We start from the raw sequence: 72,089 nt of genomic DNA on the forward strand, positions 1-72,089 counted from the left end.
ACGATCCAAGACTAACCGGTCAAACTCTTTAACCTAGTTAATCAACATTTGTTAACTAACACGACTGTCCATTATAGCATATAGTTGCACTCCCTTCACTGTAGATATATTATGTGTCTATTTGATATAATCGTCATCGATAAGTTGATCCTTCACATGTTTTTCGTAACCTCAATTAGATCAATTACCGTTTTACCCCTGAGTTACATTTTTTCTCCTTAAGTACCATTGTCCCTCTAATGAACAATTGATTTGTGATCTTAATCACTAAATCCATTCCCTCTCAGGCCAACAAGAGGATGAGGCCCCTTGTTCAAGACTCGGGATCAACCCCTAAGGGAAAAATCTTTCTACTATCCCTAGAATGGGTAGGGGTGAATTCCATCTTGCAAATTCTATGTCCCTAGCTATCTACCCGGTCTTATTCCCGAAATGGGAGGCATATTGAGCAGTGTTGTTGAGCTTACCCTCACCTATGCAGATCAAGGGACAATCCCAAATAAACAAGAGTTCATAGACAGCTCAGGATTCAAATCAAGTTATCTAGGTCATCAAGAAGTGAGATTAGTCAATGTTAACATTAAACAATGTTAATATGTAACAGTGATTATTTCGTGGTCAGTCTTACACAATCTCATCATGTAAAACACCCCCGCCCACATGTCTCTACATGAACGAATTAATCACATCGTTTATGACACTTTACAACAATTGTAGCAATCATAAAGCAGGTCGTATTCAATAGGATCTCCAGAAATAGGTACCCAACCTAATCCAAGTACTATAGACTATTTAGGCTATTTTACTCGAACTTGATCCAGTTTATGTCTCCACATAAAGTCCAAGTATTCATTACAATAGTCAAGGGTTCATAGTTTATTTGGATTTAAAGTTATCAATTCATTTTCATTCAACAACATTTGTCTGAATAAACTTCATACATGTTTACTGTTTACAAATTATGAGTCTTAGGACATACAACCCAACATATTCACATAGGCTAATCCCCCTTTTGTTGTTATAAGATTTACCAATGTCATTAGTCTTATCCAAATTTTGTGTACCAATAGTCAATTTCCTTATACTTTCTTTAGCACATTCAAGCTCATTACACAAGGTTTGACTCTTTTTTCTCTTAGAGCTTTATCCAATTCATTTCTATCAAAGACATCATACTGAAGAAATTTTATCTTATCCATAAAAGAAACTTTCTCTTTTTCTAAGGAAGTATTGCTAGTTTCCAATTCATTAATTCTATTCTTCAAACTAGCAATTTCATCTTTTAATTCTAAAGAACAAGATCTAAATTTCTCATTTTCATTTATCAAATCATTCAAATCAATTTTTATTTCACATGATAAATATTTAAGTTCACCATTTTCAATTACAAGAAATTTAATTCTATCATTTAAGTCATTTTCTCATCACAGGAAGAATCGTGTAACAATGTGATATTAGCCCTATTCTTTAAACAAGAATTTTCATCAATCAAAGATTTATTCTCGATAGACAATGCTTTAAACTTCTTTGATAATTTTAAATATTTAGAGTCAAGCTTTTCAAGATCACATTGTATACTTTCCGATGCAGCATATAATTTACCATAAGAAAGAGTTTTGTGGATTACCTCATTTTCATCACTCTAATCACCGAAATCTTTATCCAAATGAACCATTATGCATAAAGAGGATCCATCACATTTTTCTTTTTCCACTTCATAGAAATTTTGTTGATTTTGAAAATAACATATTTCCTTCACATCAAGTAAATTGTAGTAGTACAAAGAGAATTTTCTATGTTATACATAGTGTTAAGAAAATTCTAAATATCATATACATAATTAAATTGTGTAATTTTATCACATATTTGACTATCCAAAACATTGCATATGATATTTATGGCATGAGCATTAAAAGAGAGCATTTTATCATTCAATTTTAATTTTGACAAATTGTGTTCACTAACGTACAAGATCTTAAAATTGATAGCAAGAAAAAATGTTTTCGTTTTCTTTTTCCAAATATCAAAATTTTTACCATTAAAGAAAGGAGATGTATCAATACATTGACCTTCTAAGGTTACCATATAACTCTAGAATTAAGCTTTCAAATAATTTTTCAAAATATTAATAAGATATTTTAAATATCAAAATAATACTTGAAAAATAATTCACGTAGAAGCTCCTTGCTCTTATACCAATGTAGGATCAGTGTGGCAATGCTAGAGGGGTGAATAGGGTTAATTTCAACTAATGAAAACCTTTTACTAATGTGGGCTCAATTAAACAAATTAAAAAACTTTTTGCTAACAAGTAATTTAAACAATAAACTCATACAAATAAATACAACCCCAAATAGCTAGTAATTAAAACTAACACTTTTAAGCACCCAATTTTTAACAAAATGATTGGTATGAGATATGTAAATATCAATTCAACCAACATAATAAACATTAAGTAATTAATTTAAGAAACAAATATTGCAATTAACTTCATACAATAAACTATAACAACAAATTAATTGTAAAATTAAAGTGGTATAGGGTTAGAGAAATTAACACTAGAGATTTTTATAGTGGTTTGGTCAAATTCGACCTACATCCACTTTCCTAAGCGGTTCTTGGGATTTTGAATAAGGATCTCACTGACTCTTCCAACATATTAGAACCCAACCGCTACACCATTTTTTTGTGAGTTCAAGAGCAAACTCAATCCTTTCCACGGATTAGGATCAAACCGTTACAACCGCTCTTGTTTGGGATCTACAGTAATCCTTACAAAATGTTTGAAAAAATTAAAGCACACTTGAGAAGCTCTTTAAAAGATCGGATTTACAAATTTTAAGCTCATAACAAATCAATCCCCACCATACATAAATCTCTTTTAAGAATAAGATGAAGAAGAAGAAAATTGAAGCTTTGAGAAAGCAACAATGGAGGCCCAATGAATCATGGGTTTATAAAAAGATGTGAAATTGTTGTTGAAAATTTGGAGAAGAATATGAGTTTAAATAAAGAGGGAAGTAGGAGAAAACTAAATTCAATTTGGGTCATTGCAGATTTAAACTCAACTAGCCGTTAGACACAAACAAAAGAAATTAATATACCAATATACATCTTTTAAAATCATTTCTTTTAAAACCCAACAAAAAGTAAATGTTCACCGTCGTTAAATACAAACATAAAATAATATTAAATTCATTTTTTTAAAAACCAATCCAAAAATCAAAAGTTAACATGTGTCATTCCTCTATTGCTCCAAGTGTCACTTTTAATTGGTCTACTTTGACGAATAGAATCTGTGTCGTCATCAACTCGAAATTTTATGGTTAAGTTTGTTTTGACTATATATTCTTCATTTGAACTCCAATTTGAGTGTTTCAAATTTCGTTGAAATTATTGTTCTTAACTCTACGCAATAAATACTTCAAAACACCAAAATTATTGGTAAATAAAAGTAGATTTCTTATCATTAAATATTATTTAACTAATTAAACTAACCGATAATATACATGAAACAAACGGATCAAAGAGTCACACCACAGTCTACAAAGGAAATAAAATCATTTACCTCGGTAAAAGAAAATGAAGCAGAGGTTAAAAAAACTAAACGACACTCTATTTCATGTACAGCCACGTAGGAAATACGTGGCAGGAAATGAGTGCACGAAAGATTGCAAAACGACATTTGTATCTAAAACTGACACGTATACACAACGCATAATTATTAACGAATCAGGAGGCATGTGCAGCACTTAGTGCTCATTCTGTGAAACATAACATCAAAATTATGTTACTTTTGTTCTTAAATATTTTGTTGGAGACCAAAAAATTAAAAATTAAAAAATAAGAAAAAAATTCTTAAATTTTGGATCAAATTTGTTTAAAATTGTTAGATTTTTTTTAAAGTTTTGATTTTAATCTCGATTTAATCCCTAAATTTTTAAAGATTGAGATTTGAATTTTGCTTCAATTCCATCTTTGATCTACACTTTTGATTTTTCATTAAATACTTATTTCAAATTTTGATATTAATGTCTATTAGTTAATTTAAAATAATTAATTATTTTTTTAAAATAGAAAAATGAGCTAATTTATTTATAAATATACCAAAATGTCAATGTCAGTAATAGACGACAACGAAGAAAAAGAAGAAAAGACGACATGCAGAACCAAGAACCAACAAGAAACAGGAGAAGAAGAAGAAGCGGAAGAATAAGAATGCAGAAGAGAAATAAGGGAACGCATAAAAAGTACTTTTTTTTTTCTTTTTTTTGCAAATCAAGCCGCTGCAAAATGAAGAAGAAAGAAGAAATGTATTATGTTAAAGTGGTAAATTTTTAATTTAATCTTGTCATACTTTAATTTTCAATTAATATGTCATACTTGAGAGACTATATTAGTAAAATCTTAATTTTATTTTATTTTTTAGTCATCATATAAAAATAAATAAATATATTCATTTCAGATCTTCCTCATTTCAAATAAAATAATTTATTTAAAACCAATTTTTGAATTTTAAATTTAAAAATTTTAAATCATTTCTTAAACTTTCTCAATCTAAACGGAGGATTAGTCTTGGGACTCGATTTAATATTTATTAAAAATACAGGTTAATGCCCTATTTGGTAACTATTTCGTTTTTTGTTTGGAGTTTTTAAAAATTATGCTTATTTCCTCTTCATTTCTAATAATGATTTGCCGCTTTCTCAAGTGATGGTTAAATTTTTAGCTAAATTCCAAAAACAAACACAACTTTAAAAGTTTTTTTTAAAATTTTTAATATATGGCTTGATTTTTTTAAATCATTGGTAAAAAATAGATAACAAAAGAAGAAATTTGGAAGAAGTAGTGTTTATAGGCTTAGTTTTCAAAAAACAAAAACAAAATATATTGGCCTCGTTTGGTAATCATTTGGGCTCCGTTTAGTAACCATTTAGTTTTATGTTTTTGTTTTTAAAAATTGAGTCTATTTCATTCACATTTTTTAGAATGATTTACATCTTTCTTAAGTACAACGATTGAATTGTTAACTAAATTTCAAAAACAAAAACAACCTTTTGAAAACTATTTTTTGTAATTCTCAAAATTTGGTTATTTTTTAAACTATTGGTGAAAAGTAGATAACAAATGAAAAAAATTAGAAGTGCAAGTAGTGTTAATAAACTTAATTTTCAAAAACAAAATTATTATCAAACAAGATCCTGATTTTGGTTTTTGTTTTTAACATTAAATCTATAGACATTACTTCTATCTCTAAGTTTCTTCCTTTATAATCTATGTTTTACTAATGGTTTAAAAAATTATTAAGCCAAATTTCGAAAGCTACTCAAATTTTGAAAACTAAAAGAAATAGTTTTCAAAATTTTATTTTTATTTTTATATTTGATTAAGAATTTAATGATTGTAGTTAAAGAAAAGATATACATCATTATAGAAAATAAAAAAATATGCTTAGTTTTTAAAAATTAAAAAACGAAACGGTGATAACAAAACACCAACTAAATTTTCGGATTTTAGCAATGTCGGAAGACAGAAGTTCATGATGGTAGGATAAATTTTGTGTAGAACCATCTTGGAGTCCCATGCTTTTGATTTTAATTTTCATGCTTCCAAATTAATTCGTATCTTCTAGAAATGTGGAAAAAGAAATTCACGAGTTCTTTGATTCTGTAACGCAATGTATACATAATCTTTTAAACTTCAACGATCTTAGTTTTTAAGAAAATTACACGAAGAACAAATCTTTGTCAAAGTAGTTTTTCCTATTGGTTTTTGCATCATTTGAAATCTGAAAGCAAAATAGTTTCGACGGCAATCGAGAGCCGACCTTCTTCCTCTTTGCATTCCTTCAAAATTCCGTTCTGTAAATTCATATTTTCGATTCTTTCTTTCTGAAATCCGTGTTGTATGGTAGCAAAAATGGCGCAGAATGAAGATTACGTGGAGGATATTGATGGAGACTCGTATCAACAGGTCAAGCAAACGCTGAGGGACCGAACTAAGGTGTGTTTTGTTTTGTTTTGTTTTGTTTTGATTTCATCCTTTTGTCTTTGCCTCTAGTTTTTGCAATTTGTTGATGCTGTTGATCCGATTCGCAGAAAATGGCGCAAACGAAAGAGATGTTATCGAAACAAGCCGTTCAGACGAAGGAGATTCTATCAAAACAGGCGGTTAAGATCGCTAAGCAGGCCGAAGAACACGAAAGATTCATTAACAAGGTTTGCCTCTTCACTGTAGTGCCGAATCGAGTCGATAGGACTGATTTGATGTTGTTGAATTTCGCTTTACCGCCATCGCGAGAATGATTCATGTCTTATCGTTTTGATTTTGTTGTATTTAGAATCTGAGTTTGCGACGCGTTTTTTTCCACTTATTTAGGTTACGCACCTGCTCGGTGTTCTTGGTTTCGGAGGATTCTGCTTCCTCTTAGGAGCGAGTGAGTTAAATGATCTGAATCAATGGATTGCGATGCTTTTACCTCTTGCAATGAATTGATTTTTCTTTTTTGGCTGTTTTTCTGATCAGGACCTCAGGATATTCCATATGTATATTGTTTATTTTATGTCACCTTTGTTCCTCTTCGGTGGATATACTATCGGTTCAAGAAATGGCACTACTACCTCTTGGTAAGCGTTGCATCTTTTGTTGTTTTTTCATTTCCCTTGCAGTTGCAAACGTTCTTTTCATACAATATGAAATCGTGCTCTAGTTGAGACTTCAGATAATTTTAAGAACCTTGGGTTCCCAGCAAAATTGAAAGAGGTGAATCATTTCGTTGGCTTTCGTACATGTGCCTGATTCAGACAGTTATAACATCCATCCAGAAAATATCGACTTGAAACGTGTAAGGATGGAAGGAGATATTTAAAATTTTGGTACATTAGAGAGTTCAAATGTGATTCGGGTAAACTAATTCTAGGCTTCAGCAGCAGGTTTGGTGGATATATGAGGAAGTAGGCCTCTGTGGTTGGGTCTGTGAATTGGAGTTGGTCAAGTTCAAATCTCTAGTTTATACTGTTTGCTAATAGATAAATATCAATTGGAACTCTTCCTTTGGCTTTTTGCTTCTGATGGGAGGTTTCTTTTGATCACACCCCTTTTGATAAGTTTTCAACTTACCTAAAGTACATATGCTTGCTGCTATCATTTTTATTGTATTTCATCAAGAAGCTTTTCATGCTAAGGAGCTTACATATTTACATTCCTGACTCAGGATTTTTGCTATTATGCGAACACGATTTTCATCGTCGACCTTCTTCTGTATCCAAAAAATGAAAAACTTTTCATGATTTGCTTCTCATTTGCAGAGGTTAGTATTGCACTGTTCCGTAATCTGACTGGAAATTTATTTCACTTACCTCCATTTTGACATTCTAACTATTGCTGTAGGGACCATTAGCATGGGCGATCATAGTTTGGCGTTGTAGCTTGGTTTTTAGTTCTTTTGACAAAATAGTTAGTGTTCTTATACATCTAATTCCTGGTGAGTATGTTCTTCTTTTATATTAACATTTCCAGTAAAAGTCGTCTGTAAAGAAAAACTAATTAAAGGGATCCTTTTGATAACTGAAGAAATTCCTTGTGAAATTCCACAGATCCAATGAAAATAATTATGTCAGTCTTCAAAGCTCTGTTCAGTCTGAGTCGTCTATCTTTTTACTCACTCTGACATATGCCCCTGCTTCTCTCAGCATTTGGAAATTTTATTTCTCAATTGATGAGACCAAATGTAATATACGTTCATGATTAATTTCTTGAACTTCAATTTGTGGCAATCCTTCATCTTGCGAGAGAATTATTTCCAGATATTTGAAACATATCTTCACAAGTTATGCAATAATTGAGCCTACTAGGCCTAGGTACTCGATAGTTAGAAGTTATGTTTCCAATGCTGAGAAGGATCCACTTATAGCATGAATGTTTCAATATCAAAATCATCGTCTCGGCTAACAGAGATTATGCTCTGTTTGTAGTTCCATTAACCATTTAATAATTTGGCCCTTGTTAGATAACATTTCTGTTTTTGGTTGAATTAAGATGCTGTACTTGACCCATGAACTGGCACGTTAACATTTCTATTGCCTTATGCTACAACTTAATGATATGCTTGATGTTGCTCTTCCAGGTTTGGTTTTCTTCACCATTCGATGGTGGAACGAGGCCACATTTGAAGCCATGCATCCCGAAGGAACTTCCCGCAGGGCTTCATGGCCCTATGTAGAGGACAAGTCATACTTATGGACATGGCTTTTTCTAGTTCCCTTGGTTGCTTACACTCTCTGGCAGATTCTTTACTTTCTGATTGTCAACGTGTTGCGTCGTCAGAGGTTCTTACGAGATCCCGAAGTCATGACTTCCTACAGGTTTTCCCTATGTGACTAAAAATCAATTGCAATGGGAGCATAAGCTTTTGTGTTTCTGTTGACTCAAACAAACACTATCTTTTTGTGGTTTCTCAGGGAACTGTCTAAAAGAGCACAGAAAACAAACAATGTATGGTGGAGATTAAGTGGTTTGCTTGGAGATCAGAATCGTCTGTTCATGTACATTTTATTCCAAGGCATATTTACAGTGTTGACGATGGCATTGGCTGTTCCGATCTTCTTGTCCTATAGGTTGCATGTGGTTTTCCAGCTGCTAAAGGTTTCGGCTGCCGTATGGAATGGAGGGAGCTTTTTGTTAGAGGTCATGCCAAGGCAGGTGATTCTGAAGGAGAAGAAGAAAACAGAGACACAGCCACTTCAAGACGATCAAAATCATCTCCCAGTTCCCGCAGACGAAACGGTGACCGACATCAATTCGAGTGAGCCGTTGCAGTCTTAGGAGCCGTTATACGGGTTTTGAGTCTCTCTCCATGTTAGTTGGCTCTAATTATATATAAATATATATCGATTTTGATCCATGACTGTTGTAAGTATTGTATTACAGCTTTCATAATCAACTGCTGTTTCTAGGAGAGAGATCGAGTAGTTGTTTTTCATTTGTGTTTTTCATCTCATAGACATTGGAAATGGCTGTGAAAATAGGTAACTTTAAACATTTTAAGATTTTTGTCCATTCACTTCACTTGTTTAATCCATACGCATCACAGACTTTGGTAAGGTTTGTGTATGTCAATACCTTTTCATTGATGAGAATATCTTTACTTCATTTTGTGTTTGGGTCATAGTTCTAATTTTCCTTTTCATGGCTCGATGATATTTGAGAATTCAACCTTTTTTTTTTATTTATTTAATACTGCACACTTAACCTTCTTTTTAAGGAAAATTGAGCAATCCGCTTTGATACAGTTATATTCCTAAACTTTTTATTAGGAGTGTTCATGGATTTTGAAAGATTGTTTGAGTTATAAATTTTTTTAAATTCAAATAACCCTTATTAAAAAATAAATTCAATCTAACCCAACTATGAAATATTTAGGTTGAGTTAGATTGGGTTAATCAGGTTATTTATTTAAAATTTTGTTTAAAAAAGAAGAAAAACGTAAATATGTAAAAATCTAATTTAATTATTTTTATATGTTAGAATTAAGATTAACAAGATAATGAAACTTTTTCTTCTAAAGTGCAAAGAAATTATTTTTAAGAGTTGTTGAAGAATAAATTATTCAAAAAATATTAGAATTAAATAAAATTAAAATCAATATATATATATAAATAATTGTGTTATAAGTAATTAAAAAATATATTTTAAAGTTAATAATAAATTCGGGTTGGTTTATATTGATTTGGGTTATATTAGGTTAATCCATAAACTAACTCAACCTGTAAAATTTTCATTTATTTAAATCCAATTCAAGTACTTTTCATTTCATGAATCGCTCTAAAATTATGTAATTTGTTACGATAATACTTGTAAACAGCTTCATGTGCCATTTGTAAAATTGTCTCAACCAATTCATAGAAAAAAAGTTATGTATATATACGACTCATGAACAAGGGTAAATATAAAATTTGAATCAACTATAGGGATTTATTTCAACAATTAATAGATTAAGGATTAACTTATTAAATTAAAAATTCAAAGGTATAATCATAACAAATTATGAAGCTAAGGAGGTGATTGATCAAATTAAAAAGTTTAAGGGTATGATTGTAACAAAACCCAAAGATCAATGGACTTATCTACAATTTTTCAATTTTTTCAAAAATTACTTTAAAAATACTACTTTTATCCCTATATTTTTTACTTTAGTTCATTTTTTCCTTTAAACTTACAAAATATTCGTTTTGATCTCTGTATTTTCAACTTTTGTTCATTTTGGTATATGAACTTTCAAAAAGTGATTATTTTGATCCCTTAAAAATGAAATGGGAAATGAAAATGAAGGAATAAAAATGGTCACTTATTAAAAGTATAAATACCAAATGAACATTTTGAATTTTGAAAGTATAAGGACCAAAATTAACTGAAGTTGAAGATATTAAGACTAAAATGAACATTTTCAAAGCATAAGTATCAAAATGAATCAAAATAAAAAATAGATGAATCATAGGAGTATTTTAACTTCATTTTAATTTCTCTAAAAAACATAAGAAATTTAGAAACAGTTAATTAAGTCATGCATATATTTAATTTAGGTTAACCTATTCGTTTGGGAATCAAAGTGCAACCGTAATTAGATTACGTTGTAAAAAGAATAGGCTGCAATGATAATAAGATTACCTTTCATGGTGTTTACCAACATTAAATGGGAATAAGAAATACATTGATTATATTTACTTTTTTGTTAAATAGAAATGAAATTTGAATGATTACCAGAATATGTTTTTATATTTCTGATTAGTTTTATGATGTTATATTCATAATTCATTCATTTTATGCTTATTCATTTTTTTATTTAGTAATTACAATTTATATTTAATAAAATTTAATATTTAAATAAAAAAAGGTAGGATTTTTAAAAAAGAATAGTAACTATTTTTAATTTCGTTAATCTAATTCAAATCTAAAAATCTAAATAATGAATAATATTTTTTTTCTTGTTTTAAAATAATAATAATCTTGCTCTCAATCTAAAACAAGCGCGAGAAGTATTTAGAATGATTTTGGCCACATAGTAAGGGTCGAGCCAGAGCGAGCATGAACAAAAGCAAGATGGAGAGAAAAAACAAGATCAAGCGTAAGCAAGAGTGGAATGGAGAGTTAGAGAGAGAAATTAAACAAAATCCTTAATTATATAAAATCTTAATAACGAATAATATATTCTTTTTTGTTTATTAAAATAATAATAATCTCACTCTACAATCTATGGTAAGAGTTAGAGAAAGAACGAAAGCACGACTGAAGTTGATATGTCTGAGGGATCTTAGACTATGTATGAAGATAGTCATATAATGAAGATGAAGAAGTTCAAACTGAGGGGGTAGAGGTCCAAGAAAATGGTAGAATGTGTAAAAATTATGTGTAGATTCCTTACAATTCAACGAAAGGTAATTAGAGTACCACCTCGTGTGAGAGCAATCGAATTGTTGGATTGATGCACCTTAATCACTCCACTAAAATTGTCTTGTAATTAGCACAATCATACAAAAAATGTTTGTTAAATGGAAACAAATTTTTATTCAGCCAAACACCTGAAGATCTTGGCCTAAATAATCTGAATCATAATGTGCAAGTGATTAATATGTAATAATTGCCAGCCTTTTTATTCTTGGTGCCTTAAAAGTACTAAGACATATGAGCAACAAAATCACAAAATACTGTACTAAAAACCCAAAAAAGAAAAAAAAGTACAATGAGGAGATGCTATCGTTCTTGTTCCTACTTCTTCCGGAAAAAATGAAAAATTACATCACACTAAATACAAATTGCTTCCACAATCTAACCCAAAAAAGAGGCCTAAAAAACAGCCATTACACCCAAGGACTACGGACCTTAGAAAAAAAACCAAATGAATATAAGAAAGACCACTGTAATGGTGATCATTTTCTGGGTTTTCTAGACTCGTGTTTGCTTCCATGGTAGCACATGATCACGCTCGGTGACATGGCTTCTGGACAACAAATACCCTCTCGATGTCGATATAACATGAGGCAAAATAAATTCAACCAAGACAACCATTCGAACTCGGTCGCTAGGTCGACAGAATTTAATATAACTATACACATGGAATGGTGACAAACAATGAGTATATGCACAGAGTTGACGCGCAGTTTGTCGTGCTAAAGCAGACAAGATTCTCACCCTGATAAACCATGATCAGCATAGGGCATTACTCTGCACGTTGAAGCAAAAACCCGAACCCGGAGTTCTCTCGTATCAGCGATGGAGGATCTATGTCTGTTACATCTACTTGTTTCATTGTTTTGGAAATATCATCCACAGAAAATGGTATACTGCATTAACAAGAAAAAGAACATAAGAATCCGTGTTTATTAAAGCTGATGGCACATAAAATACAGAAAGCATAGTTGAAATAGAGATATGAAGGAAAAAAATGAAAAAGAAAAAAAAAACCCAAATATCAGAAATTTTGCATTCAGTAGCTTTTATGTTTTTTAGTTGGTAAGGAAAACACTTATTTTTGTTTTCTTCAAAATATTCAAAAGCCAGCAGGGCCAGGGCTTCACATAATGCGCACACCTAGTGACCTAATGTGCGCCTGCCCTTGATGTCAGACGTGTGCCTAGGTGTTCGCATGGATGAGCTTTTTGGGCTTTTTAAAACAATGATAATAATGGAATTTATCAGACCATACAGATTATGTAACGACCTGGCTCACTAGGACTTAAACTAGGCCGTTACTATAGACATACATGCATACAATTCAAATTGACGTCTCTTGATGACTTAGTAAAACCAAATAAATAGCATAAAATAATTAAATTTATTAAGGCTAAATAACTGAAATTCATTTAGCATGGTACTCTTTAAACCCATAAAACAAAACTCGAAAATTGTTTTTGAAAAAGTTTTAAATACAAATACCAAAACTTCGAGTTCAAACATCAAGACTAGAAATTTTAAAACATAAAATCCTGGAAACATGAGCGGAAGCATGACTTATCCTAGTGGCTCGATCACAGGAACTCCAAAGTTAAGCATGCTTAGCCTAGAGCAATCCTATGTTTGGTGACCTCCTGGGAATTTTCCTAGAATGCATGTAAATGAGGACAAAGCATGCTGAAAGGACTTGTGTCGGTTTATGAGGACAACTTTCACTTCTAGAAGCATTCAAGACACTCAAGGACGACATAGCCAGGTTGCAGGGGATGCAGAGGAATGTCGGGGTCATCAGGTGCCAAATCCGAATTCCGAATCCTGGTCCAAGTCCTGGTCTGAATCCTAGACTTGGGGCCTTACAATTGGTATCAGAGTCCATGTTTTGGGTTCTGAAGACTGACTTACTATGTAAGCCTAGATAGTCCCTGTGGCCCAGTAACGGATTCTTCGTCATCGCCAAGTATGTCTTACAAGTAAGAGATTTCAATATGATATGCATGAGATTTAATTTGATGTAATGCCTTAGTAGACGTGTTTTTTTTGTTAAGGGATCTAGTGAGAGCTAATCTTTAGGTACATTTCAGGTCATGGCACCTAAACTCAGGGTAAAAAGAAAGGTTAGAGGCAGGGTTCAAGACCCCCAAGTGCAGGATCCACAAGTCCAGGACCCTTCCGTGTCGGGAGTACAGAAGGATGGAGCCGATGAAAGTCAAAATATTCCGATAGTTCCGAATCCACCTGGGGCTCAAGTTGATGAGGAGGCAATGGCAACACGAATTGGGGAAGCTGTTACATCATCCTTGATGGAGAGGATGCAAGAATTTATCTGCAACACAGTGGCAGAGCAAGTAGCTCAAAATCAGACTCAGCAGGAACCGATACCACTGGTACAGGTGCAACCGACTCAATCACAGAATCAGAACGTGCAAGACTTGTCTCTTGAAGCTAAGCACTTGAGGGATTTCAAGAAGTAGTCCCCATACCTTTGATGGGTCGCTAACGGACCCTACAAAGGTAAAGATGTGGATGTCCTCCATTGAGACCATTTTCCACTGTATGAGACCATTTTCCACTGTATGAAATGTCTGGAGGACTAGAAGCTTTAGTGTGCAGTATTTATGTTGACTGATGATGTTGAAATTTGGTGGCAGTAGACCGAGAATTTTATTGACGCCAGTGGAGGGTCGGTTACATGGAACCAGTTTAAGGAACAGTTCTACGAGTAGTATTTTTCTATCGACACTAGGTATAATAAGTAGGCGGAGTTCATGAATCTGAAGCAAGGAGTCTTGTCTGTGGCAAAGTACAAACGAGAATTCACCAAGCTGTCTCGTTTTGCTCCCACGTTGGTGGCCACAGAGGAGGATAAGATAGAAAGATTCATCAAAGGTCTGAAGGATGAGCTAAAAGGTCATGTATTAACCCATAAACCCACCATTTATGCAACGGTGTTACATATAACAGCCAAAATAGATTCCACTACAGGAGGGGGAAACGTGAGATCAAAATAAGCAAGATTGTCTTCACGTCGGAAGAGGATGGCAAATCAGAGGCCTCCAGAGCCTCCACAAAAGAGTCAGAACACAAACAGATCTCCACGGCAATGGGGGCAACAAGGCTCCCAATCTGTAGTTGTTAAAGAGGATAAGTCGGTCTGTTCAACATGTGGTAGACATCATTGGGGACGATGTCTAGCCAATACTGGGTTTGTTTTCGATGTGGCCAAAGAGGGCACGTGTCGGAGAAGTGCCCCAAGAGGAATGCATCTGATAATAGGAGCCAACCTACAAGCTCGAATTAGGGTGGTTCGAGCCATCAGCAGCAGCAGGGTAGAGTGTATTCCACCACTTGACAGGAGGCTGAGAAGTCCGACGTCGTTGTGACAAGTACGCTCCCAATCATGGGACACCATGCATTGGTTTCGTTTGACTCTGGTTCATCTCACTCATTCATATCATTAGCATTTGTAAAACATGTCATGTTAGAATTAGAACCCTATGTTCTATCAATTTCTACTCTGTCAGGAGAAAGCATGTTAGTTAAAGAAAAGTTAAAAGGCATGTCAGGTAGAAATAGCAAATCATACGTTAAATATGACCTTGATAGTTCTAAACATGCGTGATTTTGATGTGATATTGGGCACGGATTGGCTAGCGGTAATCATGTCAGTATAGACTGCTCCCACAAGGAGGTGATTTTTAACCCTCTTACGGAAGTCAACTTTAAGTTTAAAGGGGCTGGAACCGTGGTCCTGCCCAAAGTAATTTCAGCTACAAAAGCCAGTAAGTTGCTTAACCAAGGTGTCTGGAGTATCTTGGCTAATGTTGTTGACACTAGAGAGGTTGAGGTCTCCTTGTCTTCGGAGCCAGTAGTAAGAGATTACACAAATGTTTTCCCAGGTTTACCACCACATAGAGAGAGATTTTGCTATCGAGTTGGAGTCAGACACAGCTCCTATCTCGAAAGCTCCATACAAAATGGCTATAACAAAATTGAAAGAGTTTAAGATTCAATTGCAAGAGTTGTTGGATAAGGGTTTCATGCGTCCGACTCTGTCATTGTGAGGTGAACCAATGTTATTTGTGAAAAAGAAAGATGGTATTAGAGAGGAACCTCCCTCAGTAAGATGTGGTTCAGGGACGAACCAACTGGAAGTTGGTTGGTGTGTAACGACCCGTGTTCGGGAGGGGTACATGAATGAATCGATATCACATCCAAATGAAAGGAATCCTAAGGACATGAAAGTATGGTTAAGAAAGGTTTAAAAGAATTGATAGTTACTACCTATACCAATAAAGTGCACCTTCTTTTTCGGTGGCTTAATCATAGGAACTCCAAAGTTAAGCATGCTTAGCTTGGAGCAATCCTATGTTGGGTGACCTAGGAATTCCTAGGATGCATGTGAATGAGGATAAAGAATGCTAAAAGGACTTGTGTAGTTTGTGAGGAAAACTTTCACTTCTAGAAGCATTCAAGACACGTAAGGACGACATAGCCAGGTCGCAAGAGATGCAGGGGTATGTCGGGGCCATCAGGTGCTGAATCCGGATTCCGAATCCTAGGCCTGGGGCATTACAAATTGAATGTGTAGCAATTTGAATGAACATTGTACCTAGAGTCATCATCCAACAGGAATGAGCTAATAGCATTGTTGGAGTCTTCAGTCATCAGAATTCGCATACTTGAAATAACCTGCATTACAAAGATGGTTATCAAAATAAGGAGAGTTTGCAGTACAACAATCTGAGAATACCAGAACAGTAATTCAAAAGCTAAGAGAGAACTGACGATTCTATCTAATTAACGTACTTCCGAAGAGACGCTATGCGTGCCATATTTGTCATCCCAGTACATTGTACTGATCCTATATAACTGTTGAATGCTAAGCACCTGAGAAGCAGTTGATAAAAATATGAAAAACATGTAATGACACTAAAGTAAAGGCTGAAATTATTTGCAAAACAAGAGGCAAAGGAAGCAAAGCACTAACAGGACATAGGTCTTTTGTTATCTCATTCAATGTCTTTTTGGGTTTTTGATGTATAACCTGAGAAGGAAAAGAGTCCAAATAAATTAGGCAAAATCATAGATTATTGAAGAATTGAGCTTTATTTAAATAATCTTACAAGGAATCCAACAGCCTGCCTAATGTGCTTTAGTTCATCCCAGGCAGACCCGGCATACTGTACATGAGAAGTTCGTTAGAAAGGGCACTTAAATTATCTCAATGGAATCGACTTCGCTTTCCGATTACTTACCTCCTCAGTTGCTGCAGAGCACCATTGTTCTAATTCAGACAAGCCAGCTTTCACATACTCTCCATTGCTGAACGAACAACACTCGCGCCGCAAAAGAAGGCTGCAAAACAAATTAAATTGACAACTTAAGACTTTTCAAAGTGAAACGGGAAAATTTGACAACTGGCCTGCAAGATATACATTGCAATTACAAAATGTTGAGCTTGATTACATTACCTGTTAAATAGTTGAACATTAATAAATGAGAATATCTGAGTGTAAACTTTGCGGACCAAGAATGGAGGTACCTGCCAAAACCGGGCATAAGATCACGATTCTACTCGCTATAAAGATGATGAATTGTTTGTATAATATGATAACTCAGAACTCACATAGTTTGCTTTCATGATCTTCAAATAATTATTTAAGCTTTTCACAATGCTTTGCCAATGTGCAATTAAGGCTTGCTGAGCCATAGCATTTGCTTGGGAGCGTCCTTTCACTAAGCTCGCCCGGGATGTCCTAGGAGCCTACATTGAATAAAGTGTAGCTGATTAGTTCTCACTACTTTAGGAAGAAAGTCTCATCATTGAAGCATAACATCACATTGAAAAACAATGATAATAAATGAAGCTCTGCTTGTTAACATAATGTTATGACAGTAATTTCTTTATCTTTCTATAAACAGTTAGAAGGATGAAAAGATTTGACAACTACCTGAATGCATAATCCAAGTAAGGGCGAAATCTCTTTCTTTAGGTTGTCTCTTATCATTCCATATATTTTCTCCAAAAACGCTGTAAGCTGCTGCTTAAACAACAGTGCTGGATACTTCGCCTCAACCTGCCGAAAATCATCCAATCTACCAAGCCCCCGACCATTAAGAAATGATAGTCCAGCACTTTGTGGAGATGCCCTTAATCCCTATAATGTGCAGTGAGGAAAAGAAAGGTGATTAAGAAGAAATAACAATAAAATATGAAGGCCTGAAAGAATATAGTTAGTGTCATACTTGAGACATCCTTCCAAAAAGAGAAGCTGAACTAGTTCTCCTCCTTTGAGGAGTCAAGCTAGCAGCTCCACTAGCTTTGAGAGTATGTTGGAGAAGCAACAACAACGTGGATGTATTAGATAACCAATAAGTTAATACATCATTGTTATCCTGGACCTTCAGTAGAGTTAAAGCCACAAGTGTCAATAATATGTAGATGACATCATTTATTTACATCACCAGAAAGAAATACTAATGAAAACTGGCAACTCAATATAGCCAGTGTTCCAGAAGCAAACACTGCATCTCACCTCTATGGATGAAGCTATTGTTTGAATGATTCGATCGAATATGCTGGTTCTTTCAACTTCAAACGACCTCCAGTGAAGAAGACATTTATATATGACACAAGCAGCAATGGGTTTGCCTCCAGAAAATCCCAAATCTTGAGATATGCACTTCACTAGCAGATCCTGGTTCTCCTGAACATCATAATACATCACAAGAAACAAACAAATTACTCTCAAACACAAAGGAGAATCAAGTTTGCATAAACCTCCCAGTTTCTATTTTTTCTTCCTTTTTAGTGATGCTAAGATGCCTGTCTTACCTGCTGCTTCTCATTAAGTGATTTCTGTGGTTTTTCCTCTGATTCGGGCTCACGTACATTCGATAATGCAAGAGTTGTATCCTGATACATAGAGTGTATAATTTAAGAAATACAATTTCTATATACCAAAATTGTTCTTTTGTTCCCATACAAATTAATTTTCCTTACCGATGATACTTTGGCCTCTCCATGTGGAATATTTCCATTCTCTGGTGTCCTCTGAAATTTCAACCAAAGATTGGTGGCGTTTCTTAGAAGTAATATTTTATTTAAAAGACCAGAGCATCATATGAATATGACACTATACCTGAATAATCATTGACTTCGGTCTTGCAGATAAAGCTTTTCCTGTTGGTGACATCGTCAAGGCTTGTTGACGAAGTACCTGGTTCTCTGATTCTGAATTTGAAAGCTTCTCTTCAAGCCTAATGCAGAGAATAAAGTTTCGTTTATCGACATTAAAGCATGTAACCAGTCTTAAGAGAACTTTCAAACGAGCAAGGAACTAGCATTTTTCGAACAATTGACATGCATGAAAGAAAATGGAAGGAAAAGATAATTGTTTGGGAAACAATTAGACACGAGGGAATCATTGCGGGGAAAAAAAAAAAAAAGAAAAGAAGCCTGAACCAAAATTACTAAAGATTGGTATAATTTTGAACGGTGTGATAAAAACTTGTCAGAAGATCAAATAAATTAAAGAGAAGAAATCACAAAACTGAACTTGACACTACCGGCGAAAGGAATAGGTCGAGCCAAACATATTAAAGTAGCACAATACCTTGTAGAAATTCAATTTGATGAAAAACAAACAATAGACGAAAAGATTTGATCACTCTTACGAACCTCTGCACCGACTCCTGAAGTTGATCCACCTTCTGGTCTGCATCTTGAAGTCTTTTAGTCAGCTCCACATTTTTGGCTTCAGCTTCTGTACAAGCTTTTCTAGCTTCTTCAGCTGACGATTTTTCTGCCAGCAGCGAAGCCTGTAAATCTCTGGGGTTAGATTATCCTCAAGATTTGAGAAAAAAATGTTAAAAGCTTTACCATTGAAAAAGAATTAGCGATCATAAAGAACTGTGACAAATACAGAGAAATTCACCAACGACCAATAACCAACCCTAGACCCTCTGATCCCCTCTTATCACCAATAAATAAATTTTCTAAACCAGGACAATCATTACTTGTTGGCTTCAAATCTATTAGAGTGGCCAATTTCACAACTCAAATTCATTTCGATTTTCCTCTAGCGATCAAGAATAGTTAGAGCTATTTTGTGGAATTGTGGGTGGCCACCATACTTAGAAGGGAATGAAAAGGTATTTCATACAGATTATTCTCCAATATTTTGGTCTTATTATTCCTGTCAACATGCATTATATAGACTTGCAACTCGCCTAATATGTATATAGTGATGAATTGTTCCCAAACAAATAGTACAATTGGCAAAATGGTTGAAACCTACCTTCAAACTCTCCACCTCAGCCATTAATGAATTGATTTTTTCAGTATCCTCAACAAAAACTGGAGTTTCCTTGACAACTGGAGGTGCTTCTTCAATAGCTTTCCGAGCAGCCTCTCGCTCTTTGATAACTTGAGCATTTGCTTCTTCAACTTGTAATTGCATACTGTGTAAAGCATCTTGTAATTTGGCAATTTCTTGGGCTTTCTCCTCTTCCAGATCAGTCTACAATTCAGTGGAGAAAAACAAATGTATGAATTGCCGCTGAACAATGTAAAGCATTTTGTTCCCCAACCCAGATCCACACGTCACATTAAACGAAAGAAAGTAATCGAGAAATTACCCTCAGCCGCTTCTCAAGTTGCAAGCGCCATGTAAGTTCTTCTACACGTTTTTCTAATTTGTCTTTTGCTTCTTTGAGAGCACCAGTTTCCCTTGCAGCCTTCATGCATAGAAAACAAAAATGAGTGCCTTAATTTATTCCTCCCACAATTTTCTTTCAATCAACAATTATCCTAAATATAAAATAAACAGAGTCAAAATAAGTGGTGTGTTTGAACCATTTTCAGTTTTCTTAGCTCCTTTCGTGCAACCCTTCGCCTCCAACCACACTGCGTGTACAATGCAGCCTTTTGGAGTCTCGTATAGTAAGAATACGCCATGTGACAACGCAAATGTGCCTGTAAGTCACCCATTAGGAATCAGAATCCGATCAACATCTAGGTACTACAAACTAATTTGATAAACAAAATGTTATCAAATGAATATAGTTCTCAATAACAGATCTTCGAAGTTTTAAATTTCATATTTTCATATAACCACTCTAAAACAAACAAGAAACAGCACCTGAATGATAATTGCTGCCTTGGTACGCTTTCTGAATCTGAATTCATCACGAGCCTTCATTGCCCTTAACCCTGTTTGCAATGTGATTGCAGATGAGAGCAAATCTAAGTATGATTTCCTGGCAATATATCGCTTGAAACACTTCTGGATCTTTAAAGCTGCTGCTTCCCGTCGCAACTGCTCAAATAATTTTCGAGCCAAAACACCTGATTGTAAATTGAAACAGACATTAGAACTTTAATAGGAAAAATTGAACTTCATATATCTCAGACCATGAGTTGAGGGAATTAATAAATGATTTTACATTGAGGAAAAAACAACTTTTTCAGATTGAAGAAGGCAACTTCTTTTTGGTGTAGGAAACAAACAAGTATGCATGACCATAATCTTAATGCCTAATGGAACAACTTCTTTATTGAATCTACGCTTCTACTAGCCATCACTTGGAGCAAGTTATCACCTACTTTTCTTAATTATAAACTTAACACCCTTACTAGTCAATGGAGGCGTTTTTTGTAATTGTCTCTTGATATGATCTTCTTTTGTATCCCATTTCAACATATCAATGAATGGTTACCGTTTGCTATCCCGGAAAAAAAATGACTATGTACCCTGCCCTTGAAGGGGGTTAGAGATTTTTGGACCATCTCCTTCCAGCAAGTCACAGCTATCAAATGGGAAGAAAATATGAAGCAAGATTATTTCATTAAATCTTATTGTTAGCATCCCGTCAAGAAGCATCAAATCAACCCCTTCTCACAAACATCTTCAACATTCCCCTACCGCCGTGCAAAAACTTGGCCACCAAAGAATAACAGTTCTTTATGGAGAAAGTGAGGTTAATCTGAAAGAACTTGACAGAAAAGGAAGGCATCATGAACTAAGCTCAAAGATCAGCCAGATTTTCTCCCAAGAACTTCCTGAAGAAGAGCAATTAACCAACAAATGATTTGGACTCTCGTTGTTCACCCAAAAAAGAACCAATTACATCCCACCATAAACATCTTTAAGACTCCAGACAAACCAATTACATCCCACCATAAACATCTTTAAGACTCCAGACAACCACAATGCACATACTTCCAGGAACACAAGTAACAAGTGGTTAAACAATTTATATAAATGAAAATATGGGATTCCAAGACTGTCATTGGTGTAAGCCACTTAAGTTTCTTCTGTCTCTAAGAACTCACAACAATTTCATGTTCTTGCTATGCTAAAGAATATTTTAAATTCAAAAAAGACCAAAAAGAAATGAGTATGCGGTATTCTGAGACAGTCCAAGAAAGTACCTCGAGTAAATGATTGCACATGTATAGCAGCTTTCCGTAACGCAACAAACTCCTTGCGTGCAATAAATGTTCTAATTTGCATCTGAATTGTTCTGGCAGCGTTGCTAAGCACCTCTGTTCTCTTTGCATCCAGAGAAGCCATCTGCCCAGCCCTCAGGAAGATTTTTGTCTTACCAATCTGCCCAACACAGAGAACAGATAAATTAATCTTGGAGATACTCAAAACCTTAAGAAACTGGAAAGCGCTCAGAAATTTTCAAGTGAAATTTCGAGTCTCAAACAAGCATTACTGTCAAAAGAGTTACTTGGATATCCAACCCCATGAAGGCACATAGGACCTTAGACACTAGACTCAAAGTTTCAGTAAAAGTATGTATGGTTAAACACAATACGAGGATGAGGTTCTCTGTACTGAACATAAACAATCCCTGCTCTGCAGTCACCGAACCAAAACTCATCACAGCTGAAATTATCAGCAAGAGGGATTGATTAATGAAGCAATGATTTGAATAAGCAAAAGAAAATGTGAGTGTTTGTAGTTATCAAAACATCATTCGAACCAACTGCTTCAATCTATCGATCCCATTGGATTTCAAGAAATTAATCTCATAAAAGGTATCAGGGTGTTGGAAACATGAGCTTCAAATCCAACCAAAGAAATGGCCAAGGACCTTCGAAAAAAATACAAGTTTACAGCAATATTGAAATCACCTGATAACCTTTCAAACCCATTTTATCCAGGATCATCTGGCATGCTAACTTGTCATCATAGCTGCACATATGGCAGTAATATAAGACTGTCAGTGCGCAAAGAATACTGAGTTATTTCTCCTCTCTTATTTCAACCCCTCATTTTTCTTTAATTTTGTTAAGAGAGAACTATGTTGCAATAGGGTGGTAAATTAACTTACTTTCCATCCAAAACTTCTGGTGCAAGTACCCCAAAACGTAGGAGGAACTCGTAAAATGTTCTTCTGGTAGGATATCCAGCACAGCTGATCCTAATTGCTTCAAGGACACCCTAAATTGTATAAAATCACCACATAAAATTAACAAAAAGGGCTATGACAAACTATTGATATTTTTTTTAAATAACAAAACCAGATGAAGTATATGTGCACAACAAAGCCAATGTGACATTGTATACTCACACCACAACGTAATTGTTGGATAACATTTGAGTTCTCAAAAATAGCAGGCTTGAGCGCATTATTTGGCTTTACACATCTGATGTAGTGAGGTTCTGTTGAATTTAAGGTCTCCATTAAAGATTGAAGTTGTAACTGCATAATTAAGAATGTGAAAGCATCATTATTTTTGTCAAACCATACCAATCCCACAACATAACATGAATTTCAAGTTAAACAGCAAAATTCGAATAAATACAGAAAGCGTACTTTAAAACGTGAACCAATGGAAGAAAATTTTGAGGATTTTGCTGTTTCCTCTGGTTGCGGAGGAAACAAAGCTCTCGCAAACGAGCATTTTGAAGTTGTCAAGAGGGCCTGATGTTCTGCTACCACATAGTCTTTGTTTTTGTCCAAAAATAGATCTGCCAAATAAGTCACCTGAAGATTTTTTTTTTTTTTTTTGAGAGGGGATGCATTTAAGCCTGGAGCATAAGAAACTAAGAAACCAGCTGAATATATCTCACCTCTCCAGCATAATGAGATATTGTAAAACTAGTACGAGATAGCTTAGGCTTAATGAAGCGCTTGTTGTTCTTGAAAGTCTGGTATAACTTCTGAGCAAATGTTTCGTGTGTAGATTTGGGAAACATGCTGAATGGAGCAAAAAAGAGAATGAAACATGAGAATGGAAGGAAGAATCAAAAATATTTTGAGGGAGTAGACAGAAGTTAATACTGATTAAATATTAGCTGGCATACCAGGCCTCATCCAGAAGTGCGATAATTCCTCCTGGTTTCTGTGAATGAAGAACTGTATTTTAATTACTTAAATCTTGTACTTAGAAAATAAAAGAAATGAGTGCTTTATTAAAAATCCCTCGTTCACATCAAAACATGAGTTTGCATAAATATTAAGATCTGACATGCATGATTAAAATATCTGCAAAATGATAAATAATAGTGGGGCAGGTGGGGGAAGAAGAGTTCAACACCTTTTCAATCAGATCCAAGACATCCTGGTTATCAACAAACTCGATATAACTCCAATTGATTTGCTCTTTGGTATATTCCTCCTGCTCCATTTTGAAAACGTGCTGCATATACACAATCAACCAGAACTTCAATCAAGCTAGTACTTAAAAAGTGTCTTGCAGTGAAGTTTACAGATCCAAGTCAACCAACCTGATTGAAATGTTGCTGCAGTTTTTCATTTGTAAAATTGATGCAGAACTGTTCAAAGCTATTTAAACAAAAACATTAATCAATTGCTAGTAACATATAAGATTACTCAAGAATTCACCAGTGACAATTACCTGTTGAATTTAAAACTCTCAAATCCATAAATATCCAGAACTCCAATCAATGACTTAGAATTTGGGTCTTGCCCAATTGAATTGTTAATCTTCTCCACGAGCCTACAGGAAAGGTTTCAAAAAAGAATGAAGAACGGAATCAAGAAGCATTTAATGCATTCACATGCAGACTTCTGAAATATCCTTCTAGGTTGATAAATCATCTTTATGGATTGAAAAATAGACAGAGATGAAGAAATGAGGGTTCGCAGAAAAGCAAATGTGTAAGAGGAAGGAAGGACCTAGAGATCCAAACCCAACCTCGGGACTAGAGAGATTACCAATCAAAGAGTCGTGAATAAATCGTTTTAGCCAAGGCATCCCTACTACCCAAAGCAGCCACAGGATCAAGAGTTCGAGTTATAACCTCTTCTGGAGTTACCATAACACGTTGAATCAGTGCTTCTTCCAAACTCTTTGCATCACACCTAAATTAAACATTTAGAAAATGATAGCTCTTGAAGTATTAATAATGACTAAAACAACTTACGTAGAAGTTTCAGAAAACATACTTAAGCAGTTCGGCAGTGGTATTAAGATGGAATCTGGATTTTTCATCCTTAATGACTGAAGAATCAATTTCCTCTCCCTTTGCAAATTCAATATTTCCAAGATGCAAAATTGCAGCTACAACCCTAAAAATTGCCTCCTGAAATGGATTCATTATCAAAATTTTGATGCAACATGAAGCACCACAACACCACAAAAAATTACTGAAAATTAACCTGCTCCTCCTCGCTGATTCCAACTACATCCATAGCCCTTCTGGTTGCAAGATATTCATGGCCATCGTTCACTCCATCCAACTCAAAGCAGTTAGATTGATTTAAGTAGTGGAAGGATTTAGGGTCTGCTAATTTATACTTCTCCCTTTCCTGGATTTTGTCAATGCATTGATTAGAATCAGGTCTATAAGCTCGCATCACTACTAACAACTCAGTCCACTATATGTGAATCATTTACAATTTTAAAGTTGAGAATTTTACCTCAGGAGGAGCTGCACAGAGAAGGTAAAAGCAATGATAATTTCTTTCAGGATCCGAGATCTGACATACTCGAGACCTTTCAAGCAAATAAGTTCGAACAGCTGCCCCAGATATTCTCCCACTCTTATCAAATTGGATCTCAACAAATTTACCAAAGCGACTGCATTTCAAATCACAATTACCAACTCTTCATAAACTTTTTGAGCAAGTAAGTAGTTAGCATTTAAGAACGTTCTGTCCCTTGCACAAGAACATTCAATGACAATGAAGCAGTGAAGACATTGAGTTTCAAGGATTGGATAAAACCAACCACCAATAATCATTGATCACAGAAATGATTATAATTCTGAATTCTCACAGATCGTTAGACATGTGAGAAGTAGACAAATATAATTTCATATATCATAGACCATGCTACAAACCATATGTAAGAACAGAAAAATGAATGATTTCATAGATGTCCCAAAATTTATTTGTCTATCGTCTGTGAAGATAACTATTTCTCGTGATATTTCTATTTGTTTTCTCAGCATGACCACATCTTAACTTTACATTCAACTCAATAGTAGATAATTCAAACATATTCTTCCATGTAGAACCACTCACCTTGAATTATTGTTCCTAACAGTTTTTGCATTTCCAAATGCTTCAAGAACAGGATTGGACTGGGAGGAAATGAAAAGGAATGATCATCACAGGCTTCAGTTATGGGAATGCAAGTAGTTCTCTATAATACATAGTAAATATAAACTTTCGCATACTTAAAATGATAATAAAAAGATCCTTATCATACTTCTAGGACTTGTTGTTCAACAGTTCGCCCTTCCACTCCAGATCGACCTCCAAGGTATGCAAGATACCGCATGAGCATCTTCGTGGTCTCGGTCTTACCAGCACCACTTTCTCCGCTAACTAGAATTGAATTGCTTTTTCCTTCATTAATCATTGCCCTGTAATGAACAGAAGAAGCTAGTAAACCCAAAATCGCAGAGTAAACAAATGGCTAACAGCATTTAGCCCCTAAATCAAAATTATCCTGACATCCAAACTCTGACGAAACAATCAAATATGTAACTTAAAAGACCTTGCTAACTTATACCAAGAATTACATTCTATGAATATGATGACGTTTAGGAAATAAAAAAGAACATAAGATGTGTATTTATTAATAATAGCTTTACAAATGAAGAAAAGTTTTTGTCAAAATTCATTCTTCTGGTCATTTTTTCAATCAATCTTAAAGTAGTGCCATGCTTTATAAAGATTAAAGAATGACAGTGTGAAATGACTACAAGGTAGCTGTTAGACCCCCAATTATTAATACATATAAAAGAAGGGGTGGAAGGGGAATTACACCAAGGATCTTAAATGAGAGAGGGAATAACCGTGAAAGGGAATAATCATGGAAAGAGAAAAGGGGAAATAACCGTATGGGAAGAGGGAGGGACTACTGGGGTCCTATAAAACCAAAAGAGGAAGAAGGCAGAAGGAGAGACCTATTTTGAGGAAAAGCTCAAATAGCTTTGGGTATCAGTTATTTTTCTTTCATTTCTTCTTTTCACTCCTCGAATAACTGTGAGGAGCTTGTTATTGTTCTTTTCTATTTCTTGATTGTATCAGTCTTACTGTCCTTTTTTTCATATCAATACAACTATATCAGAGCTTGTGCTCTGTTCTTGTTCTAGTTGTTGTTGGGTTTACTGAGTGCAGGAATCAGATGCCTAACAGCAGCATTAGTCTGCCCACTAAAGTAATTTAAGAATACAACTGGACCAAGAAATCATAGGCTGTGCGACAACTAAAGGATACCAAATGTATTGAATTGTTACTTAAGCTACTTTAAAAATATTAAATAAATAAATAAATAATGTCTGTCTGTTATCCCACCTCCCTCTCCCCTCCAAAGATACCTGTATGCCACTTCAGCAACTGCAAAGACATGAGGACTTAGTTCTCCAAATCCAGTTCCTTTGTATTGTTCCATCATGTGAGTATCATAAAGATGAGGTAATCTTTGGAATGGATTTATTGCAATAAGTATATTTCCAGTGTATGTCTGCACGGATGTTAGAGGTATGATATGCAATTAATTTAAATATCTGTTATCTGGATATATTCTTATTGCATGCCCAGGAAGAAAAAATAACAGTTTCCTACATAGATTTCGTTGAGTTCATATCTGGTCGCCAAGTTGCTCAGAACTCCAGGTTCATGCAAGTATGACAGCTTTGTCATGTCATCTACACCTGCAGCAGGTGCTTCAGTATCCTTGGGGAATATCTTTGATATATTGGTAACAACCTGCAATTAATAGTCAAGTATCAGTTCAATGGTACCAGCGTGACTATGATGCCACAAAATCATTTATTGTTTTATCCAGGATATCATCATTTCGAGGAAAAGTAATGGAGAAGAAATCAAATGCACATAAGCAAATGGTCATCTATTCACACTTCACCTAAGATGCCGAAAATGAGAATAACTATTATTCGTTAGAAGTATTGAAACTAAAATTTTGATTTATGGCATGCATCATCTGAAAAGACATGCTGGCATGGATATTAATTCATATGCTGAGTGCTTGACTCACTGTTTTCCCATTGGTAGCCCGGACATGAACTTCCTCGCCATTGATGCGGAAAACTTCACCGTCAATCCAAGCTAGTTTTGGGTCTTCAATCCAGACATGAGAACCTACAATGATGTTAACTGGTCCACTCTATTTACAGAAAATCAGTAAAAGAGGTGTTAGTGTTCCAACAGTAGTAACATGCAATTCAATAAACATATGCAATTGAAAAAACTATTAAACAGAACTTTTAACTTCATCCTAATATAAATCAACAGAATTGTATGGAGAGTGAATCTGAAATAAGATGGATTTCACAAAAAGAATACACATAAAAGGATACTTAATATTAAAAACTGCACTTGATTGTAGAAGACTTTCATTTTCAAGTATGACTTAGAACTCAGATCTTTGTTGATTAAATTTAAAAAAAAAAAAAAAAAAAAAAAAAATATACGAATATAGACTTTGTATAATCAAAACATAAAAAAAAAAAAAAAAAAAAAAAAAAAAAATAGGAATGATGGGCAGGAGAATTGGAATATAAATGCATAGAAGTCCAAGGCCTTCTTGGCAAACCAATGGTTTGGAGCTATATGGAAGACTGAAATATCTAAGCAAAAGTTGGGTTCCTATCTAGATTCTTGATAGGAGTAGCTGAAACGCCCCTAACTGATTTGAAAACAGATTCCCAGATTTAAAGTTATCTGCATGCAGTGCCATATTTATGCTAAGGATTTAAAAGATGGCAAGGACACTCCTTCCTCAGATTCTAACAAGGATTTTGAAGATAGCAAGGGAACTTCTCATATCCTCAGACTTTTGGCTGCTTCCTTTGGTTGTTTGATGAAAGTTCTTCATGTTCCATATCAAAATGGGGGTATTTAGGAAATAGAAGAAATCTATTTCTTTTTTGACAGTGTACTTTAGAACTTGATGACATAATTGTATAACCTATAGAACATGTCCTATTCAAGTAAGGTCGTGTACTCAGAAAGGTTAAGGATGAGGTTATTCAAGGAGTTTGTTGACTAGCTACTTTACACCATGTTCATCAAGTCTAAAGTTGGAATTTAATGGTCTTCGGTAGTCTATCTCTGTGAGAAATCTGGAGAGGGGAACTCAAGAATTTTTTTTGAATTGGGCGAGAGATTGGTTAGAATTGTGGGATATTGTTCATTTGCCCACTACCATTTAAAGTTCTCTATTTGTAACTATAATGCTTCTTTGATATATACCAATTGAAGGGCTTTTTTTAAGGCTCTCTTGGCTATTTTCTCTTCTTTTCAACTTTTCATTTTTTCAATGCTTCTTATGAATACACACACATGCAATCACACTACATAAGACATAAGGAGTAATGTCTAAGGAATTATTTTCTTTTTAGAAACAATTGCTTTCATTGAGAAAAAAATGAAAGAATACAAGGTCATATAAAAAAACAAGTCCGCAGAAACCCCTCTCAATGTCTAATCATAAGATTAATGATAGATCAGGGCATACAGATGAGGATTATAACAATGAATGGCAACATCACCGGGAAGAACTCTAACAGCAATTGTAGTTGGATGGTAAATGATATTATGGAATTTGATCACATTCCAACTTAACAAAATTAATAGGTTATACAACACAGGTTAGAGTTTCAAGACAATTTGTGACCACTAACAGAGTATTATACCAACATCACTCAAAATTCCTGCAGCTGATAAGAATCAATGCATGCCCCAAGAACTTAACTCTAAAGCAATCACTCAGTACCCCAGAAGGATATTCCATCATTTGACATGAAAATGCTTCAAGGAGGAGAAGACTAAATGATTGTCACAAGTCAACAAAAACACCAACTACCATTTGATTCACTGACATGATAAAAAATCTCCATGCTAGAACTACACCAGTTTTTACAACTTTCCCCCTCATAAGCATCTGTGCAATCATACTTGTCCACTGGTATCTTATTAACTTCAAAATGACTATATTTGAGCACATGCACCTTCTCATAAAAACTAAATGGCAAAATACATAGTCCCTTGTACTTGTTATCCACCAACAAATGCCTAGATAGGGAAACTCCATTTGTACATAAAATCATGAGGGGAAACTACAGCCCAATGTGAAGTACAATATCGAAATATGCACTGAACCAAAAAAAAATGGTCGAATTGGCTAACAAACAGGTTGGGTTTGCTTTCATTCTCCAGTTCAGTTTATTTCCAGAGGTATTCCATATTCCAATTCATTCTATTTAATTTAATAAGTTGAACATATAATTACAAATATTCCTATCCATACTTTGGAGGAAGAGAAATGAGACCGGCATGCATTGGCAATATAGTTTGAGCTCAAATTAAAAAAAAAAAAAAATGGCGTTCAAACCACATTCGATTGAAAATTCTACCCAATCATAGTACAAATTCAAATTCCAAATTCAACTTAATTCTCGGAACAGCTGAAAATAGCAAGCTATCCACCTCATATACAAAGAAATGAAGTCAAAATGGTCATAGAACCGAATAAATCCATCAAATTACAATGTAAACAAAACAAATATCAAGAATTCCATTGAAGTTACCATGGTGATTGTAAACAGAGATCTTCCGCGTTAACTCATCCAATAAAGAAAAGAGTCAAAAGGAACCAAAGACTCGGCGAGCCAGATCGGAGCAAACAAACAAGTACCCACAAAGCTTCAACAGCTGAAATAGCCAAACACAAAGCCACCAGAGCTGAAGTTCACAAAAGGGTATCAACAAAAACCCCTCAAAAGATCTTCCTCAGCCGCAAACTCGTCCGAGAGAAACGGAACCGAACTCGGAAGAGCTAGATCGGATTGAAACCGTTGATGGGTAAGAAAGAAGAAGACCAAATATTGACAAAGCTTCTTCAAAGCTTCTTCTCCTTCCTTTCTCTCTGTAGAAAAGTAAGACGAGATTGTTTATAAACGAAGGCAAAAAAGGTTGAAGCAGCTTCTCTGGTGAAGAGAGTCTCTCTCTCTCTAAGTTTTCTCTCTCTAAAAGTTAAAAAATTTTGTTCTTTATGATTTTTGGGTATAATTTTTGTTGGGTTTGTGAAATGGTGAGAGCTCAGCTGGCGCTGGTTCAACATTCGTGGCCTCCACATACTGTATGTCTCAATTACTCATAATTATGCTCTTAAACCGACATTAGAGAGCTAATCAAGGACCCTACGGTCTTTGCCTATCTTTTTCCTTTTATTTACGTCATTTGCCATCGCAGTTTTTTTTTTTTTTTTTTTTACTGCCCCATTATTGGCCGTTTTACCTTTTCAAATTACCAATCAGCTTAATTCCTTATCTCCATAATTACTTCTCTAATTAAATTTTCAATCCATACCGATAACTTTATATATATAGCAATTTTGATGCGAGGATGGAAATGTTGGGAATGCCATCAAATTTTATTGATTAGATGATAAGGATAAATAAATAGAATTGTTCGCAGAGAAAATCACGATTATTTAAGTGAGATTGATTGACCCAAAAATTTAAGTTAATGGGTGAAGGTAAATTTAATATTATATCAGCTAATACTCTCCTTCACGTATGAACTTGAAATACATTGAAGGCCCAACGAGCGAAAATCAATATTAATTGGAGAAGAAATATCATTGCAAGGATTTGAACACAGGACTTCTTTGATCACTTGCTCTGATATCCTTTTAAATCGCTAATTAACCCAAAAACTCAAACTAATGGATGAAAGTAAATTTAATATTATATCAACTAACATTATAGAATGGTTTCCTTTTGTGTGAGAAGTGAAGCAGAGTCATCTAGATATACTTTGTTTTATAATTTTTACATGGTTATAAGTGAATAACTCCTTTTGTCGTTGTGAAATGTTTGAATGACTCGATTCATTTGAAACACAATGTTAAATCATCCCATATAGATTAGTGGAATCTGAAACTTTGAATGAACAATAGTGCGTATTTAATTTACGAGTTTTGTGGTATTGTACATTCATTTAATGTACTTAGTAATTCAAATGGCTCCAATACATGCCCTGTGATAACATGTTATAATGCATGTATTCAAAGCGGTTAGGTTGAAAGTACTAACCATATGGTAAGACATAAACTTTTTAGCATTTCATCTTGAGAGACCACGGTGATGGTGTATGGGATCTATAATATATTTTAAACGTACTATATTACAAATCAGATGGTATAATAGTCAATCTGAGCATATGCATTTTTTTTAAATTCAAATGTTGAAATCTTCACTTTTATTTTATTTCTTTTTTTTTTTTTGTCCAAATAGTATAGAAGTAAGGGATCAAATCATTGACTTTTGGGAGTAATCGCGAACTATGTATTGAAATAGATATGAATTTTTCACACTTACATTGTTTGACTTAAAAGAAATCGAATATACTACCTATAAAATATGGCATCAATATGTGTATTCAAACTTATATATATAAATACACATTTTTATTTACTAATTGTTCACTTGAGTATAGCTCAATAAATAAACTTTTTATTATTATTTTAAACCGCGATTATTTAATCTCTCGTTATTGCAATGATATAAAGGTTAAACTACAAATTTGGTCCCTTTGATTATTTTAAAAGTTGGAATTTAGTATTTATAATTTGATAAAACCTTGTAAATAGTATTTATAATTTGATAAATTTCTCTAAACAAACACTACTTGTAGGAATTATTTATAAGGTTACTTATCAAATCATAGGGACTAAATCCTAATTATAAACCATAGGACTAATTCTAACTTTGTCTGATGTATAATAATCAAATGTGTAATTTAACATTTAGGTAAATTAAATCATGAAAAAATATTTAAAATGAAAAAATTACTTAAAATATTTACAAATATAACAAAATATCACAGTCTATATGCGATAGAGTACGATAAACCACAATAGTAGACTATTATATGTATCTACTATACAGACAGTAATCTATCGCGGTCTATCACAGATAAATGGTGAAATTTTATTATATCACGTAAATATTTTTGTTTATTTTGTTATATTTGAAAACCGCAATTTTGCCAATTTAAAATTGAAGTAAATTGGGAAGAGAATATTTTGACGTCACTCCAACCCGGTGCCCGCTAATTATTGGTTGGCGCCTTGATACTCGGAGCGGTAAGAAGAAGATATTGTTGGTAATAATTTAGTCACACGCTACAACTTATGCGTCACACATTTTTCTCTAAAATGTTTTTTTTTTCTCCCCTATTACAAATAAACATTCTCCTCCCAATATTCTTTAATGTAAAAATTAGGTCGTCTTTTTTTGGTTTAAAATAATATATTAATAAAGACGTGTTCGATAGATTCTGTTTTATGTTTTTGAGTTTATAATCCAGCAAATGTGTTTTCTATCAACGATCTGAATTTTATTTTTAAATTATATGATTCATACCTTGTAAATTTTAAATATATATATATTTTTTAATTTTCAATGTGTTTACATTTTGAATTTGAATTTTTTTAATTGTAAAATTATATTTAAAAAATAAAACTTCAATTGATATAGTTGTTAGGTTATAAGCTCAATGCATTTTTTCAAAAAATAAAATATGTATTGTAAATTATATGTTTATACAAGATTATGAAGATGGATCATGCTAAAATTAAACTAGTATTTTGTGGGTGAGTACAACTGGTTTTATGACATATATATATATTATGAAACACATTCGAACAATTGTTTAAATTATAATCCAATTTATATATCTACAACAAAACGTAACTCTATTTATTATTTAATTCTTTATGTTCAAATTTATGTATTCAGTTTGTCTGTCTCTGCCAAACAAGTCCTGAGATTCTCAATTAAATTCGTGTCATGAGCTGGATTGAGTTGGAAAAAAAAGTAAACTCGGTTTGGTGATTTTTTGTAGTTCAACAATGTGTGTGAGAGAAAATTCAAACATTCGATCTCTTAATTAAGAATGTATATGTATTTACTAGTTGACCTATGCTCAAATTGACAAATTAATTTGATGGTGGCAAATATAATTTTATTTATATATTGAATGGGTAGTTACGTAGTTGAGTTTTAAACTAAATTAAATATAACCACGCATTATTTAAATTGAATTTGCTTGAGTTGTTTGAATATTTTACATTTTCAAAATTGCAAGCAAAGTGTGAAAAGTAGTATTAATCCACACAAATATATTAATGATTTTAAAGTAGTTTTTTTTTAAGTCATTGGTCTAACAATGTAGGCCATTACAATATAAATATACAAGAACTACATGGGTTTGAATAAACATTGGTGAGACAGTAGGTGCTACCTAATTTTATATATGTGATTTCAGATGTTTATAGTTGTTGAATATTTTATATACGGGCTTGAACAAACATTGTATTTATTGACGATAAAAAAGCATCAACAAAGACTTATAATTGACATTGTTTGATCGTCGACGAATACCATTTTATTCATATTTTTAATAATTGACATTTAAAAAACATCAATAAAAATCAAATTTATAATAATATTGACATGTGATAGCGACCCATTAATTAGAGTCATGTTACTAAATTTGTGAATTTTACTAATGCGTTTGATTTATTTATTGTCATTTTTGACATTCCATTGATATCCTGACAAGCTCAAAAAGAGCATAATATTAATTATTTGGTACTTCTACTAAAAGTAGATATACATAAAATGAATTATATTGTAACATATAGTGCACCATAACATGGGTAAGCATTATAGCAAAAGTTATTTAGATAATGTAAATTGACATTAATTAGTTTGATATTTCAAACTAGCTACTACAATCATCATAAGCCAATGTTTCACCCATGGCTAGCTAGCTCAACTTTGAGATTCTTATGAAATATTATGATACACAAACATAGTGCAATTGTTATATTTTTTACAAAGATGTGTTCATTCATAAAATAGGCCTTTTATTTTTTATTTTTCCCTTTTACTTTGTTATTCTTTTTAACTTTCACATTGGTCATGTCAATTTGTTGAAGTTGTTGTGAATTTGAGGAGTATAACGGAACACTGATGTCAATAAAATATAGTATATATAATAAATAAATAATAAAAGAATATATATATATATAATAAATAACTTAAATAAAATAAAGAAATAAAGNTTATAAGATACTCAATTTTTAATCCCTTGTGAAGATGAAGACGAAGGAAAGTCATAGCTTTTGCTTTGTCTTGACTGAATGTCGTATTTTCTTCTTTAATATTCTCTCCAAGATTCATAGCATCTAGGTGAATTTCGGCATCGAGCGCCCATGACAAATAATTATTGAATATCAAGGGTGAAAAATTCTAATTTTGAGAGATTTTTCATGACAATACTATCATAAAATATTGTATTTATATTAGAAATTTAATATGTACTAAATATGCAAAATACTATTTAATATATTAATTATAATAAAGAGGAAAAAAATCGACCTACCTTTAGAACCTATCTTCAGCGATGGAAGTGACACGTGTTGTAAATTTGAGGAGCACAATGTAACACAGATGCCAATAAAATATAATATATATAATAAATAAATAATAAAAGAATATAAAAGAATATAAATATATATATAGATATAAAATAAACAACTTAAATAAAATAAAGAAATAAAGAAAATAGTGAATTATGAAATTTCCTTTAATTTCTCTCCAAAAAGTTAGGATTTCTCACCAATACTTTCAAACCAACAAAACCCACAAATGACCACTATTTATAGGAGTCTTAGTAAGTAGGATGTGGAATGACTTATACACTAATGAAATGTATTTACAAGACACGTGACATTTGGACATCAAGCATGTGCATCTATCTACCATCTATTATAATATTTATAACACTCCCCCTTAGATTTCCATCATATATATGAAATATGTCTTGTTAAACCTTACTAGAAAAAAATCCAATTGGAAAAACATCATCGTATAATTTATAGTCCTAAAAGAATAAAAGATGTTTGCTCCCCCTCATAAAAAATCACTAGAGATCTCTGAACCGCCGCATTCCAATATTGTGCACCAATTTTTCAAAGGTTGCAGTTGATATTGATTTTGTAAATAAGTCTGCTAGGTTATCTTTCGAACAAATATGTTGTACAGTGATGTCATCATTTTCTTCAAGATCACGAGTGTAGAAAAACTTTGATGAAATATGTTTTGTTCTATCTCCTTTAATACATCCTTATTTGATTTGGGATATGCATGTTGTGTTGTCTTCGTATAATATTATTGAAAGACTTTTATTATAAGACAAATCACATGTTTCACGAATATGTCGAGTCATTGATCTTAGTCATACACATTATCGACTAGTCTCGTGAATTGCAATAATTTCAGCATGACTTGAGGAAATAGTCGTTATGGTTTGTTTCATTGACCGCCACGATACAACAGCCTCTACATGTGAATAGATAACATGTTTGAGATTTAGTTATATGTGGATCAGATAAATATTCAAAATCTGCAAAATTAATTAGCTCAAAATTTGATTTATTTGAATAAAATATACTCATATCAATTGTTCTTTGGAGATAACAGAGTATATGCTTAATTCCATTTCAATGTCTTTTTGTTTGAGAAGAACTATATCTTACTAATAAATTTACTGAAAATGTAATATCTGGTCTTGTATTATTAGCAAGATATATAAGTGCACCAATTGCACTAAGATACTGTACTTCAAGACCAAGAAGTTCTTTATTATTATCTCGAGGTCGAAATATATCTTTCTTCACATCTAGTGAACAAACTTCCATTGGAATGTTCAATGGATGTGCTTTTTCCAAATAAAATCTTTTCAAAATTTTTTTTTGTATGAGTTGACTGATGAACAAATATCTCATCTGCTAAATTCTCAATTTGCAAGCCAAGACAAAATTTTATTTTCTTGAGATCTTTCATCTCAAATTATTTCTCGAGATAATCTATTGCCTTTGAAACCTCTTCAGGTGTTCCAATTGTATTTAAATCATCGACATATACAGTTATAATAGCAAATCCGAAACGTAATTCCTTTATAAAAACACATAGACATATTAGATTATTTTGATATCCTTTTTTTCAACAAATATCCATTCAGCCGATTATACCACATTCGTCCTGATTATTTCAATCCATATAATGATTTCTATAACTTTATTGAATACAATTCCTGTGAATTTGATTTATATGTTTCAGGTATCTTAAATCTTTCTGGGATTCTCGTATAAATATCATCATCAAGAGATCCATATAAATATGTTGTGACTACATTCATGAGATGCATTTCTAGATTTTCATACATAATCAAACCAATTAAATATCTTAATATAATTGTGTTCACCACCGGAGAATATGTCTTCTCATAATCAATACCAGGTATTTGTGCAAAACCTTATGCAACTAGTCTTGCTTTATATCTTGTGTCCACATTATTTTTATTTATTTTTCTCACAAATACCCATTTTTATCCCATAGGTTTGACACCTTTTGATGTTCGGACTTCTGGTAAAAAAATTCTAACGTTTTGAAAGTGAGTTTAATTTTGCCACGATTGTTTCTTTCCGCTGAAGCCAATTTTTTCTCTGTCAACATTCTTCAACAGATTTTGGTTCAGAATCCTTATTTTCAGATATAATATTAAGAGCAACATTATATGCAAATGTGTTGTCAATAACTACATTAGCTCAATTCCATCTTTTTTCTGTCACGACATAGTTTATTGAAATCTCATTATTATCTTTAGGTATTTCTTCTTTCTCACTAGTCATGGCGAGGACTTTTTCATGGGTATTTACATCATCAACCAAGTCTTATTGACCATTTATTGTTTTTCTTTTTCGAGGTTTTTTATCTTTGAAACCCATTGGTCTACCATGCTTCTGGCGTGTTCTAGACTCATCAGTGACAACTTGTTCTATTGGGATATCATTTTTTATGGATCATTTGCAACTGGTATATGTGACTTAGTTACTTTCTGTGCATCTATAAATGCATTTGATAATTGATTGGCTATATTTTGTAAACGAATTATTTTTGGAGCTTCAAGTTCACATTGATCTATATGGGGATCTAAATGAGACAATAACGATCTATTCCATGTAATTTCTTTATCCAACTTTTTAATTCCTCCCCCTAATGTTGGAAAATTTGTCTCATTAAAATGACAATCAACAAATCGTGCAGTAAATACATCACCCGTCAGGGGTTCAAGATATTTGATCATTGATGGGGAAACATATTCAATATATATCCCTAACCTCCTTTTAGGACTCATCTTAATGTGTTGTGGTGGAGCAATTGGAACGTGTACTGCACATCCAAAAAATTTCAAAAGGAAAATATTTGGCTCATGACCATGAGCTAATTGTAATGACGAGTACTTATGATAAGCTACTGGCCCAATGTATACAAATGACGTTGCATGCAAAATAGCATGTCCCCATATGGATGAAGGAAGCTTAGCTCTCATAAGTAACGATCTTGCAATTAATTGCAAATGTTTTATAAATGACTCTGCTAAACCATTTTGTGTATGAACATGAGCTACAGGATGTTCAACACTTATCCCAATTGACGTGCAATAATTATCAAAAGCTTGGATATAAATTCACCAGTATTATCAAGACGAATTAATTGTATGATCAGGAAATTGTGCTCTTAACTTAATTATTTAAGCAAGTAATCTTGCAAATTCAATATTTTGACTTAATAATAAGCACATTGTTAGGTTATATGTCCTAAAACTCGCAGTTTTAAAGTTAAACATATATTATTATCAACAAAGATGTTATTTGACATTACTTCAATAAAGTTGTTATTGAATTCATAAATTGCACTTATAAAGTATAAATCTAATAAACTAAGATCCATGGCTATTATATGAATACTTGAACTTTATGTGGAAACATAAAAGTGGCTCAAGTTCGAGTAAATGGTCAAAATGGTATATAGTATACGAATAAGGTTGGGTGCCTTATTCTGGTAATCTATCCGATGTGACCCACTCTGTAGTTGTTACAAGTTGTTAAAAAGGTTCTACAAACGAAGTGATCCTGATTCGTTCATCTATTGACATTAGGAGTGGGGGCGTCCTATGCAATGAGTTTGCATAAGATCGGACCAAGAAATAAGTCGCTCTTACTTTATAACGTTGTTTACTGTCTAAGACTGACTATTTCGCTTAGATGACCTAAGTAATTTGATCTTAATCCTGAGCTGACAATGAACTCCTATTTATTCGGGATTATCCTTAGATTTGCATAGGTGAGAGCTAGCTCAATAGCGTCGGCTCAATAAGTCTCCAATTTTAGGGGTAAGACCGGGTAGATAGCTGGGGACATAGAGTACAATAAGGAATTCACGTCTACCCGATTTAGGGATAGAAGAAAGGTTATTATCTTAAGTACTGAATCTAGGTCTTGAACAAGGGACCCCACCCTTTCATTGGTCTGAGAGGGATCTAGTTTAGTGATTGGATCACAAACCAATTGTTCATTAGAGGATCAATGGAACTTAAAGAACAAGATATAATAACGGGGGTAAAACAACAAATAGATCCAACCGTTATTACGAACAATCTGTGAAGGATCGACTTACTGATTATGGTTAAATCAGATGGATACAAATATATCTACAGTGAGGAGAGTGCAATTATCAAACTATAATGGTGTGCCTTGATAGTTAACGAATACTGATTAATTTGGTCTAAAGAGTTTTAGCCAATTAATCTTAAATCGTTGGAGCTCACGATCTGTAGGTCCATAGGGTCCCTCTATTAGCTTGTAAAACATGAACACCTTGAATTAATAAATTGAGTGAATTTGGAATTATATCAATTTGAATTGAAATTAGGGTTTGAATTTGAATAGTTCAAAATTCAAATTAGGGTTTGTACAATTATATTTGATATAATTAATTAATGTTTAAACTATTGAAATAAAACAAAATTAGAGAGTTTATAATATTTAAATATTGATTTAAATATTAATTACATAAATAAGATTCATGTTTAAAATTAAATGTGTGATTAATTTAATATTTGATATTAAATTGTTATTTAATTAATTAAAAATCAAATTAATTTTCAATTTCAGTTCAATTTAAGAAATTGAATTTTGTTGTTTTAAATATTAATTGTGAATTAATTAAATTAAATTTTAGTTAATTTTGAAATTTATTAAAATTTGATTTTGAAGAAACAACATTGAAAATGAATGGTTTAGTGGGATTTTCCCACAAAATCACTTTGGAGAAGTTGTTTCCTCCTAATCACACTACCTATCCACTTGTAGAATCAACTTTAGTGTTGGCATTCAGAAGGTCCATCGATGCTTACATGTAGTGAGTTGATAAAATGCTCTCCAATTTTTAGTTGCTGGAAATTGGTTTTTGCTGCAACTATCATCTTCACCTGAAAACTCATCCACTTCTCTTCACAAATTCACTCCAATTTGAGTTCTACCACTCAAATTCAAGGTTGAGAATAGTAGAGAAGAGCTCTTGGTGGTTCACTGTTGAATTGGAGCTAAAATCACGTGAAAAGCAGCTTGGATTTGGAAGAATTCATCAAAGGTATGTAGTTTATAAACCCTCTTCTGAAGTTTCTATTTAAGCATGCTTTTAGAACTCAAATTAAATGTAATTAGAGTTGCTTCTGTTGCAGGCTAATATATCCTATCAATTGGTATTAGAGCGTGATTTAAGCACTCAATTAGCGTTAATTTGAGTTTTGGTGGGTGTTCTTCATAAGTTGTATGAAAATGATGAACTGATATGGCTTTTCTGAGTTTTGGCATTATTTTGCTCTTCAATTATGTTGTAATTCTTGTAATTGGTTCTTGTTTGATGGGCCTTAACGTGCATTTAAGTGTCTGTAATTCGATTGGAGTCATTAGAGTTGCAAATAGGATGTAATTGAAGAAAGAAGTGAAGAAGGTTGAACAACATGAATTGGATTTTGCAACCATTGCCTTATACTTGATGCTCGATGGAATACTCGATGGCCAACTCAATGATATTTCATGAAATAACTCGATGCACGATGCCATACTCGATGGTATTTTATGAAATACTCGATGCAACTCGATGGTATTTTGTGAAATACTCGAGGCATGATACCATACTCAATGGTACTTGATGAGCAACTCGACGGTATTTAGTGAAATACTTGATGCTTGAGGGCATACTCGATGCTTGATGGTACTTGATGATTGCAACTGGTCGAAATATTCTCCTCGATCATATATTAATTAAATTCATTTATTAATTAAATTGGTTAATCATGTGATAATTGGTCGAAATATTCTCCTCGATCATGCGTTAGTAGGAAATTCAGTATTCGGTTATTGTAACTGAAGAATAAAATGAAAATTTGTTTCATTTTGCAAAGAGTTCGTAAAATTCGCAAATAGTGTGAAAACGTCTTGATCGCTTAGCTAAGAGCCTATACGATAGAGCTTCATCGCTTAACGATCGCACACCCACGTCTTAATGATTACGCGTTTTTCTCTAAATGATCGCTTGGCTTGACTAAACGATCGCCTAGCGTGACATGTTTTCTAAACAATCGTTTACCTATTACTAGATGGTCGTTTAGTAAAACCTACACAATCGTGTAGCTTTCTCTAAATGATAAGCATCCGTTATACGATAGCTTCTCTCCCACTTGCTTATCGTCTACACGATCAGTCGGTTTCTCCGACCTCTACCAAATTCAACAAAGACCACGCTTTGGATTTTCACTCCAAGCATACCAAGGGATCTAAGTGGTGGTGTCGTCCTCGCTCCTGCTTGCTCATGCTTGTTCGTGTTGCTATCATTCGTGTAAACGATCGTGCTTCCGTACCTGACTGCTTTACTGGGCGATAGAGAACGTAGAGGTTGTTTCCATTGCGTTGAGTTTGAAATTGAAGAGAGTCTTTAACTGGTATGTGAACTTAATCTTTTGTATTTTATTTATCAAATCATGCCATCAATTAGTGTGAATTGAATAATTGTTTGATAGAATGTGCATGTGGTAATTCTGGTCACAATGAAATCGAAAAGACCCGAACGCGTTCATGGATGCTCTTCGTTAAGAGTTCTTTCAAGTAAGTGGTGAAGGATATGTGTCAACATGTCATGCAGTCTCTTTCATTTGTTTAGACCGTGAGATTTCTGTGTTGCACCTGCTTGTCGTCTTTAAGTCGACCTTGCTAGTCGTTTAACGATGGCTATCCGCTCGAAGGGTTGTAATATAGGATTCTGAACAATTCAAACTCCAGAAAGGGATAGGATTTCTTAGGTCGTTTTCCAACCTTGACTTTCCAATTCGATAGCATCGTTGGGGCCGACCTCTGAGGTCTGAAAATGAAAGGTTACACTTACAAAATTACTAAAGTGTTAGTAAGTTCTAACAAAAAATGGTAGCTAAATGGCTGTCGAAATATAAGTTATTCTGGATATCGTATTTAGTCAAGATTGTCTTGCTTTAATGAATGAATGTTTGACTGCCCCTCGGTAGCATTTATTCTGACTCACTATAGTATCGATGCAACTAAATAGTGATTATGGGTACATTATTATTTTTTTTGGGCCAAAATTTGATTTGGATTTAGTTGAAATTTACTAATAAGAATATATTTAAAATTTCAGCATGTTAAATTCTTCTAAAATACTCACTTCCGCTTTAGTTAACGGTAATAACAAATCAACATGCAAATTACTAGCAGATGATGATTCAAAACAAGTTTTAACAAAGGATTTTCCTATGTCCCAACTCATCTAAGGTTTCCAAACGACAGAGTAAAAATGATTTACTAGTCATCGAAATATGCTTAGTGGAAAACAATAAAAAAGACATGGATAATAAATTCAGGTGCTACTAATCATACATATCTGTATTTTCTCTCAGGAAACTAGTTCCTGGAGACAACTTACAGAAGATGAAATGACCCTTAAAGTAGGGACCGGGGAGGTTGTTTCAGCTAAAGTAGTGGGAGATGTGAAGTTATTTATAGGAGATAGATACATTTTACTTGAAAATTTTTATTATATTCCTTCTATGAAAAGGAATTTAATATTTGTCTCGTGTTTGCTAGAACGAAATTACAAAGTTTCTTTTGAAAATAATGAAGTGTTCATTACTTCAAAAGATAATAATATTCGTTTTGCAAAATTAGAAAATAACTTGTACATGTTAAAACTGACCGAGGTAAAATTTGTTTTGAACATAGATATGTTTAAAACAAGTCAAACTCAAAATAAGAAAAGGAAAGTTGGTCCAAATGCCTATCTTTGGCACTTGAGACTTGGTCACATAAATCTCAAAAGGATTGAGAGATTGGTGAAGAATGGTTATCTAAATCAGTTAGAAGACAGTTCATTACTACCGTGTGAATCTTGTCTTGAGGGTAAAATGACTAAAAGATCATTTTCTGGAAAAGGTCTAAGAGCCAAAGAACCCTTATCGTTGGTACATATAGACCTCTGTGGTCCAATGAATATTAAAGCTAGAGGAAGTTATGAATATTTCATCAGTTTTATTGATGATTATTCTAGATATGGGCATATTTACCTCATCATAAGTCCGATACACTTGAAAAGTTCAAGGAATATAAGGCAAAGGTTGAAAACCAGTTAGGTAAAAAACTTAAAACACTTTGATCAAATAGAGGTGGTGAGTATATGGACTTGGAATTCCAAGGTTATTTGATAGAGCATGGAATTCAGTCCCAACTCACAGCCCCTGCCACACCTCAACAAAATGATATGGCAGAAAGGAGAAATAGAATCTTGTTAGACATGGTTCGTTCTATGATGAGTTATGCTCAGTTGCCAAATTCTTTTTGGGGACACACAGTTGAGACTACAGTGTATATTTTGAACATGGTTCCCTTGAAAAGTGTTTCTGAAACACCTTACGAGCTTTGGAGAGGATATAAAGGTAGTTTACATCACTTCAGGATATGGGGATGCCCAACACACGTGTTGGTGCAAAATCCTAAAAATCTAGAACGTCGTTCAAAAGTATACCTATTTATAGGCTACCCTAAAGAGACAAAAGGTGGTTATTTTTATGATCCTCAGGAAGATAAAGTATTTGTTTCGATAAATGTAACTTTCTTAGAGGAAGACCACATCAAGAATCACCAACCTCGCAGTAGGCTAGTAATAGATGAAATGACAAGAGAAACAGATTGCGTAGGTCCATCAATAAGAGTTGTTGATGAAACTGATACTCCACGTCCTTCTCAAGAGTTGAGAGTGTCTCGATGCAGTGGGTGAAACCAATTGAAGGAAATCAAATTCGAGATTTCCATGAGCAACGGAAAATAGATCATTCCAAATTACAATCATGAATGAACATTACAAATTACGGTCGTATACAAAACATACAATTATGCAATCAATACAAAAATTACAGCATGAACAATAAAATAAACAAGGAGAACAACTACGAACGTTTGTCTACTCGTCTCCACGCTCCTTGATCACGAACGCTCGAACACAGCAACATCGAACACTCGAACAACACGACTGCAACACTACATGACACTTCACACTCGAACTCCGCGATCGCTTTGGTCACAAACTCCCTAGCAACACGAACGACCTCTATAGAACCTCGATGGTGTTGAGTTGAGTAAGACACCACGAAGAAGGTTACCTTAGTATTCTCGGTGTGAGAATCCAAAGGGTGGGCTCTGTTCAGATATGGAATGAGGAATACGAAGGAGGAATGAACAATTGTGTACACGATTGGGCAAGTGGGAGAAGACATAAACCTATCGCATAGGTCGATGCCCAATCATTTAGCTGAAGCTAAGCGATCGTCTAGCAAAAGCTAACTGATCGTTTAGCTCAGTGTCTGTTGCCTATAAAACACTACACGATCGTTTACCTCACTCAAGCTGTCGTTTAGTAAATCTATATTTACTTGACAAGCTTCCGTTCCGTGAGTTTCTTTTTGCGAAAGAGAAAATATCAAAGCAATTTGACAACTTTTTGCAATTTTCCTTTTATCTCATGGTTACCATGAACAACCAATAACTTCCCACTAAATTGGTTGTTAGAGAAAAACAATTAATTATCCAATAATTAATATTATTATAAATATAAATGATAACCAACTTATCATACTATATTTATAACCTATAGTTTTAATATTTAATCTCATGAAACATATAAACCATAGTTCTTTTTCTCTTTCATGGTACTTAATGTAAATTTCATTTACATTAATCCTCTACTAGATGTATCTCATACATCATACCGATTATATCATATATAATCAAAATACCTCTTGTCAATTTGAACACTTCAAATCAACACCAAGAACTGATCCTCAACTGAATCCATTGAGCTACCAAGGGGACCTTATGGACCTGTAGCTCGAAGCTCCAATGGTACGTGAATAACTGACTAAACTCTTTAGTCACGGGATCCCCATTCATTAACTATCGGCACTCCACTAAAGATCGACAGTTGAACTCTCCTTATCACAGATATATTATGTGTCCATCTTAACCAATCAGAAGAGCGGCAACCCTTCACAGATCGCTCGTAAGTACAGCTAGGCCAATAACCGTTATGCCTCTATAGTTACATCTAACTTCTTAAGTACCACTGATCCCTTTAATGAACATGAGAAGTTGTGGCTACTATGTTCAAGCCTTAGAATCAGTCTTTAAGGAGCAATCTCTCTACTTATCCCTGCTTCGGAAAATGAGTGAATTCCATCTTGTGGATTGAGTTCCCAACTCCCAGATCAGACAAGTCCTCAAAAAGGTAGGCATGTTGAGTTAGCAATCTGGCCACTCTCACTCATACTAATCAAAGGACCGCCCTGAAAGGCAGGAGTTTCAAAAACACTCAAGATTGAGGTCGTGTCACCTATGGTCGTTTATGTTGAGATGCAAAGTCTCTAGTATCAATGGCGTTATATATAGAGTCTAGTCATTTCATGGTCCAGGTCTTATATAAACTCTTTGTATAGGACACCCCCGCTCGCACGTCTTCACATGAATGGTTAAGATCTACCATCTGTAGTAGTTTATAACACTTGCAAATCTCTACAAAGCGGGTCGTATCCGTAGTGTCACCAGGATCAGGTATCCCACCTTAGTCCTTATACTACAGACCTATTTAGGTTATTACTTAAGGCATGATCCATTTGTATATCGCATATATATGCTTAAGTTAACATAAGATAACGAAGGAGCTTTGTTTATTAGATATGAGTAAATGCCAGAATTAAATAACACTTATTTTATTAATCAAACAATGTGTATCTTTACAAAATAACGAGACTCCGGGAGAATTAGGACACCAATCCCAATAGTGGAAGGGTTGTGCAAAAGCCTAACCGGTACATGGGTCTAATTGAAACTCAAGTCATCATACTTGATGATGACTCAAAGGATCCATTAACTTTCAAACAAGCAATGGATGATGTGGACAAAGAATAGTGGGTTAAAGGCATGGATCTTGAAATGAAGTTAATGTACTTCAATTCAGTCTGGGACCTTATAGATCAACTAGAAGGGATAAAACCCATCGGTTATACGTGGATGTACTAGAGAAAACGAGACCAATCTGGAAAGGTATAGACCTACAAAGCTAGGCTTTTGGCAAAAGGATTTACCCAAAGAGAAGGGGTGGACTATGAAGAAACCTTCTTTCTGGTTGCCACGATAAAGTCAATTAGAATATTCTTGTCCATAACTGCATTTTATGATTATGAAATATGGCAAATGGATGTCAAGATAACCTTCCTAAATGACTATCTTGAAGAGAGTATCTACATGTCTCAACCAAAAGGGTTTATAAAACAGGATCAGGAGCAAAAAGTTTGCAAGCTTAATCGATCCATAGATTGAAACAAGTGTCTCGATCCTGGAATATGAGATTTGATACTGTGATCAAATCTTATGGCTTTGAACAAAATGTTGACGAACCTTGTGTTTACAAGAAAATCGTAAACAAAACTATCACTTTTCTGGTTCTATATGTTGATGATAGTCTACTAATAGAAAATGAAGTAGAATTTCGAGCTGACGTCAAGAGATGACTTACTACGCAATTCCAAATGAAATATTTGGGTGAAATGTAGTATGTTCTTGGGATCCAAATAGTTCGGAACCGAAAAAATAGAACTTTAACATTATCTCATACATCTTATATAGACAAAATGTTGTCTAGATATCAAATGTAAAATTCCAAGAAAGGAATGTTGCCTTTCAGACATGGAATTCATCTGTCTAAAGAACAAAGTCCCAAGACACCTCAAAATGATGAGATAATGAATCGAATTCTATATGCATCAGCAGTAGGGAGCTTAATGTATGCCATGTTGTGTACTCGCCCCGACATATGCTATGCAGTTGAAATAGTCAGCAAATTTTAGTCCAATCTAGGATATAATCATTGGATTGTCATTAAGAACATCCTCAAGTATCTTCGGAGAACGAGGAATTATATGCTCGTGTATGGTGCTAAGGATTTGATCCTTACTGAATACACTGATTTTGACTTTTAGACCGATATTGATTTAAGAAAATCAACTTTGGGGTTAGTATTCACTCTGAATGGAAGAGCAATAGTATGGAGGAGTATCAAGCAAAGTATTGATGACTCCACAATGGAAACTGAGTATGTGCTTGCAAGTGAAGCAACAAAAGAAGAAGTATGGCTCAGAAAGTTCCTAACTGATTTGTAGGTCCATAAGTTCCATCTACTAGCTCGTAAAACATGAACACCTTGAATTAATAAATTGAGTGAATTTGGAATGATATCAATTTGAATTGTTCAAATTGAATTTCAGTTTGAAAATGTTAAAATTAAAATTAGGATTTGAATTTGAATAGTTCAAAATTCAAATTAGGATTTGTACAATTATATTCGATATAATTAATTAATGTTGAATTTATTGAAATTAAACGAAATTGGAGAGTTTTTAATATTTAAACATTGATTTAAATATTAATTACATGAATAGGATTCATGTTTAAAATTAGGTGTGTGATTAATTTAATATTTGATATTAAATTGTTATTTAATTAATTAAATATGTTTAATTAATTAAAAATCAAATTAATTTTCAATTTCATTTCAATTTGAGAAATTGAATTTTGTTGTTTTAAATATTAATTGTGAATTAATCAAATTAAATTTTAGTTAATTTTGGAATTGATTAAATTTTGATTTTGAAAAAACAACATTGGAAATGAATGGTCTAGTGGGATTTTCCCACAAAATCACTTTGGAGAAGTTGTTTCCTCCTAATCATACCACCTATCCACTCGAATAATCAACTTTAGTGCCAGCATTCAGAAGGTCCATCAATGCTTACATGTAGTGAGTTGATAAAAAGTTCTTCATTTTTTAGTTGCTGGAAATTGGTTTCTGCTAGGGTTGGTGATAACTTGTAGAAATACAAGTTATTGTGGCTCAAAAGTTGGAACAATTAGGGTCTTTATTGATAAAATCTCATCAGTTTTAGAGAAAACGCATGGAATTACTTGAACATTATCAAACTCATGCAAAAGAATATTTATTGCTAAGATACTATAGCACTAACACATGACATTGCAGGATCTCAACAAATATTCTAAGTGTCGTAGGCAAAGTCTAATGCATGGGGCATGCGTCGGAGGGATTCAATGCAGGGAAGATTCATTGATTGAGGCTGTTTATGTTAAATCACCACTTGCAAGCATGGGCATCTACAGCGGACGACATTTGAAAAGCATCTGAGTGATAGCGGCTGACCAGGGTATGGAATTTAATACTGCCCATCATCAAGTTAGAGAAGATCGACGCCTATAAGTAGAAAAAATCCCACAAGATGGAAGAGAACGACCACCATCGCCGATCAAGGAGCGGAAAAACTTGAGCTCGAGAGAGAACTTTCTTCCAATTCTTCCACAAATGGTTGTACACGAATTAGAATTGAGCCAAAGAGGACAAGAGATTGTACTCTGCGGCTTGACTCCTTTCATTTCATCTTACTTATCATTTTCATCATCTCATTTGATTAAGTGTTGGTTTTGTAAAGACAATCAGTTTCTTTATAAATTCACATATTTGATCTATCTTACTTCGCCACTGTTTATTTCTTGTTTTATGTTGGATGCATCTATAAATTCATGCAAATTTCCATTTCGAAACGCTTAAGACAACTAAATCAATTGGTAAAAGTAGCTTTAGCTTAAATTATTCGAGAGAATAAGCAAGCTAGCATTAAGTTAGAAACACTTAGTACATCTAGAGATAGACACATTGGTGTTTTATTGCATCCTATGACTGACGCATACATCCTAGAGATAGGCATTGTATGACATTCGCATTGAGAAGTGCCGAATAGAAGTTTAACGCATAAACAAAGATAAGCAAGTCATCTCATACGCATCATATTCTTGTTCATGTACATCTAACTTAGATCGACGCATATCATTTGCATTAAACTCCATTTTTACACGACCCCTTATTCTCTACTTGACCCTTTTGTATCTTCTTGCATGCACACAACAACTTAGTGTAAATAACTTATTTCTACATTCACTTAGGAAATTTCGACAACAGTTACAATGCAAGGTCTGCGTTAGCTTTAATCTGAATCCCTGAGTTCGATCCTGGATTTACCAGGAACCTAAGTTAGATTTATACTTGGATCTGATTTAGGAAAACTTGAACGCCTATAGAGGAATATCATGCGTCCCGTTGCATATCATTAACGAATCTACACGTCACTAATGCATCATAAACGTAGCAACACATCATTCACATTTACCTTTATTTTTTCAATTACTTTATACAATACACTCCTAAGCTCGCATCACGAAATCAACGAACAGTTGGCAATGGGACCGGGCTGGGCGAGAGAGGGTTCCTCGTCCCCGTCTCCGATGGGGGATTTATCCTCATCTCCGCCATTCAAGGCAGGGATGGGGATTCCCCATCGGGGAAACGAATCCTCCGAAGACCAATTCCCTATCTTCCCTTTTATTTTTCCATGGTGACTTTTTTTTTTTTTTTTTTTTTTTTTTTTTTTGTAAAATTATCTTTGGTTTGGACTTGGACACTTTAGTTGGGCTTAGATTGGGCTAAATTAAAAACTAAGCTAAATGTAAAAATCTAATTGTGTATATATTATTAAAAAAACCTAATGAGGGCGAGGTCGAGGTCGGGGATGGGGCGGGGACACCCTTCCCATTTTGCCCCGTCCTGTTGGGTTTTATGTCCTAAAACTCATGGTATGTAAACAATGAAGCTTATTCTGAAAATTCAATAAAGGTGTTATTAAATAAACCTATTGCTTGAATAGAAATCCAATAAATCTAAAAGTCCCTTGACTATTAGATGAGTACTTGAATTTTATGTCGAGACATAAAGGTGGATCAGGTTCGAGTAAATAGTCAAAATGATCTATAGTACATGGATAAGGTTGGATACCTTATTCTGGTAACACTATTGGATACGGCCTGCTCTGTAGTTGTTACAAGGAGTTGTAAAGTGCTACAAACGAAGTGATCCTGATTCGTTCATGTTGGACATGAGGAGTGGGGGTGTCCTTGTGCAAAAGTGTTTGTACAAGATCGGATCACGAAATGAGTCACTCTCACTTTATAACGTTGTTTACTATTTAAGACGGACTATTTCAAAGCGATGACCTAGGTAACTTGACCTTAATCTTAAGCTAATTATGAACTCTTGTTTATCTAGGATTGCCCTTAGATTTGCATAGGTGAGGGTTGGCTCAATAGTGCAGCTCAATATGACTGCCATTTCAGAGGTAAGACTGGATAGATAGCTGAGGACATAGGGTGCAAGAGGGAATTCACTCCTACCCGCTTTAGGGATAATAGAGAGGTTGTTCCCTTAACTGTTGATTTTGGGGCTTGAACAAGGGATCCCGCCCTCTCATACTATATGAGAGGGACTCGGTTTTGTGATTGGATCATAAAATAATTGTTCATTAAGGGATCAGTGGGACTTAAGGAACAAGAGGTAATTTCGAGGGTAAAACAAAGATTTGACCCAGCCGTTATTGCGAACAACCTATGAAGGGTTAACTTACTAATCATGGTTATATCGAGTGGACATAATATATCTACAGTGAGGGGAGTTCAACTATGGGCTTTAGTGGAGTGACCCATTAGTTAACGAATGGGGATTAGATCGGTCTAATGAGTTTAGCTAATTAATCTCGGATCGTTGGAGCCCATGATCTGTAGGTCCATGAGAGTCCCCTTACTTAGCTCGAAAATGGATTAGTTCTAGAGTAGTGTGATAAGTTAATTTGAAACGTTCAAATTAGAATCAAACGAAATTGGAGAACATATATTTAAATATGATTTAAATATATGAAGATGGATTTGTGTAAAAATTAATTTAATATTAGATATTAAATTAATTAGAATTATTTAAATTGTTTAAATAATTATTTATTAATTTTATCAGAAAACTAATTTTTGAAATTAATTTGTAAAATTAATAAATTTTTATTTTAGAAATAAAATATGATTTTAAAATCAAAATAGATTTTTGAAATTGAAAATCACAAAACTTGAAAAAATGGGTTTTTTCAAGTCATCTGCAAAGTAACTTACTAAGAACCCACCACCTCCTCCTTTGTTTTACTCCAAGCATGAGCTGCATCCCATGCAGCACATCTTTTTGCATGATAGTCCAATATATTGAAGAGATTGGAGTGAAGAAAGGCATGAGAACTGACTAAATTTTTGCTGAAAAATTCGGATGAAGAAGGTGTTCTTCAATGGGTTCTGTTCAATGAGTTTTCTCCATATTCCCTTTGATTCCAGCTTATTTTGAGTCCCACAACTCAATCTAGAGCACCAAGAGGATATTAGGGAAGATCTTGTGGTAATCTACACAAGGATTCGAGGATTTTGCAGCTGAAAATGGAGATTTCGTTGGTTCGGCCAAGGTATGTTCATGAAACCCTTTATACTCTGTTTTTAGCATGTTTCTTTTCAACCAAAATTAATGAACTAGAGTGCTTATGGATCTTGATTTCTTCCGCTGCATGATGGTGTTGATCCAACAATTGGTATTAGAGCATCTTATAAGCATTCAGTTCGGATTAATTCTGGTTTGGTGGGTGTTTTGTATGAAGATATGAAACTGCTGTAATGATATGGTTTTCTGAGTTTTGGCCTTTAATTTCTCTTTGATTCCCCGTTTAAATTTGTAATTGGCTCTTTCTTGATGAGCTTTAATGTCTTCCCAAGAGTCTGTAATTTATTTGGAGTCCTTAGAGTTGAAATTAAGCTGTAATTCGAATAAACAAGCGAAGGGGTCGAGTTGCAGATTCCAGACGATCAGCCTCTGTTCATATCGTCGTTGAGCTTCAGGAGCTAAACTTGTTTAGCTTCATACGTTAGATGATATGAAGGAAAAGCTAAACAATCATGTAGCTTTGGGCGTTAATCATTTAGGTGTTGTGCGCTAGACGATCGTCTACCTCGGGAGCTAAAGGATACGTTGTTTTGCTATGCGATGGCACTGCACGATCGTGTAGCTTCGGGTGGGAGCTAAGCGATGAGACGAAGAGCTATGCGATGGCACTGAGCGATCGCTTACACGATCGTTTACCTTTGATTGGGAGCTAAGCGATGCGGCGAAGAACTATGCGATAGCGTTCGAGCGATCACTTACACGATCGTTACCTATGAGTGGCAGTTGAGCGATGCATCGATTGCTATGCGATAAGCACTTACACGATCGCTTACCTCGGGCACGCACTAAACGATCAAGACGCAGTGCTAAACGATGGAGCTATGCGATGGTGTTTGACACTAAGGTGATCGTGTAGCATCCTCCGTGCTAGATGATGACACTATATGATAGAAGGCAAACACTTAACGATCGTGTAGCTTTGTTAAACGATAGGCGTTGTTTGCTAAACGATGAAAGCAGTACTTACCGATCAAGCCAAATGCATTGACGATTGTCGTCAATGCTAAACGATCTGACTTAGCGAGATTTTGAAGCGAGAGCAAGAGAAGCCAGTTCGACCGGTTCTCTTGAGGTTTAGTTCGGTTCAGCTTCAAATGGTTTATTGGTTGGTCCGGTTTAGTCTCTGTTAGTCCGGTTCAGATGGTTCTGGTCTTGGTTCAAGCGGTTTTGGAGCGGTCCGAGCGGTGTTAAAGCTGTTTTTGTAATAGTTAGGCTTTTTGCTTGCTTGTTTTTGCCAAAACTAAAACCATATCAAGTATGTGTTTAATTATTTATGCATGGGATGTATGTTATAATTAAATAAATCTTGTATGTGCATATAGTATGTCATTTAGATTTAAAATCCCACCATAGGAAGCATGCAACATGCATTGAAAGTATGTTATAATTATTGTAATATATAGTATGCATGTTAGGGTTTCTTGTATTTAATATAAGTGTTATATTTAGATATTGAATACCTGTATGTTGTGGATGTTTAGCATGTCTAAAGTTTTATAAGCTATTATAAAATTGGGTTAGACATTTAAAATCCATAACAAAGAACAGCTGCATGCTCACATAGGTTAACCATTTGTTTTAATTAGTTAAAATAGGTCGTTAAAAATTGTAATATAACCTCTCACTTTCATGCACGGTAAAGAGAAACTACCAACAATTATCATATAATTGTTTTAAATATAAATAAATATAAATAAACTAACTTATCATATTATATTTATAACTTATAGTTTTAATATCACATCATATGTAACATTTAAAACCATAGTCCTTTTCTCCTTTATTTGATATAAATATCATACTTATATCAAATTCTCCAAATAATATATCTATACATCATATCAATTAATACACATATAATTGAACCAGTTTAATCATAATCATATATAATCAAACTCCCTCTTGTCAATTTGAATACTTCAAACTGACCAAAAAAATCATTCTCAACTTGAATCCATTGAACTATCAATGTGACCTTATGAACCTGTAGCTTGAAGCTCCAACAATATGTGAATAGTTGACTAAACTCTTAGTTAATAAGAGATCCACCATCCGTTAAATGCTGGGCACTCTACTAAAGGCCGAAAATGCACTATTCTCACTACAAATGTATTTTTGTGTCCATCGGATATAACTAGTTCAACAAATACGATAACCTTCACAGATGCTCGTAAATACAACTAGGCCAATTTACCGTTTTGACCCTTGTAGTTACTATCTAACTCCTCAAGTACCACTGATCCCTCTATACATCACAGTTTAACTATGAGTGGATACCTCTCGGGCCTTGAGAAGGTGTATGGCACCATTCAAGCCTCGGAATCGACCCACTTAAGGGAGCAATCTATCTACTTATCCCTGCTTCAGGGAAGAAGTGAATTCTATTTTGTATAGCTAAGTTCCCAGCTCCCCAACCAAACGAATCGTCAAACTGGTAAGTTTGAGTCAGTAATCTGGTCACTCGTACCCATGCAAATCAAAGGACCACCCTCATAGGCAGGAATCCCAACTCACTCAAGATTAAGGTCATGTTACCTATGGTCATCTTAGTGAAATGAAGTTTCTATCATGAACGACATTATATAATGAGACTAAACACTTCGTGGTCCAGTCTTATACAAACTCGTTTGTATAGGACACCCCCACTAACATGTCTCCATATGATCGATCAGGATTAGACCATCTATAGCACGTCACAACACTTGTAACTTATCTACAAAGTGGGCCGTATCCGTAGTGTCACCAGGATAAAGTTTCCCTCCTATATCCATATACTACAGACCATTTAGGTTATCACTTAAGACATGATCCACTTGTATGTCTCCACATACATGCTTAAGTTACAACGACAACCAGGGATCTTAGTTTATTGGTTTGTGGTAAATACAAATAAAATATCTCATATTTCATAGACAACAGTGAAGAAAATATCTCATATTTCATAGACAACAGTAAAGAAAATATCTCATATTATTTCATCACAAGCATTTGTTCATACAGGTGTTTACAAACTACAAGACCCTACGAGAGTTTAGGGCATCAATCCCAACAAATAGGTCCACATATATCACCATAAATTCATTCTAAAAAATGTAGGAGATTCATTATATTGAAGAATCTTCTCGCTCTTCAATGGGTGTCTACTTGAATTCTCAATAATTATTCTCATCATTATAGATCTTGGATGACTCAATCTATCATGCTAAATAACAAATATATCTGGATTTATGAACTTTAGGTTCATTATTGCATATGTTTCAATTACTCGTTATAAGTACAATACAATCCAGAAGATAAAGTAGACAACTTTTCCAATATATGTTTTTCATTGGAGACAGTAAAGATAATATATAGATATTCTACATTATTTTTACTATCAGTCTCAACACGATAACCATTGCAACATATATCTTTAAAACTAAGTAGACTTCTCTTTGATTGACTAGAGAATAATGCATTGTCAATTGTAAATTTTGTTCCTCTAAGAAAATTAATATCTATTTTTCCAAGACCTTCATGGTTTGCAGAACCCGATATTGTATTGACTTTTGCTTCCAGCATTGTCAATTTGGAAAAATATTTGTATGTGTAGTTGCACTGTCTGTCGAACATAAATCTTCTTTACTCATTATTTAATCACCCAACATATGAAAATGATCAGGTTTCTTCATTAAAAGAAAATAATTACAATAAGAAAAACAACATTTGGAATATATGAAGGTTAAAATCTACTAAAAGAAGAAAAACATGGAAATAAAAAAATAACGTTAAGTCTAGATATTTTCAAAGTTAAATGAAACACTAGATGTTTCATCAATTCTATTGATTTTCTCTTCAGGAGATTCAAAGAAGTCTGCCACATCCAAATTTGTCATATGGGATGGGTCAAATATGTCATAGTATGCAAAATTTACTTCCAAATTTTTTCTCTTTTTCCTTCAAGGAGGCTTGATAGAGGTCAACTAAATGGTATGTGATCAATGGCCAGTTATTCCGCATCGGAAGCATTTATTTTCAAACGCTTTTTAAACTCTTATCTTGTGGAGCTTTCCTTTTGTGATTATCATTTTGTGTGGTTCTTTTGAAATTTGAATGATCAGAACAACCACCACAAAAATAATATTAATTTTTCCTCTGCCACGGTCACGACCTCGACCACGACCACGACCTTTGACTTCGATTATTAACATTTACCGCATTCACTTCATGAAATGGTGTTGTTCTAGTTGGTCGAGATTCATGATTTTTTCATCAATAACTCGTTATTTTGTTCTGCCACGAGAAGACATAAAATTAGTTCATAATATTGTTTAAAATCTTTCTCTCGATATTTCTGTTGCAGGAGCATATTCGAGACATGAAAGGTAGAAAATGTCTTCTCTAACACATCAACATCAGTAATTTTCTCTCCGCAATTAACAATTTCGAATTGATTTTAAATAATGCGGAGTTGTAATCATTCATTGATTTAAAATTTTGTCGCCTCAAGTGCATTCACCCATAATGAGCTTTAGGAAGAATGACTGCTTTTTTTATGATCAAACATTTCTCTAAAATTTTTCCACAAGATACGGGGATCTTTTATTATAAGATACTCAATTTTTAATCCCTTGTGAAGATGAAGACGAAGGAAAGTCATAGCTTTTGCTTTGTCTTGACTGAATGTCNTTATAAGATACTCAATTTTTAATCCCTTGTGAAGATGAAGACGAAGGAAAGTCATAGCTTTTGCTTTGTCTTGACTGAATGTCGTATTTTCTTCTTTAATATTCTCTCCAAGATTCATAGCATCTAGGTGAATTTCGGCATCGAGCGCCCATGACAAATAATTATTGAATATCAAGGGTGAAAAATTCTAATTTTGAGAGATTTTTCATGACAATACTATCATAAAATATTGTATTTATATTAGAAATTTAATATGTACTAAATATGCAAAATACTATTTAATATATTAATTATAATAAAGAGGAAAAAAATCGACCTACCTTTAGAACCTATCTTCAGCGATGGAAGTGACACGTGTTGTAAATTTGAGGAGCACAATGTAACACAGATGCCAATAAAATATAATATATATAATAAATAAATAATAAAAGAATATAAAAGAATATAAATATATATATAGATATAAAATAAACAACTTAAATAAAATAAAGAAATAAAGAAAATAGTGAATTATGAAATTTCCTTTAATTTCTCTCCAAAAAGTTAGGATTTCTCACCAATACTTTCAAACCAACAAAATCCACAAATGACCACTATTTATAGGAGTCTTGGCAAGTAGGATGTGGAATGACTTATACACTAATGATGTGTATTTACAAGATACATGACATTTGGACACTAAGCATGAACATCTATCTATCATTTTTTATAATATTTGTAATAGAAGTGTGGTTTTTAAGTGGTTAATTATTTGTGGGCTATTGTGACCAGAAATGTTTTGTTTTTTGTTTTTTTGTTTTTTTTTTGTGGTTTCTTATGTAGTTGGGAATAAATTGAGAAATTGTCGCAAATAATCTTCAAATGTTTTCTATTTTTAAAATTAGCACCATTTAAGAATGTTTGTTTAAGTAGTTTTTCCTGGAAAATCTCGACCGAGATCAATTATTGAAATTTGGATTTTAAGAAAATAATTTTTTCATCCTATCGATTGGTTTGAATTTTCGTGATGAAATCTTGCATAGGATTAATACTAAGATTCTCCTAATTTTTTTCGAATACTATATAATTTTTTCAAATCTTATACAAAATCTTATATATTTTTTTTAAAAATAGTTGATATTTACCAAATCTTATTTCAAATTAACTTAATTTTTCCAAATCTTTTGCCCAATTTTTTTCCACAATTAATTGAATTTTCAAATTTCCAAATGAATTTACCAATTACCCAAATGGATTTTCTAGATGAATATGATGTGATTGCAATGTGAATTTTGAACTCTAGGAAAGATCAAGTTTTACAAAAAATAGGTAATATTATGGAAATATATAGAATCTCGATGTTAATCTTGCACGAGATTTCACCAAAAAAGCTCATAAATGCGTTAATCTTAGTTGAAATTTCATCCAAAAAGTTCAAAACATTCAATGGATGAAACAATTCATTTTTTAATCTAAATCTCAGTGGTTGATCTCAATCGAGATGGATAAAAAAAAAAACTATTTCAAACAACTTTTTTTAAAAGGGTACTAGTTCATAGAAACCTTTTGATGCTAATTCTGACCATTTTCTCGGTAAATTCCTTGCAGAATTTTCTTTCTCGTGACTCTGGCTGGCTTATTCAATAAGAAAATAATTCCTTTGTTTCTAAACTTTTAAATGTATGCAACAAAATTGTGAATTTGATAGAAAACATTTTGACTTGCCTGACACTTGCATGATGAATTAACGTCTCCAAGAACCTTTATTAACACATATTCCAAAGAATGGACATTGTAACTTGAGACAACTTATTTGATTATGGAGAAATAATGGATTATTATTATTTATGTCAAAGTATAAATCTGGTCTCCCTACTTTGAAGTTTGCTTAATTTTAGTTATGTAATTTCAAATATCAAGTTTTAATTCATATACTTTTAATAAATCTTATACTTAATCTCTCAAAGTTAACTGATATTGAATTCGACTATATAATAACAATCATTTTTATACAAGTGTTCGCACGAGTTGTGCGGAGAATCTTATTTCATGGAGTTGAACTTGTGTTGATGTTGTTCATTCTCACTAAGGAATGCAACTCTAAACTGAAGATGTAGATTTCTACTGGAAGCAGTACAATAAATTGAAGATGTTCATCTCTACTGGGGGAAAACACGACAAATTAAAGATGTTCATCCCTAGTAAAGATGTGACACAACAAATTGAAGACACATGTAGTCTGCACGATATTACACGGGTTGGATGCATACAATAAGGTATTCGCTAGAAAATTCAATCGTCTTTTTGCTCGCTTAAATAAAGAAGCAGTGTTGAGCGTTGCTTACTTCAAGTTTGAGGCATCATTCGTCTAAAGTTTGACTTTTCATCTTCAACTATAAATGTTCTTCAAAATCAAGTTCAAAGGTTTTGCCCATGCTTCTTAAAATTCAAGATCGGAAGCTTCGTTGATGCTTCATTAAACTCAAGTTTGAAGGATTTGTCTATGCTTCATCAAATTTAAGCTCATAGGCTTCATTGTTGATTTTTCATCTTCAAGTTTAGGGAATCGCTTTGATGTTTCGCTCATATGAAGTGGCATTCCAACCTTAAATTCAAGTGTGGCTCACTTCATTTCACTTGCTTGAGATTGGAGGCTTCGACGATGCATCTTCAAAATTAAAAATTAAGTGTGAAAGATTCGTTGATTCTTATTCAAATTCAAGTGAGAAAGATTCATTGGTGCTTCATCAAGCTTAAGTTTGGAGGAATCGTTGATGCTCTATATTGATGCGTTATTTTATGAGGTGGAATTATGGATGAAATGCAGGATGAAATGTGTTAAGCAACAAGTTTTCTCAGTGGAATCCAAGTATAAACCCCACTGAGTTTCCTGGTAAGTCCAGGGTCGAACTCACGGACTTGAAAAAACAGTTTGCGGTGGTAATTTTCAAGAAGACTTTGCGGTAATCGGTAACTCAAATAGTTGTTTGGTGTTGTTGTTTGCGGTAATAAAAATAAAAAAATGTGGCAGAGTTTCGAAAAGAGTTGATAAAACAGAAGATACGATGAGTATGCGGTGAATAAGTTGAGAAAGGTTCAGTTAACACTTCCTAGGATACGTTCATGTTATGCGACCATGTAACACACATACAATAGTAAACCATCTCTCGACGCGAATGCTACGGCTTCTAATGCTAGAACGCATGCGATATATGTAATGAGTCTATAGGACCTACACATAAGCATCTATTCTTATCCATGCGATGAAAAAAATGACACACACACAAATAAGGCGACCACATAATATCATAACCTATCTCTAGGGTGTATGCGATGCATGTTTGCAAACAGAGCTTATCTCTAAGTCCTTATCTCTTGTTTATGCAGATATAATCTTGCTTTCTTGAGTCTAGATTCTAACCTCGCTCTCTCAAGTCTTAGGTTCTTTCTTTAGACTCTCTCTCGAGTAGCTCTAAAGGGGTATTGGGTACAACATAAAACAAGATAATCACATGCAATGAAGATCCTAAGCCATGTTAGCTTAATTCTTCTCAACATATTCAATAAGTTTAGCTACTCATACGTGCTAAGAGAGTGAACAGATGTAGATAAAGAAATTCCATTGTATAGATGTAGAGTTGAAATACAAAATAACAATGCAAGAAGAGAATAAAGAGCCTGGTAGCAATCTTTTGCTTCCTAGGCTTTTACGCTGTCTTTTCTACTCTTGTTCAAAAGATAGTCTCGCTCTCACGAGAGTCGGCCCACTCTCTGCTTTTCCACGCCTCCGGGTTCTCTCTCGAGTTGCCTTGAGCGATCTTTCGGCGTCTCTTCCCTTCTCTCGCTCCGCCTTAAAATAAAAGAAAAAATAAGAACAAGGTTAATCTAAGGGAAAATTTTCTGAACTAGCTGAACAGCTGAACCGAACCCCTTTTTTGAAGGATGCCTCAGTATTCATAGAGCTTTGGGGTGAAAGACGGCTTCTCTCTTATGATTGCACAGATGGGATGACTTTAATTCTCTAACTGATACGCCGAATATTTGTCACTGAAAAGCTTAGTGTACTTGTTATCGTTAGTGGCTTATCAACTTATTTCGGATTCGACAGTCATCAGCTTTCTGTTCCATCGTGATTAATTATGCTTTTCACCCAAATGCACCCACCAAGTTGCGTCGGCTCTATGCAGCAATCCTTCTTGAGCAGATGTTTGTGAGCATAAATCACTGCAAAGCCTTGCGATAATGCTGCGTTCGACCGTTGATTTCTTATGATCGCGCTTTTCGCCTTGCGTCAACGCATATTCTACATAAAAATATAAAAATTAACTGTTTCTATGCAATGAACGCATGCGACTGCAATGTTATGAACTTATAGCTTTTTGGACGCAATCTAACATAGTTTATCAACGCAAACCTTCATTGTTTAATAACTTAGCACTGTAATAATGTGCATTTCTACTCGTTATCACACCCCCAAATTTAAACAATGTTTGTCCTCAAGCATAAGCTAAAGATTTCCTTTAGAAAGTTGACTGCAAATCTCTTTTCCTAGATTTCTCAAGGATACTTCATTCAAATCCTATACACCAAAATTTCCTTAATTCTTATTCAAGTATCTTCTTAAAATATTTCTAAGACCTAAAGACTGCAAGTTTAACCTTCAAAAGGACTTTACTAGATTCCAGGACATCGCATGATTTATTTCAAAAAAAACTTTTCACTTGGGTGTTAAATGATTTTTTATCCTTGCATATTTTTGACATTGTTATTTTTTTTTTTGACCTTGCATTGATCCAAGTGTCTTCCTTCGTTTTGGCTTTCCCCCACGTGTGTCATGTGGACATCCAATTACGAGCAAGGCGCTCTTCCTCAGACTAAACTCATACTTACTTGGCAGCGGAGTTGTGGTCATTTATTTATGCATGGATCTTGGCGACTTACTTTCGTTTTGGCTTGCCCCCACATGTGTCATGTGGACATCCAACTACAGGTAAGTGCCTTTCACAACTCAACTCTTTTCAACATGGGTTTCCCCATTGCGTTGATAGTGGAGTTGTTATCCTCAATTTTTTTTTGATAGAACTAAAAATAGCAAGGTCGAAAAATAAATACCTCACCCCCAAATTTAAAATGCGGCAATATCCTAATTTCCAAAAGATTGAAAGAAGTCATGCAATGTTCTTAGGAAGCTACGTAAAGAGAGTTTGAAAGAAAGCTAGCAGACCACTAACTTCTAGAAATATTTCATGAGGTGACTTTTCTAAGATTAAATTGACTCTAGTATATATGAAAAAAATAGAAGCATGTGTTTCATCATTGAAATCATAATTGGCAAAGAGACAGCATGCGGTAACTTACTAAATTTATCAATGTCAAATAATTACGGTAATCAAAGAGGATGCGGTGATAAGACTTTCAAAATTAAAATACGATGCGATAGTGCAAAATTTGGAATAACTTTATCAATGTCAAATGTCAAATGCGATGCTCCTAAGTCTAGGACGCATGTGTTGAATGCAAAAGTGTCCATAGAGCTTATTCCTAAGTCTCTACTCTTGTCCTATGCGATGATGCAAGATGCATAAAGGTAAGGTGACCGCACACAATTATATCCTATTTCTAGGATGCATGTGATGCGTTAATAGCAAATAGTGTTTATTCCTAAGCTCCTATCTCTTGATTATGCGTTCTAATCTGACTCTCCCGAGCTTAGATTCTAACCTGACTTTCCCAAACCTAGATCCTGTCCTTAGACTACCCTCCAGAGTATCTCTAATGGATGAATGAAGCATACATAATACAAGATAATCGCATAGAATGAAGATTCCCAGTTGTGCTAGCTAAATGCTTCTCAACCCATTCAACAGATTTAGCTACTTCTGCGTAAATAACAGAGAGTGAACAGATATAGAGAAGTAAATTTCATTTTTATAAATGAGTTTGAGTACAAAATAACAATGGAAGATAAAGGTAGAGAGTCTGGTAGCAATTCCTTGTTGACCGAGACTTTTACACTGTTAATTTCTATTCGGTGCAAAATATATTCCTACTTCCGCAGGAGTCGGCCCTCTATCTGATCTTGAAGCTTCTGGCGCTCTCCCAAGCTTACAGCAACTATCTGTCAGCACAATCTTCTTCTCTCGCGTCCGCTTTAAAGTAAAAGAAAAGCAAAGAACAAAGCTAAATTATGAATAGAACTTGTGAACTCGTGAGATGGTGAACTGGTGAACCCCTTTTCTAAAGAATGCCTCTGGTATTTATAGAGCTTCGGGGTGAAGGCGGGTTCTCTCTTATGATTGCTCAGATGGGATGACTTTAATTTCCTGACTGATGCGCCGAATATTTGGCACCAAAATGCTGAATGTAATTGTTATCGTTAGCGGTTGTCAGCTTAATTCGGATTTGACCATCATCAGCTTTCTGTCCCATCGCAATTAATTATGCCTTTCACCCAGATGCGCCCACCAATTTGCGCCGACCAAACTGCGATAATTATTATTGAGCAAATGTTTGTGAACACAATCACCGCAAAGTCTTACGGTAATGCTGCGCTCGACCAATGATTTCCTATGATCGCAATTTCCACCTTGCGTCAACGCATATTCTGCATAAAAACAAAAAAATCAACTGTTTCTATACGATGAACACATGCGACCACAATATTATGAATTTGGTGCTTTTTGGACGCAATTTATCATATTTTATCAACACAAGCCAACATTGTTTAAGAACTTAGCACTATGATAACGTGCATTTCTGCCTGTTATCAGTTGTCTCTTAGTCAGTGTCGAAATGTTCTCTCAATTTTCGGGTCATAATTCTCCAGAGATTGAGAGTCTGCAAAGAAATCAGAAAAATTACCGTTAGCACACTATTTTGCCGAAGTCCCCAGCAACGGTGCCAAAAACTTGTTGTGTTATTTTATGATGTGGAATTATGGATGAAAAGCGATGATGAAAATGCGTTGAACACTCAAGTTTTCTTAGTGGAATCCAAGTGTAAACCCCACTGAGTTTCCTGATAAGTCTAGGGTCGAACTTAGGGACTTGGGAAAACAAGTTGCGGTGGTAATTTTTAGGAAAACTTTGCGGTAACCGGTAACTCAAATAGTTGTTGGTTTGTTAGTTGCAGTAATGAAAATAAACAAATGCGGCGGAGTTCGAAAAGAGTTGATAAAAAGAAAGATGCAATGAGTATGCGGTGAACAGGTTAAGAAGGATTTCGAATAACATTTCCTAGGATGCGTTCATGCTATGCGATCATGCAACACACATACAATAGTAAACCATCTCTCGATGTGAATGCTACGGTTTCTAATGTTAAAACGCATGCGATATATGCGATAAGTCTATAGGACCTATACATAAGCCTCTATTCTTATTTATGCGATGACAAAATGACACGCACATAAATAAGGCGACCACATGATATCATTCCTATCTCTAGGATGCATGCGATGCAGGTTGGAAAACAGAGTTTATCTCTAAGTTCCTATCTCTTGTTTATGCAGTTCAAATCTTGCTCTCTCGAGTCTAGATTCTAACCTAGCTCTCTCAAGTCTTAGGTTCTTTCTTTAGACTAGCTCTAAAGGGATGTTTGGCACAGATAACACAAGATAATCACAAACAATGAACTTCCTAGGTCATGTTAGCTTAGTTCTTCTCAACCCATTCCACAATTTTAGCTAATCATGCGTGCAATGAGAGTGAACAGATGTAGAATAAGAACTTTCATTATATAAATATAAAGAAGAAGTATAAAATAACAATGCAAGAAGAGAATAAAGAGCCTAGTAGCAATCTCTTGCTTCCCAGATTTTTACACTGTCTTTCTACTCTTGTTCGAAAGATAATCTCGCTCTCGCGAGAGTCGACCCGCTCTCTGCTTTCTACGCCTCCGGGTTCTCTTTCGAGTTGCCCTGAGTGATCTTCCGGCGTCTCTACTCTTCCCTTGCTCTGCCTTAAAAATAAAAGAAAACTATGGACACGGCTAAAGCTCCTAAATCGGTGAACAGGTGAACTTGTTAACCCCTTTTCTGAAGGATGCCTTTGGTATTTATAGAGCTCCGGGATGAAGGGCGGCTTCTCTCTTATGATTGCACAGATGGGATGGCTTTAATTCCTCGATTTGTGCGTCGAATATTTGTCATTGAAAAGCTGAATGTACTTGTTATCGTTAGCGACTGTCAACTTAATTCAGATTCGACCGTCATCAGCTTTCTGTCCCATCGTGATTAATTATGCCTTTCACCCAGATGCACCCACCAAGTTGCGCCGGCTCTATGCGGCAATCCTTCTTGAGCAGATGTTTGCGAACATAAATCACTGCAAAGCCTTACGGTAATGCTACGCTTGTCCGTTGATCTCTTGTGATCGCTCTTTTCGCCTTGCGTCAACGCATATTCTGCATAAAAATACAAAAATTAACTGTTCCTATGCGATGAAAGCATGCGACCGTAATGTTATAAACTTAATGCTTTTTTGGACGCAATCTAACATATTTCATCAATGCAAACTCTCATTGTTTAATAACTTAGCAATGTAATCACGTGCATTTCTCCTCGTTATCACCTCTGTAATCGTTTGCCTCGATTGTTGCAAGAAAAACATCGAGAGTGTCAAATATTAAAAAAGAAAGTTAGCAAAATCGCTTCATTGCAATCGTTTTTTTAGATAAAGAACTGAAAAACATAGTGAAATGAAAAATCTGAGGGGTAGAGAAAAGTTGAAGATTTCATGATTCCAACAGGTACTTCACAAACTTGCGTCCCTAATGAATTTCGATCATCTGATAGCGCAGGGACCACTTACTTCTTTCTTATTCAGAGTTTCTCAGTTTCACGGAGTCGACTTGGCGATGCCAGCCTTCTCCGTGATACACTTTTACTCGTTACCCATTAACTTTGAATATGTTGGTTTCGTCATCATTAGATAATTCAACTGCGCCATGCGGAAATACCTCTCTAACTATGAATGGTCCGAACCAATGTGATTTTAATTTCCCAGGGAAGAGCCATAGTCGTGAGTTGAATAGTAAGACTCTCTGCCCGACTTGGAGGTTCTTGCCGTATATGTGTTTGTCGTGCCAGCACTTTTCGCGCTTCTCTTAGATGCGTTCTTATATGCGTTAATCCTCCATTCCTCCAGCTCGACTAGTTGAAGTTTTCTTGCTTCCCCTGCTTTCTTCAAATCAAAGTTTAGCTTCTTCACCGCCCATAGTGCTTTGTATTCCAGCTCCAGAGGCAAATGACACGCCTTACCAAATACCAACGCATACGGGGACATACCTATGGGTGTGTTAAATGCAGTCCGGTATGCCCACAACGTATCGTCGATCTTTGTTGCCCAATCCTTTCGCAAAGGCCTTACCACCTTCTCAAGTATCAGCTTGATCTCCCGGTTGGACACCTTGGCCTGACCATTCATTTACGAATGGTATGCAGTGGCCACTTTGTGGAGAATGTTATATTTTCACAGCAGTTCCTTGACAGTATGATTGACAAAGTGGGACCCTTCATCACTTATTATGGCACGTGGGGTGCCAAAACGAGTGAAAATGTTTTTCTTTAGGAATTTAGAGACTACCACCACATGACTTGTGGCGCTTGTCACAACTTCTACCCACTTGGATACATAGTCGACGGCTAACAAAATATAATTTTTGTCATTCGACGGAGGAAATGGTCCCATGAAGTCGATACCCCATATGTCGAACAACTCAAGTTCCAAGATGGTGTTCATAGGCATTGAATGTTTCCATGAAATGTTACCTGTGCGTTGGCACTGATCTCACTTCATCACATAGTCAGCTGCATCCTTAAACAATGTTGACCAGTAGAATCCACTCTGTAATACTTTAGCTGCGATTCGCTATCCTCCAAAGTGTTCACCATATGGTGAGTCATGACATTGTGATAATATGCGTTGTTGAGCAGCATTTGGTACGCATAGTCACAAAATCTGGTCTGCTCTCTTTTTATACAGATTTGGCTCGTCCCAAAAATATGATCTACATTTATACTTGAGCCTCCTCTTCTGGTGGTCAATATAATCCTCTGAAAATTGCTCGCAAACCAGATAGTTGACTATGTCAGCATACCATGGTAATTCTTCAATATGGAACAACTGCTCGTTTGGGAACACCGCACTCACTTCTGATTGGTTGCGATCAACCTCTAGGTTTTCCAATCTGGACAAGTGATCTGCAACTTGGTTCTCCGTCCCCTTACAATTAATTATTTCTAAGTCAAATTCCTGGACGAGGAGAACCCATCTGATCAACCTTAGTTTCGCATCCTTCTTTGTCATTAAATACTGTATCACCGAATGATCAGTGTGGATGAGTACTTTTGTTCCGAGCAAATACGCTCTAAACTTTTCCAATGCAAAAATTACCGCAAGTAGCTCCTTTTATGTGGTGGTGTACTTAGTCTGAGTAGGATTCAACATCTTACTCGTATATGCGATGGGATGTAAGATTTTTTTCTCTTTTGTGCCAGAGCTGCTTCCATCACATACCCGCTTGCATTGCACATTAATTCAAAAGGAAGTGTCCAATCAGGTGCGATTAACACGGGCGCATTTGTCAGTGCATTCTTCAAAATCCTGAATGCGTTGAGGCAATTGTCGTCAAAATCAAATTTTCTGTCAGCTTCCATCAACACACTCAGCGGTCGTGCTATTTTCGAAAAGTCCATGACAAAGCTTCTATAAAATACGGCATGCCCCAAGAAACTCCTTACAGCCTTTACACTTGTTGAAGATGGGAGTTTTTCAATTGCTTCTATTTTTTCTTTATCCACCTCCAACCTGTCTCGAGATACCTTGTGCCCCAGCACAATGCCCTTCTTCACCATAAATGGCATTTTTCCCAGTTGAGAACGAGATTCGTCTCCTTGCATCTTTTCAATATCTTTTCCAGGTTGGCCAGACAGACTTCGTAGGTGTGCCCATAGACAGAGAAGTCATCCATGAAGATTTCAATAGAGTCCTCAAGATATTTTGCGGTATCAGTTCATTATTTTCGTTGGGGACTACCGTCATGCCGCCTTTTTTGGCACACACTGCACAAGGCTAACCCACGTGCTGTCTGCTATCAAATAAACTATGCCCGTATCTAACCATTTGATGATCTCCTTCTTAACGACCTCTTTCATCGTAGGGTTGAGTCTGCGTTGATGTTCAATCGATGCCTTATGTTTTTCTTCGAGACGAATTCGGAGCATACAGTATGCAGGGCTAATTCCTCGAATGTCCAGCCAATCGCTCGCACATGTTTCCTCAGATTGCTCATCAATGCATTCTCTTGGTCTTCATTGAGTTCAGAGAAAATAATGACTGGTAGCTTTTCATTCTGCCCTAAAAATGCATACTTTAGGTGATTCGGTAGGGTCTTTAACTCTATTATTGGTGGTTCTTTCAAGGACGGTTGCGTTGTTTTTCTTTCTTCATTTTCTATTGGCTCTTCTTCTTAGGTTGCGATCATCTATTTTTCCTTGTTTGTTTTTTCTATGATCGCATTACATGTCACAATGGATGTGCTTGCATCCTTATCTTCATTTTCATTGTCAGGCTTCTCTTCTTCATTAAAACTCTGATCTTGGTAAGATTCATGCAGGTCTTCTTCGTCAGGAAACTTCATGGCAAGGATGATGTTGAACTTGAGCTTCTGTCCATTTACGCTCAAAGTGATCTCTGCTTTGTGCACATCAATCTGAGCATGACCTATTGACAAAAATGGTCGCCCCAGGATGATGGGCACATCTTTGTCGGCTTCGTAATCTAAGATGATGAAGTCTGCTGGTACGATAAATTTGTTGATGGTGACCAGCACGTCCTTCAACTTCCTCTCTAGATGCACCAGAGATCTATCTGCAAGTTAGAGAGTCACGGTCGTGGGCACAAGTTGCCCCACATTCAGCTGCTTAAAGATTGACAGAGGCATCAAGTTGATGCTGGCTTCAAGGTCACATAATGCTTGCCCGATGTACAGTCCTCTAATTAAGCAAGGTATAGTAAAGCTCCCAGGATCGCTCATCTTTGGTGGGATTATTGATTTCGAGCTCTACGTCAAAGCCACCGTGGCAAACTTACCAGTGCTTCTCTTCTTGATTACCATATCCTTCAGAAACTTCGCTTATACAGGCATCTCTTCAATCGCTTCACTGAACAGAATATTAATATGCAATTGTTTTAACATAGTCATTAAGCGTTGGTACTGTGCCTCATCATTCCTTTTCTTTCTGAGTCTCTGGGAGAAAGGTGGAAACTGTACTCTCACGGTCCCCTTCTCTGTTGGCTTTGAGGTGGACGCAACTTCTGGCTCTATCACTTATTTTTCCCTTTCTTCTTCTTGAGTCACCGCAATTTTAGGTTCCAACGCAATGGGAGCAATCCGGCTAGGCTCCTTCCTTTTTCTCTCCATAATTTTTCCACTCCACAGTGTCACGACTTGGCATTGTTCTTTACCTAATCCCCCCGGGTTGCGTGGGAGTTCTGTTGAACTCGGCAGGGCCCCTTGCGGTCGTTTCTTTAGCTCACTCAAAATCTGGTCCATCTGTAACTCCAAGTTGCGGATGGACGTAGCCTGGTTTGAAGCACAGTTTCGTTCTTCTCGATATACTGCTTTAACAGACTTTCCAAGGAAGAAGATTGTGGTGGTTGCGAACTACTGGCTTTGTTGCTCGTCTGACTTTTATTTCGCGGGAAGAATCCGTGTGGCCCTTCATTTTGTGCCACAGATTGGAAATTTTGCTGCTGATTCTTCCACGCAAAGTTGGGGTGGTTTCTCCACCCGGGGTTGTAGATGTTAGAGAATGGATTATTTTTCATAAAATAAATAGACTGTGGGTTCTGTGGGCATTCTTCCATTGCATGTCTATCACCACAAGTCGCACACCTTCGGTATTCTGATTAATTACGTTCACTTGCCCACTTTGCGGTGTTGGGCTGTTTGATCGCATTCCCTGATTAAGGTTCATCATTGCGGTCATCTGACTCTGTAAGTGAAGCGATAGCACCTTGTTTGCGTTGTTATCCTTAATTCTCAGTCTCTGATACTCCTCTCTCTCCAATCTTCGTGGTTTTAGAGATGCGATCCAAGATGTTCTTAGCCTCCATCATACTTTTGGTCTAGCAAACCACCAGCGACTGCCCCATTGGCAGCGGTCTGCGGGATTGATTTAAAGCGTGATAAAAGATTTTCCATTGACAGGCAGTCTGGTAATCAGTTGTGTGGAACAGTCCCTGACTCAGCCTCTTAAACCTCCGCCCAAGGCATCGTATAGGCGATTCTCTCCATTGTCTTGTTCTAAATTGGATTATTAGTTTCCTTCGTCTAGCGGTTCAAATAGGTGGAAAATATTTCTTTCATAAACTTCTCTACGACCCTGTTTCCCGTGAAGTAATCGTCTTCCCAGCTCGAGGGAATACGCCCACTTCGAGCTGATCCCACAAGAGAAATGGGAAAAAAAAGTTAGTCAAACTTCTTGGCAAGGATGTTCGGAACAAAAAGTGTCTGCCAGATTTCTATAAAGTTTGCGGAGGTGGGCGTACGGGTCCTCGCTCACACGTCCTCGTCTGATGTCTGCAGTCTGGATGCATCTTGCAGCATCACGGACCGGCTTCAATTTTGAAACGGCTTTCCATCGAGGGGGCCTTATGACTTCCTGAGAGAAATCGTAGAGGTTGGCGATGCCATAGTCTAATAGGCCTATTATGATCGATTTCCAAAAGGATTAGATTCGGCCATGACGTTGTTTTCCGTTTGTTGCCTGTTTCTAAGGGCCTGCTCTGGATATCTTCTTTATCTGTCTGTTGTTGTGGATGGCTATTTCTTCAGTCTTTGTCTGAAGTCCTCTCAAATCTTCGGGTCGTTTGCCAAGAGATTGAGGAGCGTAACAAAGAAATTAAAATTAATAGTTAAGCACACTGATTTTCCGAAGTCCCGGCAGGCACCAAAAATCTTGGATGCGTTATTTTAATGAGGTGGATTAATGGTGGAATGCGTGATGGAAAATGGCGTTAAGCAAACAATTTTCTCAATGGAATCCAAGTATATAACCCTGAGTTTACTGGTAAGTTATGGTCCGAACTCAGGGACTTGGGAAAAACAATTTTGCGGTGGTAATTTCAATGAAGACTTTGCGGGTAACCCGCGTACTTAAATAGTTGTTTGAGTGTTGTTGTTTGCGGTAATAAAAATAATGCGACGGAGTTTCGAAAAAGAGTTGAATAAAACGGAAGATGCGATGAGTATGCGGTGAACGGGTTGAGAAAGGTTCAACTAACACTTCCTAAGATGCGTTCATGTTATGCGACCATGAACACTACATACAATAGTAAACCATCTCTCGACGTGAATGCTAGAACGCATGCGATATATGCGATGAAGTTTATAGGACTTACACATAAGCCTCTAATTCCTTATCCATGGCGATGAAAAAAATGACACACACACAAATAAGGCGACCACATAATATCATAACCTATCTCTAGGGTGTATGCGATGCATGTTGGCAAACAGAGCTTATCTTTAAGTCCCTATCTCTTGTTTGTGTAGATCTAATCTTGCTCTCTTGAGTCTAGATTCTAACCTCGCTCTCTCAAGTCTTAGGTTCTTTCTTTAGACTCTCGCTCGAGTAGCTCTAAAGGGGTGTTGGGTACAACATAAAACAAGATAATCGCATGCAATGAAGATCCTAAGTCATGTTAGCTTAGTTCTTCTCAACCTAATCGATAAGTTTAGCTATTCATGCGTGCTAAGAGAGTGAATAGATGTAGATAAAGAAATTCCATTGTATAGATGTAGAGTTGAAATACAAAATAACAATGCAATAAGAGAATAAAGAGCCTGGTAGCAATCTCTTGCTTCCCAGGCTTTTACACTATCTTTTCTACTCTTGTTCAACAGATAGCCTCGCTCTCATGAGAGTGGGCCCGCTCTCTGCTTTTCCACGGCTCCGGGTTCTCTCTCGAGTTTCCCTGAGCGATCGTTCAGCGTCTCTTCCCTTATCTCGCTTCGCCTTAAAATAAAAGAAAAACTAAGAACAAGGCTAATCTAAGGGAAAATTTTCTGAACTGGCTGAACAGTTGAACCGAACCCTTTTTCTGAAGGATGCTTCGGTATTTATAGAGCTTCAGGGTGAAAGGCGGCTTCTCTCTTATGATTGCACAAATGAGATGACTTTAATTCTCTGACTGATTCGCCGAATATTTGTCATCGAAAAGCTGAGTGTACTTATTATCGTTAGCGGCTTGTCAACTTAATTCGGATTCGACCGTCATCAGCTTTCTGTCCCATCGTGATTAATTATGTTTTTCACCCAAATGTGCCCACCAAGTTATGTCGACTCTATGCGGCAATCCTTCTTGAGCAGATGCTTACGAGCACAAATCATCGCAAAGCCTTGCGGTAATGCTGCGCTCAACCGTTGATTTCTTGTGATCGTGCTTTTCGCCTTGCGTCAACGCATATTCTGAAAAAAATACAAAAATTAACTATTTCTATGCGATGAACACATGCGACTGCAATTTTATGAACTTAATGCTTTTTGGATGCAATCTAACATATTTTATCAAC

At 34.9% G+C, this 72,089-nt stretch overlaps 2 protein-coding genes across 3 annotated transcripts; one reads left to right on the top strand and one right to left on the bottom strand.

Moving 5' to 3' along the window:
• The first annotated feature begins 5,479 nt into the window (after positions 1-5,479).
• On the top strand, positions 5,480-9,127 carry LOC120072258 (glycerophosphocholine acyltransferase 1). 2 transcript variants are annotated; one of them, XM_039024685.1, is made up of 9 exons: positions 5,480-5,545; positions 5,915-6,003; positions 6,099-6,218; positions 6,379-6,436; positions 6,526-6,626; positions 7,214-7,309; positions 7,390-7,483; positions 8,126-8,363; positions 8,460-9,127. In XM_039024685.1, the coding sequence occupies exons 2-9, from the start codon at positions 5,920-5,922 to the stop codon at positions 8,821-8,823; spliced, it is 1,155 nt and encodes a 384-aa protein (XP_038880613.1). In that variant the 5' UTR covers positions 5,480-5,545; positions 5,915-5,919; the 3' UTR covers positions 8,824-9,127. The 2 variants fall into 2 exon arrangements, with proteins under 2 accessions (XP_038880613.1, XP_038880612.1); XM_039024684.1 differs by lacking the exon at positions 5,480-5,545 and having other exon boundaries at positions 5,559-6,003.
• A 2,494-nt stretch (positions 9,128-11,621) lies between these two features.
• LOC120070618 (myosin-17-like) lies at positions 11,622-30,963 on the bottom strand. Its single transcript, XM_039022432.1, has 39 exons — positions 30,495-30,963; positions 27,941-28,069; positions 27,508-27,651; positions 27,261-27,406; positions 26,144-26,300; positions 25,957-26,015; positions 25,351-25,510; positions 25,090-25,239; positions 24,877-25,013; positions 24,646-24,792; positions 24,326-24,427; positions 24,195-24,252; positions 24,005-24,106; positions 23,772-23,809; positions 23,538-23,664; positions 23,281-23,451; positions 23,035-23,166; positions 22,795-22,904; positions 22,595-22,655; positions 21,884-22,061; positions 20,592-20,797; positions 20,306-20,425; positions 20,089-20,187; positions 19,749-19,970; positions 19,130-19,269; positions 18,591-18,708; positions 18,452-18,502; positions 18,284-18,364; positions 17,985-18,155; positions 17,695-17,850; positions 17,400-17,606; positions 17,075-17,212; positions 16,920-16,990; positions 16,704-16,803; positions 16,572-16,628; positions 16,436-16,492; positions 16,255-16,335; positions 16,058-16,137; positions 11,622-12,338 (listed from the first exon to the last, which is right to left on the bottom strand). Exons 1-39 carry the CDS (start codon positions 30,495-30,497, stop codon positions 12,215-12,217), a joined length of 4,590 nt encoding a protein of 1,529 aa, XP_038878360.1. The 5' UTR covers positions 30,498-30,963; the 3' UTR covers positions 11,622-12,214.
• Between the last annotated feature and the right edge of the window lie 41,126 nt (positions 30,964-72,089).

This window comes from Benincasa hispida, chromosome 2 (genome assembly GCF_009727055.1).
Source record: "Benincasa hispida cultivar B227 chromosome 2, ASM972705v1, whole genome shotgun sequence".
NCBI classification, from domain to species: domain Eukaryota; kingdom Viridiplantae; phylum Streptophyta; class Magnoliopsida; order Cucurbitales; family Cucurbitaceae; genus Benincasa; species Benincasa hispida.

Coding starts and splice junctions, on each gene's coding strand:
- LOC120070618 (XM_039022432.1), bottom strand. Junction 27,407..27,507: donor ATGAACTCAACGAAATCTAT/GTAGGAAACTGT, acceptor ACATCCGTGCAG/ACATACACTGGAAATATACT. Junction 18,503..18,590: donor CGAAGTCAATGATTATTCAG/GTATAGTGTCAT, acceptor TTGAAATTTCAG/AGGACACCAGAGAATGGAAA.
- LOC120072258 (XM_039024684.1), top strand. CDS start 5,908: ATGGTAGCAAAAATGGCGCAGAATGAAGATTACGTGGAGGATATTGAT. Junction 7,484..8,125: donor TCTTATACATCTAATTCCTG/GTGAGTATGTTC, acceptor TTGCTCTTCCAG/GTTTGGTTTTCTTCACCATT. Junction 8,364..8,459: donor GAAGTCATGACTTCCTACAG/GTTTTCCCTATG, acceptor GTGGTTTCTCAG/GGAACTGTCTAAAAGAGCAC.